This window comes from Natator depressus, chromosome 9 (genome assembly GCF_965152275.1).
Source record: "Natator depressus isolate rNatDep1 chromosome 9, rNatDep2.hap1, whole genome shotgun sequence".
In the NCBI taxonomy this organism is placed as follows: Eukaryota; Metazoa; Chordata; order Testudines; family Cheloniidae; genus Natator; species Natator depressus.
The window spans coordinates 97,064,485-97,136,573 of record NC_134242.1 but is presented as its reverse complement, the minus strand read 5'-3'; positions in this window follow the sequence as shown (position 1 = coordinate 97,136,573).

The window sequence follows — 72,089 nt, the reverse complement described above, 5'->3', positions numbered from 1 at the left end:
ATTTCCAGCCTGTCAAAACAAAAGTTAACAGAATCACAGGGTTTATCCCACAAAACATAATAGCTTTAAAATACTATAAAACTCAGTTTTAAGCACTTTAAAAGCTTTCACACGCAGAACGGTACAATTTAAATTAGATTTTAATCCTGAATCCAATCATTTAATTACAAAATACTTTGGTATTGTTGACAAGCCAATAAAAAAATTGCTGACGTTCCCCCTCAATAAAACAAGAAGCATATACTTGAAAAAATGGACCTGGGGGGAGGGAGGGGGGAACGGCATTAAAATGTATATGACCAGTAACATGTATACAAACACGTTACAGGTCTAGTCTCCTAAAACGTTTAGTTTAACAACGTTTCCGCATAAACTCGTTCCGAAAACAAAAGTCGAATTGAAACTGCCCTGGGTTGAACGTGTCCACACGCGGCCAATTTACACTCCCAATCTCTTTTGCAATTTTCCAACTGCTTGGATCGAATTAATTCATCCCGTTTTTTAACCCGTCCCCTCCCGGCGGCCTGCAACTTTGTAACGGTCTGTAACCTAGACCCTCCCCCACCCCTCGCTTGGGGGGAGGCCGCACGTGCCCCCCCGGGAAGGCAGGTTACAAAGTGTCTCCTGTCACTTCTCAACTGCGTCATTAGCTGATACAATAGCGAGGGCATCGATCGCAGGCCGAGAGTCAACAACTGGGGCCGGGGCGTTGGGCAAGCTGTGCTGGGTGTGAGCGGGCAGTGTGCAGGGGGGGAGCCCGGGGCTGGAGGCGCTGGGTGTGAGCGGGGCAGTGTGCAAGGGGGGGAGCCCGGGGCTGGAAGCGCTGGGTGTGAGCGGGGCACACTGTGCAAGGGGGGGGAGCCCGGGGCAGGAGGCGCTGGGTGTGAGCGGGGCACACTGTGCAAGGGGGGGGAGCCCGGGGCAGGAGGCGCTGGGTGTGAGCGGGGCACACTGTGCAAGGGGGGGGAGCCCGGGGCAGGAGGCGCTGGGTGTGAGCGGGGCGCAGTGTGCAAGGGGGGGAGCCCGGGGCTGGAAGCGCTGGGTGTGAGCGGGGCAGTGTGCAAGGGGGGGAGCCCGGGGCTGGGTGTGAGCGGGGCAGCGTGCAAGGGGGGGAGCCCGGGGCCGGAGGCGAGGGGAGTAGTGTGCAAGGGGGAGAGCCCGGGCCTGGAGGCGCTGGGTGTGAGCGGGGCAGTGTGCAAGGGGGGGAACCCGGGGCTGGGTGTGAGCGGGGTAGTGTGCAGGGGGGGAGCCCGGGGCTGGAGGCGAGGAGAGCAGTGTGCAAGGGGGAGCCCGGGGCTGGAGGCGCTGGGTGTGAGCAGGGCAGTGTGCAAGGGGGAGTTGCACTTTAACCCTTTGCTACCATTGGGGCTTTTGCACGACAGGCACCTAATTTTCGTTAAAAAGGATTTTTGCCCCCCCCCCCCCCCCCGCATCACCGGCTGCGAAGCTGCCCCCTCGAAGAACTTGTTTACTCCCCACGCCCGGTGAGCGCTCTCCTGCCCCCCCCACCTCCCGCGGCGCTGGCCCCTGCGACCCAAACGTGCCCCCCCGGCCCCGTTCCTCCGGCTGAGGAGGGGGGGCGCTGCATTTGGGGGCTTTTTGCAAATTGAAAGTTTTTTGGTTTCTTTCCTTCCCCTAGAAAGTTTTTAACCCGCTCGCCGCCGGCCTGCGGGGGGTCGCTGCCTGCCGCCCCCCCGCCCGCCCGCTCGCTCCCGGGGCTCCCTTCCCCGAAACCCCCTCTCCAGCCCGGCCGGGCCGGCGGCTCCCCGCACCCCCCCCCCCTCCTCACCTCCGAGTCCACTCGAAAATGGCGCCGAAACCGAAAAAACTTCGCAAATTTCATTGTAGGCGTTTGCAAGGGCTGCTGGGAGAGGGGCTGGGGGGGGGCAGGCGCCGCCCCCGCCTCGGCTCGGCCCGGCCCGGCACCGCCCGCGCAGTGCTCCGCTGCGCTGCGCCCGGGCCGGGGGATGCGCGCGGGACTGGACGGGCCGGGCAAGGGAGGAAGGGAAGGGGGATGTGGGCGCTGGGGGGAGGGAGCCAGGCTGGGGGCTGGCCTGGGGGGTGATGGTGCTGGGGGAAGCTGGGCTGGGCTGGGCACTGGGGGGGAGGGTGATGGTCTTGGGGTCAAGCGACACTGAGTATTAGGGGAGAAGAAGGCTGTCCAATTGGGGCAGGGGGCCTGGCCCTGGGGGAGCAGGCTGTGCCCTGGTGGGAGGGGAAAGGGTGGCCCTCCTGTGTCCTGGGTCTAAGGCTAGAAGGGCCCATTGTCTCTAGTCTGACCTGCTGCATGACACCAGTCATAGGACTTCCCTGTGTTAATTAATTCCTGCTTCCAGTCCAATAGCTGTGGCTGAACTAGAGCAGACCTTTTGGAAAACCGTCCAGTCTGGATTTAAAAATGTCCAGTGATGGAGAATTCACCACAGCCCTCGGTAAGTTGTTCCAGTGGTTAGGTACCCTCATTGTTAAAAGTTTGCACCTTATTTCCTGTCTGAATTTGGTTAACTTCAACTCCCCGCCATTGGAGGGTGTTAGAACTTTGCTAGTCTGGAGAGCCTTCTATCACCACATTTCTCTTCCTCACATAGGCACTTATAGACTGATCGTGTAGCCCCTTAACTTTCTCTTTGATAAAGTAAACAGGTCGAGCTCCTTGAATCTATCACAGAAAGGCCTGTTTTCCAATCCTTTAATCGTTTTAGTCTCTGAACGGACACCAATTTATCAACATCCTTTTTGAACTGTGATCAGCAGAGCTGGACATGGGATTCCAGTAGTGGTCACACCAGTGCCAAATACAGAGGTAATATAACCTTTCTACTCCTACTCAGTGTTCTCTGTTTGTGCATCCAAGGATCACGTCAGCCCTTTTGGTCACAGCGTTGCGCTGGAAGCACACGTTCAACTGATTATCCGTCATGATGACCCCTCAAGTCTTTTTCACAGTCACTGCTTCCCAGAGCCGGGTCCCCCATCCTGTAAGTATGGCCTGAATGCTTCGCACACCCTTACAGTTAGCTGTATTGAAACACATATTGTTTGCCTGCGCTCAGCTTGCCAAGCGATCCAGATCGCTCTGTATCTCTGCCCTTTGTGTCATCTGCAGACTTCATCTGTAATGATTTTGGTTTTTTCCGGGTCATTGATGAAGATGTTAAATAATGTAGGGCCAAGAACCGATCCCTGTGGGACCTATTAAAAACGCATCCACTCGATGATTACACATGTAAAATTACATTTTAAGATCTATCAGTTAGCCAGGTTATTCACATGTGATGTTAATTTTGTATTGTTCTAATTTATTAATCAAGGAGTTATGTGGTGCCTGACAGTAGTCTAAGTATATTACCTAAACTCTATTACCTTTATCAGTCTTGTAATCTCATCAGAAAATTATATCAAGTTAGTTTGATAGGACCTGTTTTCCATAAAACCATGTTGATTGGCATTATATTACCCTCTTTTAAGTCTCTGTTTTGCCTGGGATAGATCTCAGGCTGACAGGCCTATAATTACCCAGGTCATCCCATTTAAATATTGCTTTGATCCAGTCCTATGGAGCTCCTCAGTGTTCCAAAACTTTTTGGAAATCAAAATGTATGGGCCAGGGAGCTCCTTGGCCAGCTCCTTTAAATCTCTTGGATACAAGTTATTTGGACTTACTAATTTAAAAATGTTCAACTTTAGTAGCTGCTGTTAACATCATTCTGAGTTACTGTTGCAGTGGAAAGTATGCGGGTAGGGGAATGATGCCCCAGGGGAAGCAGGAATATGTGATGGGGGGAGGTAAGGCTGTGAATTGGGAGGGATGGAGCCCCGGGGAGGCAGGGCTGTGCGATGGGGGGCAATGACCTGGGGAGGAGGCGGGAGGGGTAATGTGGGGGGGGCGGGGCTGTGCGCTGGGCTGTGTGCTGGCATGGACAATGTGTGGTGGGGAGCGGAGCTGTGCCCTGGGTGGGGGGAGGGTTGCCCTAAAGTAGCTGCAGCCAGTATGAGCCAGGCCAAGCCTCCAGGTGGGCGGATCGGTTAGAGCCAGAGACTGCCAACCTGGCCCTGTGCCACTCAGTGCTGGGGCTGGGGTGCTGGGTGTGGGGCAGAGGTGTACTGGACACCCCGGAGAGCTGGCAGGAGATGTTGTTCAGTGCTTCCCCCCAGAGAGCTGGGGGAGCTTGCACTGGGGGGAGCTGGAGGAATTGTGGACTTGGGGCATGCTTTACCCTGGAAAGCTGGGGGTGTACAGTGGGGGGGGGGTCAGCTTGGGGGTTGTGTGTGGGGGGGAGCATCACACCCTCAGAGCTGGGGTGTGTGCATTGAGGGTATAGCTGGGGGGGGCTGTGCATTGGGGGGTGCTGCCTCCTGGAGAGTTTGGGGGATGCATTGGCAGGAGCTGTACCCTGAATGGAAGGAAAGGTGTTGTGCTGAGATGCACCTTGGCTTTCATCCCTACCGTGCCTGGCACAAGGCATTCTCACCAGGGAATGGTGCCTGGACTGGGCTGCTTCTCGAGCTGAATGCTTTATTCCTTTAATCTCCTTTGAAAAGCCAGCCATGGGTGTGCAAACCTTATTCCCAAGCTGGGACCCAGCAAGGACGGACTGGGCATTTAGTAACAGGGAAGCACTGGTGAGAAGTGCAAGCCTTGCGGACCATGCCTACAGGACAGGGCTAGAGCTCATGGGGCAGCAATGGCAGTGTCCCCCATGCCTTAGCCATGATAAGAGAGTACCTAGGCCCCTCAGTCAGCCAACAAGGGGGCGGAGGCCCAGTGAGGTTGGTAACATTTACCTTATCCAGTAGGAAACGAACTGACATCACGGGCTCATTTCACCTAATGTGCTGTCCAACAGCCACTGGACCGTCTTGAAGCCAGTGGGGGGGGGGGGGGAACTGGCTTCAAGACTGAGCTTGATAAGTTTTTGGAGGGGATGGTATGATGAGACTGTCTACAATGGCATGTAGCCGATGTGCGACTGCTTTCAGCAAATATCCCAATCGGTCGGTGATGGGAGGCTAGATAGGGTGGGCTCTGAGTTACTACAGAGAATTCTTTCCCAGGTGCCTGGCTGGTGGGTCTTGCCCACATGCTCAGGGTCTAATTGATGGCCATATTTGGGGTCAGGAAGGAATTTTGTCCCGGGTCAGATGGGCAAAGACCCTGGGGGTTTTTCACCTTCTTCTGCAGCATGGGGCACAGTTCGCTTGCAAGTTTAAACTAGAGTAAATGGTGAAATCTCTGTAACTTGAAGTCTTTAAATCATGGTTTGAAGACTTCAGTAACTCAGCCAGAGGTTAGGGGTCAGGAGTGGGTGTCTGAGGTTCTGTGGCCTGCAATGTGCAGGAGGTCAGACTAGATGATCATGCTGGTCCCTTCTGACCTTAAAGTCTATGAGCTTGTTACTGTGAACTTTGGCTATATTCACATCAGCTCCCTAGAGATGAAAACACCATATCCCACCATTATGAACCACCAGAGCTGTCCAGTTCCCCTGGTACATTTTAAAAGGATGGCACATCAAGCATTTTTGTTTCAGAACAACACCTTGGGTGGTGGTATTCTGAGTGGGTATGGGGATAGTACAAATAAATTTTCCGTGTATTCCATAAACAAAACCCAACCTTAATTCCTTTTACGTGTAGTCTCAGTGTGGCATATACCTACTGTAAACTTTGAAGAGCAAGAAAATGCCAAGTTATATGACACCTCTTAACCAGAGCTACAGGTGCACCGAACATGCTCTGCTGGCAGTACCAGGTTCCATAGCTTCACAAGGAATTCCCTTCCACCTCCAGCAGATGATCAAGCACTCTTCACACAACACACTGATCTCACTTGCATGATGGCAGAACCTTAATGACAACCTCAGCAACATTAGCAAATACTTAGCACTGACATATGTTCACCATAGGTTAAAGTTTGGGCTGTGCCATGTGATCCTGACGGGAGCAAGCGGTAGTAATTAAAGTTTTTATCTGATACTGTGAAGGAGGTAAATGTGTTTGGGTGTAGTGTTTCTCTGTTTCTTGGCGGCAAATGGAAGTTCTTTATAAAGAAGTGGAGTCTGTCACTGGAGTCCATGAAAACTGCTGTGTGGGAGTTGGGGTATCCCATAACTTGGCATTTCTTGAATTTTTTTCAGGGTTTGTGTTGTGGCAGAAGGATTTTATGCTTCATTCTAAATGACAATTTTATTTATGGGGTTTCCTGGGATTTTAGTATGGCAAGTGTACAAGGAGTTGTCGACTCTAAGACCAGAAGGAAACACTGTAATCATCTAGTCTGACCTCCTGTATAGCAGAGGCCAGAGAACTTCCTCAAAATAATTCCTAGAGCAGCTCTTTTAGAAAAAACATCCAATCTTGATTTAAAAATTGCCAGTGATGGAAAATCTACTACGACCCTTGGTAAATTGTTTCCCGTACTATTAAAGAATGTATGCCTTATTTCTAGTCGGAATTTGTCTAGCTTCAGGTCCCAGCAATTGGATTGTGTTGTACCTTTCTCTGCTAGATTGAAGAGGCCATTCTTAAATTTTTGTTCTCCATGTGAGTCCTCATAAATTGTAATTAAGTCACCCCTTAGCCTTCTCTTTTTCAAGCTCAATGGATTGATCTCCTTGAGTCGAGGATGTGGAGCTCCCCAAACTTCAAGGGATATGGTGAAAACCAGGATGTTTGAGGTGGCGGAGGAAACTGTGGTGGCTAATTGGGAAATGGAATTGGTGGGTCTGTCTCTGCTCTTTCTCCCTGCAATGGTGTCTACATTCCTAGTTTAAGGGGAAGAGGCTGTCAAGCACCATATCTGCTTCCCTGGGTCAGCCACAGCTTCTCACAGCCCAGAAACCTCAGTGAATAAACAAATAGCTGCACACCAAAAAATTACATGAAACTAATGTAAAGATTGCAGAGTGTTTGAAAATTCAGAAGTTATTATATTAAAATAAAGTTAAGGTTGGCTGTGTAGCCTTAACTCTGCCCACTTGTGTGTCTGCTTTACAGCACAGCCAGTTTTGATATGATCGTATGCTGTTTTCCCCCCACAGGACCTTTGCCTTACTAAGTGCACAGGGATGAATGGTGCTTAGTGAATGAGACAGCCATTCAATATTGATTTGTTTTATTCTTGTCATTCAGTGTGTGGTCCTGTGCTTCATTTACAGACCAAACCCTGCCCCGAATAAGGGTTTTTTTTTCATCAGCATTGTACCTGAGTGCCTCCTAGCCCTCCTTCCCCCTAACTGTGAGCTCAGGAAATATTATTGTCCCCACTTTGCAAATGGGCCGCAGAGGCACAGAGAGACTTTCCCGAGGTCATGTAGCAAGTCTGTGGCAGATCCAGGAATTGCAGCCAACTCCATACCCCGACACATGCACACTCCGGGCTGGGGGCCAGATCCAAAGCTGACTGAAGTCAAAGGGAGTCTTGAGAGTGGGAGTGAAAGAGTAACAATGAAGGCAGGGTATCAAGAACTGGGAGATAAGTACCATCTGGGAGGGACAGAATGTCAGTTTCTGGGAGACCTAGTGGGCAGAGGGAGATTGAAGGAGGCAGAGAGAAACCTGGAGACTTTGGAGGATCAAGTAAAAGGTGAGGTATTTGGGTGGGTGATTTTTGAGGAGGGATGACTGGGCTTTGGGGACTGAAGGAGGAGAGATCTAGGGGAGACTGTGGAATTTGAGGGGAAGGGAGCCTAATGAATAGAGAGGCTAGGAGGCAATTTATGTTTCTGGGAGCCTCATGGTAAAGAAGATGTCTCCAAATGGTTAATGTCTTTCAAAGAGGGTTGTTACATACAGACTGGGAAAGCCTGAAGGAGCTTCTAATCTAGTGGTTAGAGCAGTTCTCCTGGGTTCTCAAGCACTGGGCTTTGCCACTGGCTTCTCATGTGACCTTGGGCACATCACTTAATCTCTCTGAAGCCTTTTCACCATATGCCAAGGGAAGAATGTAGACAGGGCTGCTTTGAGGCATTTATTAATTATATGTACACAATACTTTTCACTTTTATAGTGCCTTTCATCTGAGGATCCCAAAGCACTTTACAGACATTGGGGCCTATTCTGTGAGGCCCCATTAAGTGGGAGGAAGAATGGGACTTGTAGTTAGAACAAAGGATGGGAAGTCAGAAATCCTGGATTCTACTTGCAACTCTGCCACAGACTTCCTCTGTGAGCTACTGAAGTCTTTCTGTTGACTTCAGTGAGACTTCACTGGATCCCCTAAGCTCTCTGCTGCAGTTTTTACTGATGTGAAATGGGAATTATACCAACCTGCCGCCCAACTGAGCGGTGAAACTAAACATATTACATTTTGCAAAGTCCTTTCAAATCCTCTGCTAGACAACATCATACAAGGGCAAAGCATTTTTTTTTTTTTTTTGCAACTACAAAAACTGATAACAGCAGTGAAAATGGAAAAAGTCTCCCTGCTAAAGGGTATTACAGTTCTGTGCTTTTTCTACTCAAGAGCTAGTAACAGGCGGACCTCTGCTGCTTTTTGTTTAGAAGTCTTTTTTTCCTCTTGAAAGAAATGCAGTCGCTACCAAGAATTCAGGTGGGACTATTTCTTTAAACCAATGTTTTTCTTATTAGGTGTGTACTATTATTTTCTTAATTATTTCTGGATTTCTGCCTGTTACACCCAGAATTTTCTGATACAAACTTTTTTGTTAAGTTAATAGCAAGAATTATCCCTTTAAAAAAGAGTCTATACATCCCATAAGCTAAAACATGATACATTTTGTCAACAATTACACCTCTTCATTGAGGCATCTTATACTCTTTTTTTGTTTTTAAATTACTATCGTTTACTACTACTTGTCTTCACTAACGAACAACCCTTTGGTGTCAGTGTAAAATAATTGGTGATTTTTAGCTTCAGAATCCCCGATCTCATCACTGGCATTTATTGGGGGAGAGGGTCTCAACAGAAATGTGCAGGGACTGAATGAGCAGGGAGATTAAACTACATTGGCAGGGAAGCTGTCCTGGAATTGTCTGTACTGTACCCATTCAGTGGAAGAATAGAGGATTTCAGTTTATAGGGTTGTCAATCCAGCACCCTTTGCAAGTACTAACATTTGTTAAAACACACACACAGACCCATTGGGACATCAAATATAAATGTCAGCATTTCATATCTAATGGTATCATGGGAGGCTCCTGCACATGTGGTCAGCTGGGTGCGCCATCTATATTGAGTGCTAAAAAGCAGCAGTGAGAGCCCTGAAAGGCACTGGTTTAACATCAGCAAAAGAGTTTGCCAAGCTTGAATCGTGTCACCGTGTTATGATTTTGCTTTGTAAAGGGAGAATACTCCTGGGGAGAAAGGACTCGGCACATGGTATTCACAGAGAGACTGCAGGATGAATACTGTTAGCAGAAGAAAGAGGGAAATGTCTGAAACGATATTTTTCAAGTGGATGCTCTATGAGTGTTGACCTAAAGCAAAGAGAATAGCTACAGATTGCTCAAGCTGAAAAACATCCAAAATACCAAGGAAAAATATTGACCTCTCCCCTGGCCCATCGCCCCAAGTACACCTGTTTGGGCTTTGATTTGTTGCTCTGGGATGGACTGGTTTGACTGTTCTATGGATGGTGAGAAAGCGGAATTGCTTTTCCTATCCTTGTGGGAAGACTGTTGGCACCTCGCAGTTTCTCATTCAGTTAAAGTTGAAAATGTAGCACAAGACTTGTTGGTTTTTCCTCCCTGGAGAATACAAATCGACCCAGGCTATTGCTTAGTTCCCCGCATTCAGCAACCCTCCCTTTACAAACACTGTCTGCAACTCAAACGACACTTCCATGAGTGACAGGGTTGTTCCAGTCTTTTGTCCTTCCTTTCAATGTAGCTTGCTCCATCTCTCTTAACAGCTGGCACCTGGAACATGCTGAAACCAGAGCCTTCTGCCAACTGGGCATTTAAAGAGGAAAAAATTCAGGCAATACATGACTGTATGGGAACCATTCTGGTGTCGGTTCCACAGGTGTAAAGAACCGTAGAGGTGCAGGTGGCGGCGATCTGGCCCATCAGGTGCTAAAGGAACAGGGTCTGTAAGCTCTTTAGTTCTTTTTGTTCTGTTTGTACAGCACCTAGTACAATGAGGTTGTGGTTCATGATTGTGGTCCTGGGCGTTCTATAATAAATGATAGGTCTAAAATATAGTTTCAAACACACTTTTTGCATGCCCACCAGGCATGGCAGTTTAACTGAAGCCTAGGTCTTGAATAAAATAATCTTTATTTATGTATAACATAATATTGTGATATCCATCTGCCATCTTTATAAATGTAACTGTGGTTATCCAATAAATGTCGTGGCATTAGTTTATAGTTTAGAAGTGACCAGCCTGTATGAAATTTTGTATGCCAGACTAATTTCTGAAGTAACGGTATAACTTTTCTTGTGTGTTTGTTAGGTGGCTACATTTGCAGCACTACCAATTTCTGGAACTCCTGATCTCAAGCAGCGCTAAGTTGAAGTGCTGCTGTCTCCTGGAAAAGTGTATGAAACTTTCCTTTTTTAAGGGATTATTTTATTTCGCCAGTGTGTCAATGTGTCAGCCCAGAGTGGGTGTATGTTTTCTATCAGCAGGTGGGAAAAGGACAATGCAAAACTCTTTGTGACTTTATTTCACCTGTGAAGGTTGCTGAGGATGAAACAGGTGATAATGGAGGGACCAGTGACCATGAAGACAAATATCACTTCTGCCGGGTAGGTGGGTGGATTTTTGAAATAGGCAGTCTGCTAGTACATCACAGCTATCCTGCCCTCTAATGACAATATCTCTCTGTGAGGAGGGGAATTCTTGTGTCCGCTCTCTGGCCTCTCAGTTCCTGACTTTTACCCAGGATGCTGTGACTAGTTCAGTCCCGTGGACGCTTTTATTCAGTTTTTGAGCTCTTAATTAAAAGGTGGGCCCAATGAACACATTCCCAAACTAGATCCCAGCATTGTGCATGAAAAACTGGATCTTTGCTTCTTGAGAGTTCATCCTTATTCCTGATCCTTATTCCTTGTCTGAAGTGATGACCCTTTGCTGGCTGTGACATCAGAATTGATGGCTGGAGAAATGATTGATTTCACAGGCTAAGGATTATGACCTGAAATGGTGGGAGAGGAAAAGTGGCTGAGCAGATGCCTGAAGGAGGCAGGGGGGGATGGATGGCTTTGCCAATAAAGGTAGAAGGAGCAAACTTGTGAATATATAGCTCTCTTTGCATAAGCAAAATTTCCAGTCTTCAACAGGAGCTTTGCCTGAGTAAGTGCAGAGAAGCTGAAAGTTTTGCAGCTGAAATGTTTTTCAGGTTTGCCATATCAATTGGTTGTTTGGTTTTGTTTGGGTTTTTTTTCAATGCAGCAATTCTTGGTTCCCAGGATGTAGAGGGGAGGTGGGTTGTTTTGTTTGCATTACCCCCACATAGACCAGTAAAATTGTGCCCATCCTGGACACCCAGCTTTTTGTCGCCTCTTATATGGTAGCTAGCTCTTGGCCTTGCATTTCAATTCCTTATAGCCTGATCCAAGTATTGTTTTCATGTTCCGTTTCTTTGCAGGCCTCCTTCAAAGTTATAGTCCTCTGACTGGTGACTTTTTGCACCTGACTCAACATTTTACAGTATTTCACTTTTGTACATTGTGTAGAGGTCTCAGCCTTTGGGTTTCATGCATTGTTATTACTTGTAAAGGTCTTGTTTGTTAATCTGAGTGCAGAAGCTGGGTGTGGTCGCAGTGCAGACCTTTTTTGGCCACATCCGCTTCCCTCTCAAGGCTCAATGAATTCTGGACAGGGATTTCATTACCCAGCTGCACAATCTGCCAACACAACCTTGTCATTGCAATTTGTCACACATATTTTATATGTGTTCTGTATTTCACTGAAGTCGCATTCCCCAGGCAATTCATATACAGGCTACTTGTTTGGTATGTAGATCAACTTCCAATGTGACCTTGACCAACACTGTGTTTTCACCTACAGTTGTGCCACATGTTGGTGGAGGTTGGCTGCCTGTCTTTACCCTAGAAGTGGTTGCATTTCAGTGTCCCTACCCTGAGATGTGCTTTGAGTTCTACTTGTAAAATAGAAACGGGCTTGAGCCAAGAATAGAGACCTAACTAGAGCTGGTCAGATTTTTTTCTGTAAAAGGTCTGTTTGTTTTAATGGAAGATAGCTATTTTACTGAAAAAAAATCCAGGTGAAATGTCCATTTTTTAATTAATCGGGGGTAAATAATTAATTTTTTTGGCCATACGCACAAAAAAACCATGGTCGATTTGGGGGGGGTGACCCACAAATTTGGTTTTACTGAAATTTTCTGCCTGACTGGCTGAAACTTGTGGTTGCGTAAAACTGAATTTTTGGAGGAGTTTTGATTTAAAAAAACACACACGAGTAATTCATAGAACTTGTTTTCATTTTCTTTAAACATTTTCAGAGGGTGGAGGGAAAGAGAGGGAAACCCCCATTTCCTAACTAGTGTTAGACCCAACCCCTTTAGAAGTTTGCATACAATCCTGGGCCTCTCTGGAGTCCCTGATCTGAACAACTTTTGAAATCTGTGTGAGTTTGGATCTGCCAGTGTACATGTTAACATCATGTTCATCCCATTAGTATCTGACTGCCTGGCTCCAGCTATCAAGTTTTCACTTTAGGTTCATCTCTCATATAATACTGACATAGGGAAACATTTAGTAAAATTGAGAGTTCACCATGAAAATTACCCTCGTTTAGTACCCAGAGGCTTAGTAAATTCCAGATCATCAACCAAGGCAGAGTCAGGGATCATGCTTTCACCTGCTGTGCTCAGTTCTAGTGTGGTGGGTACTTCCCCATGGAAGCCTCTCTTTGTATTGAGGACCAGTCTGAGAGAAGGAAACTATTGTACCATTCGTACGGACTGCATCACTGTCTCCTTTTACCCATCCGTGGAGTAAAAGGACCAAGTTTTCTAAGAGGTAACAGGAGTTAAGATTTAGTGAGCATTCAGGGGGCAGGCGTTGAATGTGATGGCACCTGGGCATGTCTCATTTGCTTCCCAGTGAGGCCAGATAAAAGGTGAGGAATCTGCCACTGGCTCATGCTCCCACTGAAACTGGTGGCAAAACATGCCCATTGGCTTTAAGGCCCAGTTCCCAACGTACTAGAGCATTCAATCGGCACAGAGGCAGTGACAGACCCTCTTTCGTGCGTGAAGGGGGGCAGAGCAGGGAAGTCAGCAAAGGAGTGGGACAGAAGAAGAGAGCAAAGCCAGGGAAGGAAGGGGGAAAGAACGTGCAGAGGAGGAAACGGGGAAAGGGAACTGGAACTGCGGAGGGAGTGGGGTTGGGGTTGGAAAAGAAAGGAAATGGGTGGGGAGATGAGGCAGATGAAGAACTGCAAAGAAGAGGGGGGAGCTGCAAGAAAGGGGAGAGCGGGAGAAGGCAGGGACCAAACTCAACACAAAGAACAAATGTAAGAATTTAATAGAGAACAAACCCTGCAAAAATGCAGAGCAGAGAGCAAGATGGCCATGGGCTAGGATGGCTATGGCAATGCTGACGGGGCCGGGGGCGGGGGGCACGGTTATGGACAGGTGGAGATCTGTCACAAGTGGACGGACTTTAACCTCCAAATAGCTGGGAATCACATCCTGTGAGCTTAAACTGAGTCTGGAGGAGAGTGTTGCAGCATCTAGTGGGAGGGAGGAGAAAGGAGGAAGTGCTACGGAGTGAGCTGAGATATGAAAGTACCTCTGAGGTTTAGAGCCAGTTTGAGACAGGGGACAGTGGCAGGATACAAAAAACAGAGCGGAGGGGGAGGGGAAGGAGGCTCACGCGTCAAGGTCACAGAGAAAAGGGCTAGAGCATTTTATACTTTGTTTTCTTTGCAGCACAAAGCAGAAGTCAGCCTGCAGTTCTCCTCAGGGTAAACAGCAGCACAATCTCACTGAGCATGGAAATCTGTTCTGGCTTTTGTCCTAATGAAAACAGTCCTCACCTAATACTTGAGCTCATTTGTTTTTGTCTCAGGTAAATACAGAATGTCCAGTTATTCAGTGCTTCCAAAGGAGAAGATAGTTCATGGAATAACAAGGCATAAGTCAATACTTTGGTGAGGTGAGCACAAGAGTGCAGTGTGGCTGGAGGTCAGTTTTACTTTGTTGGAATAAATCAGCTGCTGCTACTGAAAGCAAACAGGGAACTGATTAAGAGCCAAATTTTGCTGTTCTAATTTGGTCAATGCTCCCTCCCCCCCCCAGCCGATTGGTCGCGTAGTGGTACCCAACACTTTTGAGTTGGATTTCCCTTCCCGCTCTCCCAATTTCTGACAAATATACAGGATCCGGCCAAATTCCAGAAACTATTTTTAAAAATAATCTCTCTCAATAGATAGCATGTGATGTTGGGGGAGGGGGGGACACAATTCAAACTGAACAACTTTCACCGTTTTGCTGGATGTTTGTTCTTTCAACCGAACAAATCCACAACAAGCAAGTCAAACACTCCACTCTGTAAGGAGTCTGAGCATCAGGGAAACAGAATTACTCATGAATATGATTTTTGCCTAGCAATTAATGTGGAGGGGAACAAGCTGCATGTGTATGAACTGAAATGTTCTATTTCTGCGTGAACTGGATTCCTTTTACAAACCTAAACCCCCAAAGCTGACAACAAGCAAGGAAAATTACACTCAAGAGCACAGTGTGCACAGGAGGGAGCCAGAAATACGGTGGCCTCTAGGGGCCACTCTCCTGGATCAGGACCCCACTGCTCTAGATGTTGAACAGACACAGAACAGAAAGACAGTCCCTGCCCCAAAGAGTTTACAGTCAAAGTGGAAGATGAGAGACCACAAGTGAATACGACAAACAGGGGAGCACAAGGAAACAGACACTGCTGGTCAGCATGATAAGCAGCCATCCCAGCCCACCAGCTTCCTGAGCCCTGTAGGCATTGTGACAGCTGGAGTTAGGAGGAGGTCAGGGGACAGTTTGTGTTATGCTCTGTCTGAATTGACCAAGTAGTGCCCTAAACAATGGGCTCAATCTTACGCCATTGAGGCCACGGGGTGTCAGCGCTGGCAGCAGTGGGGGCAGGATGGGACTTCTCCTGAGCTTACTGGGTGGGACTGCAGTAGAGAGGAGAATGGCTGCATGTTTCAGTGTGAAGCTGCTCACTTCCTTAACAGTTAAAAGGAAAATTACTGCATGGGAAGAGTTCTTAGCACAGCAGTTTTGAGAACCAACCAGTTTCCTATTTGAGGCCAAACTGTAAGTCATACAGAGAAGGCATACACCTCCTGCGATAGTTACCAGTCCCTTCCTGTAGCCTCATCTTAGGTGAGATCACCCCTCTGCAGTGAGCCTCTTGTGCATGATGGGCCATATCCTCACCTGGTGTAAATTAGCGTGGCTCCACCTCTTCAGCAGAGCTATGTAGATTTGCAGCAGCCACACAAAGGAGCTGCAGTGTGCCAGTTCCGCAGAGTTGGGGGGTAGCAGCTGGCCTCTCTTCTTGCCAAATCATTCATAAAAGGCCCAGCAAGAATTCTGCAAGGGAGTTTTTTATCCTGGTACTATCCCTTTAAACAACACAGAAACATGGTTAAAACAACAGTAGAGAAGTGTAAAAAGAAATATACACAGAAACCTCACGTTCTCTCCCCTTGAGGCTCCAGCCCAGACAAATCTAATCACTTCAAAAACTCAAGCATATGTCTTTGGCAAAGCTGAAACAAGGACAGGCCAGCAGAATGACTGTGGATTAAACTCTAGAAACTGGAGGCCACTTTCAGCCTTACTTTTGAGAGACAGCTGGACAGAATGAAGAGATTCTCTAATACACTAGTCCTACTATTCTAATTGTGAAGCTGCTATGACTTATTGCACTCAAAATGTACATTATTTATGCAGTATGTGATAACTTGATCTACCCTTATAATTTTTGCAGTGTCAATTCAGTCTCGTATATTTCTCCAAAGCCTGTAGTTTTAAAACCTTTTTGTGTGTGTGTGTGTTTTGCTACCACAACTTACAAGTTGTAGTTAATATGGGAGCCTGTCAGAAATACAGTACGATGAGCATGTGTATTTAAATATTCTCTACTGGCAAAGCAAAATACCATTATAGTATGATGTTTAATAAGGTATTGTTGATAAGACAGAAATATCTGCAATACAAATCAACATGTATATTAGACCTTTGCAAACGTCCATATTATGCTGATGTAGGAAAATAGCTACATATTTTCACTTAATATTTCTTGTAGCACATTCCTGGCCCAGCCCAAAGGTTCTTACTATAGACCATGCAATATTAGACTATGTTATACAAGAGGGCACATGTTGTGCATTTCATGACAATTCCCCCATGGGAGGCTCTGAGGCAGCGTGGTGAGAGGCGCCTTAGATAGATAAACAATGGCTGAGTTTGCTGCACTCTTTGCAGGTAAGAAGTAGGCTCCAGGCCTTGTACCTGGAAGAGCCATTAGTTCACGTGGGATTCATAATGTGGTGGGGTGACTGAGCAGCAATGAAGCAGCAAGGATCAGCAGGAGCAAATCTCTATTAGCATAAATCAACATGAGTTGCCCTAACGAAAGGATTCCCAAACCGAGGTGGGCTCAGCCCCTGGCTGTGGGGCTCTGAGATGTTCTCTGTAGAGCATCTGCACAAGAGGAGGGCAAGGTGAAGCTGGAGTGCTGGAGACTAGGTCCTGTCCTTGCTCACTTTCACCCGGATGAGTTCAACTCAGTTTCTGCCAAAGATGCCCCTGGTTTTCTGGGTTTGCTGAGCTGCACCCCTTTGAGAAGGGCAGTATACTGTCTGCTCTCCTTCCAGCTGTGCTGCTTGGTTTGTGGAATGCCAGCCAGAGCAACGGCTGCCTCTTCCCACCCCTTTTGAGCCTGCCGTGTGGAGCAGGGAAGCTCCTTCAGGCACTGTTCACCTAAACGCCTAGGCACCCACAAAAGCTGAGCTTGGGACTAGCAAAAACAACTCGGAAATACAGCCATCCACTCTCCGTTAATTTCAGGTGGCAAAATCCTCTAGTCAGTTCAACCTCAGCCCTGCCCCCACAAGCTTGCAATTTGCCCCCGGGCACCATCTGTCCTCTGGGGAGTTCATCTTCACACCTCACATTAGCATGTGATTGGACCTTTGCAGTGGCAGCCTTTAAGGCCTGGAATTTTACTCCTCCCTGACATGGTTTCAGTCATTGGCTCAGTCATCCTAACCCTAAGCTACCACTTCTAATTGCTTGTTTGCTGTTCCTCGGTTAACGGTTGCATGTTTTTATTTTGATGGGATCTTTCATTGCACTCTGTAAGCTCTCACTATTGGATCCTGCTTCAAGCACCTTGTGGAGGAGCAGCGCTGTAGAAATAAAGGCTTTCAAAGCCACCCATCAGGGCAGGGAATCAGGTGCCCAAATCCAGTAGGGGGAACCTTTGTAAATCTCTGGCAAACTGTATTCCTATGACTTAATCCCTCCAAATCCATTTGTTTGTTCAGCCAGTTCAGGAAAACAGTGGCCCTAGTAGAAATACAACTGGTATAAAGGTGAGGTTTTCAAAGCAGCCTAAGGGAGGTAGGGGTAGACCTTTAAAAAGTGCCTAAGTGCCACTGGCTTTTGATGAGACTTAGCAGCCTAAGTCATTGCCACCTTTGAAAATTGTACTCCAAGTGCCCACTGATATTTTTTCAAATGGGATTTGGGTACTTAACTCCCTTATGTGCCTTTGAAAACCCTAAAGCATAATTTTTCATTTGCAACTTAAATTTTCCTGGAGAGAACCACTTTTATAACAAATCAGTTTGCTGAGCTGCCCTGATCAAGCAAGTCCATAATCTGGGAGGACTGGAGGCCAGAAGCCAATGGACTGTGTGGCGACTTTGGCTGGAATGAGTGGCAGATGTGTTCTATGTGCTGCCTTGTGAGTTCAGACTTTCTGACTGTACATCCATCACTTGTTTTTCTACCTCAGCTTTGTGACATACTCCCTCCCACCAGAGTCTCTTCAGTCAGGTGGCAGCTTGTCCTCGTCTGCTCTTCTGAGGATGAAAATGGTGACCGGTGCAGCTGTTAGGCTAAATGGCACCCACTTAGCCATTTTTGGTTCTTTGGTATTACACCATTGAGACCCCTTTACTGCAAGGAGTGGTACGGCATCGGTGCACGTGACCAACAGAGATTTAAATAAGCCTTGTAGCTAAGATGTTGTCGCTACTTTGTGCAAACACATCTGAGCCAAGTTGTTTTCTTCTTATGTTAAAATAACCCTAGGAAATCACAAACCTGAAAGAACAAGCCATCTCTGAGCCAGTCAACTCATTATCCTAATTTTAACAGGCAATCAAACATTGGTTTCAGGGATTAACGTTAATTGGGATGAAAGTTGCTATGCAAAATAACCTTAAATTGCCTCTGTAATAGACATATGCCTTTTTTCCAAAATGATTTAATGACGTGCCTATTCTACAACAATGCCTTTCCCACTGAAGTAGAGCAGCCCTGTTGTAGCAGGATTTCCACTAGAAAGCCTTTGTTGAGAGCGGGGAAGGGTTCTGACCGTCAAAAATAAATTGATGCAGGTGAAAGCTGTGGCATGTATGAGCTCAGGCCAAGCAAATTTATTTTGCAAAAATTCAAGTTACATGGAAGACCCTTTTTAAATGCTTGGCTAACTTAAAGAGGCTTTGAGAGGAAGGATGGGCCAGGGATTAGGGCACTAGTCTAGGAGTTGGGAGACCTGCTTTCAATTCTGTGCTCTGCCACAGCCTTGAATTTGTGACCCTGGGCAAGTCACTTAGCGGCTGTGCCACATTTCCCCATCTGCAACATGGGGCTAAGAGCACTGCAAAGTGCTCCGATATTATGGTGATGGGGGACATACAAGTACCTTAGATTTGACTTGGAACTAAAATTGAATTAGTCCTTGCTACCTTCCCCTTGTTCAGTCATTTCTGGAAGCCTGAAGACAGCAGAGAGGAAGAAGTATAGAAATGCTTCCCCTATTGTACGCAATCTATTTTCTGAAAACTCCATTGCAGTATCAATGGAGCCAGTAAGCACCATAATTTCCATGTATTTTTCACAGCTATTTTCTCCTCTTTTTGATGATTTATGTGCTGATGCGTCTACTGCGTGCAAGATGCTTTCCAAGCCCTTATGAAGGACAGGCCCTGCTCCAAGGCTGAAGACTTCTTTTTGAAGAAACTTGAGGGTCTGAGCCAGATTCTCCACTGTCTTATGGGTGCGTTGTGATGCACCACCCTTGTATTCTGCACCTAAAGCTACTGCTTAACCAGTGCTGGGAGGAGCTTCCCAGGGAAAGGAGGCTCTCCTAGTGGCATAGAGCCAGTTTAAGGACTTCTCCAGCTGCAGCTGGCATAGTAGGGGAAAGAGGTTGGGTTGCAATGCTCTTCTACGCTCCTCTGTGCGAGCCTCAGCTGAAGAGCAGCCACACAGGGACCCGTGGCAGTGGGAGCAGCCATACTCACAGCCAGGCAGCATTGCGGGGGGCAGGAAGATCAGCTTTCTGGTGACACACATCATAGAATAGAATATCAGGGATGGAAGGGACCTTAGGAGATCATTTAGTCCAACCCCCTCTGCTCAAAGCGGGGCCAATCCCCAATTTTTGACCCAGATCCCTAAATGGCCCCCTCAAGGATTGAACTTGGGGTTGAACTCACAACCCTGGGTTTAGCAGGCCAATGCTCAAACCACTGAGCTATCCCTCCCCCCTCAATTCCTCTTTGCACACAGATGCCCAAACCTGAGCTCTCTGGAGTTTAGCCACACCCCAGGAGCTGGTCATTGTGACGTCTATAGGAGTAAAGTGTTTTGTGGCAGAGTGGGCTCTCACGCTCAAGGGCAGCCCAGCCGCTCATAGGGGAGTGTATCACTTGTTCCATTCCTGTACTGAGATTTCAGTTAACATACAAAGGTTCATTCTGCTGATGCTGGCAGCCATCTCTCACTACTCTGTGTGCACCTGTGGTGTGAATTTAAGGCTGGGAGAGGGTGCACCCTATTAGGAAGGTCCTCCCCCCATATTTGCTCCTGCCATAATGCAACATACAAGCTTTAGAGGAAGAAGTGATACGTTCATCCCTACTCACATAGCATGATAACAATATAGTACTTAGATCTCGTATGTTTGGAGCGGTGTTGCAGCCAGGCTGGTCCCAGGATGAGAGAGACAAGGCGGGTGAGGTAATAACTTTTAATGGACCCATTTCTGGTAATGGAAGAGACAAGTTTTCAAGCTCCACAGAGATTTTCTTCAGGTTCCCCCCGCCTTGTAGGGATTTTCCATAGCAGTGTGTGTCAGCGGATCAGAGAGAACTTTAATAAGGAGAGCAGTATCATCATCATTTTACAGATGGGGAAACTGAGGCACAGAGGTGAAGTGACTTACCCAAGGTCACTCAACAGGCCAGTAGCAATTCCAGGAATAGAATCCTGGTCTCCTAAGTCCCAGTCCAGTGCTTATGTCTTCTTAGACACAGTGTCTACAGAAAAAGAAAAGGAGTACTTGTGGCACCTTAGAGACTAACCAATTTATTTGAGCATAAGCTTTCGTGAGCTACAGCTCACTTCATCGGATGCATACTGTGGAAAGACAGTATGCATCCGATGAACTGAGCTGTAGCTCACGAAAGCTTATGCTCAAATAAATTGGTTAGTCTCTAAGGTGCCACAAGTACTCCTTTTCTTTTTGCGAATACAGACTAACACGGCTGTTACTCTGAAAAGTGTCTACAGAGGTATTGACCCAGGGCATCCCCACCTGGACTACCCTTCCGCAGCAGGCTACAGCATAATGGCATGCCTGCCTCAGTTTCCCTCCTGCAGTCTCCCCAGAAATACCCCCAGAGGGGTTAATTTATTGCCAAAGTCCCATGTACGTGAGTTATTACAAAATAGCTTTACTTGGTCCTGCCACAGTTCAGGGGGCTGTATTTGATGACTTCTCCAGGGCCCTTCTAGCCCTACATGTCTATGGTTGAGCTCAAATGCCATAGTGCAAGAAGGCCCTGGCATAATCTAAACAGTACATGGAACATACAGACCCACACCATCCCTCCCCAGGCCCCTGCTCCCCTGCACACCCCTCTCCTGGTCTTGGACCACGACAGCCACCCCACCCCTTCCCACTAGGGTGCAACCCTGCTCCTCCCAGCAGGAACCCCAACATGCTAAGAACATCCAGGCCAGGGAAACACCTCTCCCTCCACCTGGCCCTTATGGTTCCTCTGGGTCCAGCTCTGGAAATGTCAGGTCTGGTAAGCTCCTCTGCTGGTTTTCTGCCTTCAGCCCTCGGCTCTGCAGTTTAGGGAGATCAGCCAGCAAGCCCCGCCCCAACTGCTCTCCTCCCTAGATCATCCCCTGGTCTTTGGCAGTTCCCAGCTGCCCCTCTTCTCTTTTCTCTCCTGGCTTTCTTCAGACACCTTCTCCCAGCCAGCTGTTCCCTGATCCTTTCTAGCCCCCCAGGGGCTGCCCCACCCTCTTCATTGGCCAAAGTGGGAGCAATTACTCTAGTATAAGAGCACTCGACCTACTCCATTTATCTGGGGCCAGCCATGGTATATATGGCTAACACTGGTAGTCCTGGGAAGCTAATGGTTGTGGGGGGAGGTGCTTTCATAGGTGCTGATTCCATGGGTGCTCTGGAGCTCAAGCACCTATGGAAAATAATAGGGGGTGCTCAGCACCCACCAGCCACGGTGGTTACGGCCCTGGGGCTGGCCACAGATCAGCTGTTCAGCAGCTCCCAGGGCTGGCCCTGGATCAGTGAGTGGGAGGCGCTTGGGGAGGAGGAGCTGGGGGCAGAGAGCAGGGAGCAGCGGGCTGGGGGGAGCCTCGGGGGAGTGGGTGGAATGGGGTGGGAAGAGGCAGAGCAAGGGTGGGATTTCGGGGGGAAGAGGCCGAGCGGGAGTGGGGCCTTAGGGAGGAGCAGGGATGGCACACCCACCAGGAAAAACAACAGTCAGTGCCTGTGGGTGCTTTTATCATCCTCCCTTTACATCTACCAAGAGCAGCTCCCTCCTGGCACACCACACTTGGGCAGCTACTAAACTGCCAGACACAGTATTGCCAACCCCAAGTGTTGAAAAATCTTCTGTCAGGTCCCCAAAATCATAAGAATGGCTTAAAAATAACTCTGTGTGTGTGTCATTTTATTTGCCTTCTTGTTTCTGAATCTCAGGGGTGTATGTGGCTCAGGTGTGTCTCCACGGAGCTTAGTTTTGTTTTTCTTTTAAAGAAAATAGAGGTTCTCCCATAATCCTGATTCCATCAGTTGGGACTTAATGAAAACACCAAACATTGGGAGATTCGTGGTAAAATCCCTTATTGGACTGATATGAATGTGGCCCATGTCTGGGGTGAGAACCTTGACTCTCCTCAGACAAAACTCCATCACTTTCTGGGGGTCGACTTAATTCTGATTCCCGGGAGGAGTGAATCCCAACTGCTAGCCGCTCCAGGATTGCAGGCCACAGCCCTCCTCCCTAGTAGGCCAAAATCTTACATACTTGCAAAATTCACCTACCATGTCAAGTTGCATTCACCATCTGGAGGCTGCTCGAACATGAGCCGGCTGGAAATGGTCCCCAAGGGACCATCTGCCAGTTGAGGCTAGCCAGAGCATAGTGCTGCTCCCGCCCTGTCCTGCATGTTCCCTGCACCTATGCTGCCTCTTCCAAACTAGGGGACTCTCCAGCTGCAGAGATAGTCAAATCTTCTAGTGGCATGAAGGGGCCTACCAGGTGAACAGAAAAGAAAAACCACATGGCAGCAGCCTCCACCAGGTCTCTCATTACCCACCCCAGCAGGAAAATCATCTTCCGGATGGAAAAGAAAATGCAATAGTTGTGAATACCCAAACGTCGATCCCCTAAGTATTGTTGGGGGGGCTGCTGTGACTTCAGTGAAGTTTTGCCTGACTAAGGACTGAGTGGGAAGAGCACCCAGCCTGAGTGTAGTGTATAGAAATTGGGTAGTATCCCTTTAAATTGTTATGAGCCTTCCAGTGGCGCTCACTGTGTTCAGGAAACCCGGCCAAAGCAGCAGTGTGTGTGGGGAGCTAGATCTTGTGCATCACCCATAGTTATTTGGGCCCCACTTTGTACGGTTACATTTGTTTGTGTAAAGAGCAAAAGACTCACCACTGAGAAAATGGGCTGTGTTCACATGCACCCACGCAGGGACTGAGGTACAGATTCCTCTGCCTTAACCAGCAGGCGACTGGCAGACCTTCTTCCTGACCACTGCTGCAGGTTAACCTGCTATATCCCCTCTAGGCATCTTTGTGGGCTAGTGGATCCCTGCATTCTACTCACCCGTCACCATAACCTTGGCTAGCTGCTCCATACCCTTTCCCTTCCATGCACCTGCAGAACTCACCTCTGGAGCATAACAGATGAGCCAGTGCTTCTGTGCACCCAGCTTGTGCATGCCCTCTCTATCCTGGCTCCTCTCCGAACAGCTGAATCAGGAGTTCCATTGTGCTGTGGGCCTGCTGTGGCCTCCAGGATTTCACCCTGAGTAAGGAATGAGCTGGAGTTTAACCCCCACCGGGCCAAATTCACTCCCCAATGTAAGTCTGCTGACTCACACCAGGAATGACTTTTGGCCTGTGCACAATAAAGAAATAAAGCAAGGCATAAATAAAAACATATTTTGCATATTGCCCAGATGCAGAGAAAAGCAGCAACATAAGGAACCCTGAAGAGGGGGAGGAGGAGACTCTATACCATATATCACACTGAGGTTTCTTTTTATCACGCTAAATACCATGTTCCAAATCAGTTTCAAATGGTAAGGTTGGAACAAGGGGCTAGACTCCCAGCTGGTGCAAACTGGCCTCATTCCAGTGAAATCTAATAAGCGGCTCAGACTTTTCCACTGCAAACGCAAACTAGAGCAATATTTATAGAGAAAGAACCAGCATAAGAAAGAAATATGGCACTGTAAAAGTCCTGTGCTTTTGCAGTAATCATTTGTTTTTAACTTAATTGTGGGACCTGATCGGTCTCTGGGGAGCTGCAGTCATTTCTTCCGTCTGTGATGCCTCTGTATTTCTGTGGACATGATCAAACGTGGCTCATGCATAGGATGTGACCCCACTGAAATCTATGTTTATTATGAATGCAGGCCTCTTGAGGCAGAGTAGAAGGTAGTACAGCCAAAAAACTCAGGGTTTGTTAAAGTGGTTAAACTCTTGACCTGCACCCAAGGGTGATGGCATAAGATGGGGCTGCCAGAACTTGTGACCCAGACAGAAGGTCCCACAGGTGTTCACACCCAAGTCCCCTGCAAAGAAAGCAATAGAGATACAGGCAAAATCAAGAAAGTTGGATGGGACAAGGGGGGAAAAAGAGAGAAACTGCTGAAAAGAGAAGTAGTGGGAGACAGAGGGAAAGATAGCAAATGGGATCTCCCACAATACTAATGCTAATTCATATTTAATTAATTAGTATTTATGTTACACTTTTATGATTCAAAGTGTCCTCCCAACATTAGCCCTCAATCAATATTTCTCTGCACCGACTCTAGTGTGATCTTAACCTGCACAAAGAGAGGATAAAGCTCTCACTCTGATGCGATAATGTTTTGTACTCACCTTACAGGGGTACAAATGACTTTGCAACATACAGGGCAGTACACAAGCAGGCCCACTAACTCTTCTCCAAAAAAAGAACAGGAGTACTTGTGGCATCTTAGAGACTAACAAATTTATTTGAGCATAAGCTTTCATGAGCTACAGCTTATGCTCAAATAAATTGGTTAGTCTCTAAGGTACCACAAGTCCTCCTGTTCTTTTTGTGTATACAGACTAACACAGCTGCTACTCAGTAACTCTTCTCTGTCACCTTTGTCAATAAAAAAAACCAGAAATCGGCCAAAATAACATAGGCACCTACTATTTCTCAGCCCGTTTGTGAATGGGCTAAAGAACAAAATGTGGGTATGGTTGGAGGAAAAATGTGCAAGAACAATTCCCCTTTCTGCTGCATGAAGCAGCCAGTGTTACAGTCACTCCCAGTCCTGCCCAACTTGTTAAAACACACATGAAAAAGGAACTACTAGGATGCTTATCTTATGGAAATCAGCAACCTCAGAGCCTTGTTTAGTGTAAACCCCCTTCCCGCCCTGCTGTCCGGTGTCATCTCACTCTCTGTCTCTCTCTCTGTCTAACCCACTCTGCAGGCGTCTTTAAAGAGAGACAGTGAGTAAATTGTTCACAACACCTACATGACTTTGATGCTTCACTCCCACTGATTTTCAATGCCTAAGTTCCTTCGACACTGTTGAAAATTTTACCCACTGTCTTCAGTCCCTCTGTAAATCATCATGCAGACCTAGGGTGCTATGTACAAATGTTAAATAATCTTAGAAATATAGGGAGCTATTCAATTTGGCTTTTATCTGCAGAAAGTCACAGTCCGAATTAAACCAGCTTTTGACACTGAAAATTAAAAATATATCTCTAGATCTCCTCCAGTGGCTTCCTTGGCCAGAGGTGTGATAGTCATTCACTGAACAGTCCAAAAAGAATGTGTGACACCCTTTTTGAAATAGAGAGAGGCTTTTAATTGGTATGGGGGGGGGGAATCTAGCAGTGGCTGTGCTCAGAGATAAAACAGGTGATTAACAAATGGCTATGGAATAGCATGAGATTACTAAACCATGCTAACTTCTAAAACGCTTAGAAATCCTTTAAAACAGGGGTGGGCAAACTTTTTGGCCTGAGGTCCACATCGGGGTGCAAAACTGTATGGAGGGCTGGGTAGGGAAGGCTGTGCCTCTCCAAACAGCCTGACCCTGGCCCCCTATCCTCCCCCTCCCACTTCCTGCCCCCTGACTGCCCCCCTCAGAACCCCTGACCCATCCAACCCCCGCCCCCCCGCTCCCTGTCTCCTGACTGCCCTGACCCCTATCCACACCCCCGCCCCCAGACAGCCTCCCCGGGACTCCCATGCCTATCCAACCCACCCTGTTCCCCATCCTGATTGCCCAGACCCCTATCCACACCCCTACCCCCTAACCACCCCCCAGGACACCAACCCCTACCCAACCCCCCTGCTCCCTGTCCCCTGACTGCCCCAGGACCCCCTGCCCCTTATCTAACCCCCCCGTTCCCCCCCCTTACCATGCCACTCAGAGCGGCAGGAGCTCGCAGCTGCGCCGCCAGTGCTGCCCGGTAGGAGCAGTGGGCCAGAGCGCTGGCGGCGTGGTGCGCTAAGGCTGCAGGGGAGGAGGGACAGGAGGGGAGGGGCCGGGGGCTAGCCTCTCCGGCCGGGAGCTCAGGGGGCAGGCAAGCCGGTCCCACGGGCCGGATGCAGGCCATAGTTTCCCACCTCTGCTTTAAAAACAAAGACTGTATTTCATCAATCTACAGATGGCTATTATCACGTACTACTGTACATGCTCTACAGATGAGTAAGGAATTATGTGCCTGAGGCAGTAACTAAGCAAAACAAGAGAAAGATACAGAATAGTAACAAAAAATCTACACCATGTCTTAGATTAAAACAACCAGCAAAAACGTTCAAACTCTATGGAGTGCCTGCCGGGAGGCTGCTGCTGGACTTGCGAGAAGAGAATTTACTCCAGTACAGGTGTTACAGATCACAGAAGAACGGGAAGACCTATTCCTGAAATCCTACTGTAGACAAAATTCCCATCACCTTCAATGGAGGATTGGTCCCAGACTTAATATGATTCTGGAGGGGTATATCTTTATCCCTGCCTGATAAACTGAATGGTCACTTAAAAGTAAATCAGACATAGAAGGAATTTAACAGATTCATAGAGTTTAAGGCCAGAAGGGACCATTCTGATCATCCTTTATAGACAGTTAGTAAAGGAATGATACTGGGGAAACTCAAATTTGCAAATGGTCCTCATTGGAAGAGAAAATGTCTGTAATTGCTTTCTCTATTGACACCAAAAATTATAGAGCCAGAGTCTTCTTACCTTCATGCCTCCAGCTTCCATCCAGGACACATCACACGATCCATTGTCTACAGCCAAGCCCTAAGATACAACCGAATTTGCTCCAATCCCTCAGACAGAGACAAACACCTACAAGATCTTTATCAAGCATTTTTAAAACTACAATACCCACCTGGGGAAGTGAGGAAACAGATTGACAGAGTGAGACAGGTACCCAGAAATCACCTACTACAGGACAGGCCCAACAAGAAAAATAACAGAACACCACTGGCCATCACGTATAGCTCCCAGCTAAAACCTCTCCAGCACATTATCAACAATCTACAACCTATCCTGGAAAACGATCCCTCAGTCTGACAGACCTTGGGAGGCAGGCCAGCCCTCACTTACAGACAGCCCCCGAGCCTGAAGCAAATACTCACCTGCAACTACACACCACACTACAGAAACACTAACCCAGGAACCAATCCCTGTAGCAAACCTCATTGCCTATCTGTCCCCATATCTACTCTAGCGACACCATCAGAGGACCCAACCACATCAGCCACACCATCAGGGGCTCCTTCACCTGCATGTCTACTAATGTGATATGTGCCAGCAATGTGCCAGCAATGCCCCTCTGCCATGTACGTTGGCCAAACCGGACAGTCCCTAGGTAAAAGAATAAATGGACACAAATCAGACATCAGGAATGGTAACATACAAAATCTAGTAGGAGAACACTTCAATCTTCCTGGACATTCTATAACAGATTTAAAAGTAGCTATACTTGAACAAAAAAACTTCAGAAACAGACTTCAAAGAAAAAAAGGAGTACTTGTGGCACCTTAGAGACTAACAAATTTATTTGAGCATAAGCTTTCGTGAGCTACAGCTCACTTCATTGGATGGTTCCACTGAATGCATCCGATGAAGTGAGCTGTAGCTCACGAAAGCTTATGCTCAAATAAATTGGTTAGTCTCTAAGGTGCCACAAGTACTCCTTTTCTTTTTACGAATACAGACTAACACGGCTGCTACTCTGAAAGACTTTGAAGAGAAACTGCAGAACTAAAATTCAGTTTCAAATTTAACACCATTAATTTAGGCTTGCATAGGGACTGGGAGTGGCTGGCTCATTACAAAAGCAGCTTTGCCTCTCCTGGAATTGACACCTCCTCATCAGTTATTGGGAGTGGACTATATCCACCCTGATCGAATTGGCTCTGTCAACACTGGTTCTCCACTTGTGAGGTAACTCCCTTCTCCTCATGTGTCAGTATATAATGCCTGCATCTGTAATTTTCACTCCCTGCATCTGAAGAAGTGTTTTTTTTTATGCACGAAAGCTTATGCCCAAATAAATCTGTTAGTCTTTAAGGTGCCACTGGATTCCTTAGAGTCGTCAATGACAACTCTCTGATTCTCTGCCTAGCTCCTCTGGCTGCCCTAAAATGTGCCAACTGGGCACAGCCTAGCTGCAAACAGCCAGAATACAGAGCTCTCTAGCCACCACTCCTAACCCTTCCCCCCCCACCCCCCGCCAGCATGTGCCCTACACCAGGGGCTGGGGGAAGATGGTGTAGGAACTGGCTATCCCACTTTCATGCCCCATGGGAAGACAGGACCCCTTCACATCACCAGTGAATCAGGCACAGAGCTGCTCAGAGCCCAATCCCGCAAACCCTTACTTGCATGAGTCGCTTTACTCGGATGAGTATCCCCAGCTTACTCACGCATGGATGTTTTTGCAGGTGCAGGCCCCAAGTTCTTGGATTAAAATAGCTTGACCATCCCCGGAGGAAATACGATTGCTATCTATAATCATGTAGTCAGAACAGTGTGTCTGCCATTGATACCCCCTTCCTCACTGCCTCTTGGAAAAATACAAGCATGTTTAAAAAAACAGAGACTCTACTGCACTCAGCTATATACGAAAAATAATGAAAAGAGTACCAGTAAGGAGGCTTACTCCTGACTTCTCTACATTGGTTTGTTAGTTTCTGCTTATGGTCCTAACTTGCTTCATTGTGGGGTATTGTGATAGCGATGGGGAGCATGTTGACTGGATTTCCTGTCATCCTGTAGTCTTCACCTAGTTAATTAAAAAAAGAGAGAAAAGAGCAGTGACAAGGGCAGCCCTGAACCAGGTCTCACGTGAAAGTCACTTTTGAGATTCAGCTTTGTTCTTACTATCTTTAGCCTGTGGTTAGCTGCTGGCTCTTCAGCCTGGGTAGGCAGAGAGTGAGAACAGCCATGGTGTTTGCCTCAGGGTTAAGTTCCCTTTGTTACATGGTGATGCAGCTCAAGAATGTGTCGCCCTAATAGGGTGACCAGACAGCAAATGTGAACAATCGGGACAGGAGGTGGGGGGTAATATAAGAAATATAAGCCTATATAAGAAAAAGATCCAAAAATCATGACTGTCCCTATAAAATGGGACATCTGGTCACCCTACGCCCTAAGTCACTGTGTGGAAAGACTAAAACACAGAAGAGAGCGGTGAATGAATCCAGGAACACATCTTGGATAATTTTGTAGAAGCTGTGATCAGCCATGGGCCTCAATCCTATTTTTGTCCATGCCCCCCAAAACAGCTGAAAAATCATCTCTCTATCTACCACAGTCCTGTGTGAGTGCAAAGGATTGTGGGATTTGGGTCCCCGAGTGATTTTTGTGGCCATTGTGTTGGCTGCAGCAGATCTGAAAAGATGTGAGGGGGTAGCGGTGTTACTTGAGTCAGGGAATCTGGGTTCAGAGTCACTTATTTTCTAGGCCTTGCTGCTACTACTTAAATTAATTCAAATCTGGCACATTCTAGGGTCACAGAAGTATGGCTGGGACCCAATAAGATGGCTAGACCCTGGAAGAAGGTCGTCAAAGGTTGGATGTCCTAGGAAGCTAGGAGAGGTCAGACCATGGAACCTACCAGAAGGGTGGAAGGAGGTACGGCTGGTTGGGAAGGGGCAGCTGCCATGTTGGGACTACCTACTAGTTTTAGATGCATGCCGTAGATCAAAACTCTGGTGTGCTCTCCCTCATCCCATTGCCTGGCTCTCCCAACAGTAGAGCAAAATATTGGGATCCACATCTAGTTCAAAGGGACAGAATTTTGCCTTTGGTCAGCAGCAGGAGCTTGTAAGAAAGGCTACTGGGGAGTGGGTGCTTATGTCACTATATTTTTTTCTTGTTCGCTTAACTTATCTCTTGAAGTCATTTCAGAGGCAGCGAGTGTAAGGAAGCAAACATCAGGCTCTGCGCTGCTGTGGTTTCACCAGCAGAATCACATATTGAAACAGCCCACTGGGTTTCTGCATTTCCTCTCCAGCAAAAATGACATTTCATCTTGTCTTCAGCAGTAGAACGAGCCATTCCTGCTGCACGAGCAGGGTCTGATACACAGAGTAGGAAGCTGCTATCATTTACCCGAGCCTGTGTACGTGAAATACTCACTTCAACATTACAATTTGCCGCTTTACAACAAAATGCAGGGAAGAAAGGAAATGTCACAGTGATTCAATAGATCAGACTAGTTTGAAAATAATATACCTGAAATATTGTTCTCTTGTTGGGGGAATCTGGATAGTAAAAATGCTAGTTTTGAAATGAACACCAGAAATTGATACTATATAGCTAATACATATATTAATCTCCTAGGGAAGAGAGTTGGTCTTATGGCTCCAGGATTAAACTGGCACTCAAGAAATATTAATTCAGTTCCTGGTTCTGATGCAAACTCCCGCTGTGACATTTAGCAAATAATTTAACCTTGCTGTGGTTCAGTTCCCTTTCTATAAACTGGGAATAATAATTCCTTTCTTTCACCCTTAGTTGATTTAGACTGTGAGCTCTTCTAGACAGGGACTGTCTCTTACTATATATATCTACAGCATCTGGCACAGCGGGGCCCTGATCTGGATGCTGTAATACCAATAAGAAATAATGCTGATAAATAGCACAAAAATGTAGCGAAATAACTGTAAATGCAGCTTTGTCTCTTAACAATGAGATCTTGCCCAGGTTTCCTGAACTGTTAACTACAAATGTCTGAATATGAGAGCTGAGTGAAATATTTAAAGCAAAGTTTCATTTTGTTTGGGGTTTTTTCCCCCCCTCATAAAAATTTCTCTCTTTTTCATTTTGCAAAACATACATGAAATCGGAGCAATGTAATGAACATTCTAAATTTTGTAATTAATCGCTCAGGAAGTTGTTTGCTTGTTTGTTTGTTAAAAAAATTATGCTCTGCCCCTGACCGCAAAAATGTTTGAATGGTTTATATGAAATTTAGTTTTAAATCTGGAGCAGTTTTACTTTTGGGGATTCCATGCTGGGTGGGGTGTTTGGTTGTGATTGGCTCCCTTCCGGGCTAAACTTCTTGTATGGGGTCAGCAGGGCAGGCAGAAGCCATTTTGGATTCCTCCTCAGAGGCAGCGGCCCCATTTTGTGTGATGTCTCTGTGGCCATCAGGAAAGCCCTCAGGGGCAGCAGGAGGGAATGGCTCTGTGCTGCCCCCTGTGGCACGGAGGGGAAGAGGGACTCGTTTCATGTCTACCTTCTCCTGAGGACAACGCGGTCTCTGCGGGGATCAGGGACCACCATGTCTGGTGGCACCTGAATGCCATGGACAAGGAAGAGCCCAGCTACCGAACATACCAGAGGCACCACCCCTTCGCTGTGAGTACCTGCTACCAGGTAGGGGGTGGTGGGGCAGGTTGAGGGGGTGGGGGTGGCATGTGGGGCCAATAGCTACGTGGCCCAGTGGTGTCCTGCGTAAGTTTGGAGCTGCAGCCATGCTGTGGTCCTTTGGGCCCTGCTGAGGCCAGTTTAACACAGTCACCCTGTGCAGGGCAGCCGGCTGCAACGATTTAACTCCCATCGCGGTGGGCGTGTCCACCAGGGTGTAGGGCTCAGTGACACATCAGGCAGGCAGTGGTTATCCACTGCCAGTCTTCAACAGCGGCCCCTCAGCTGCAGACCTTCTTCTGGGCTGCCCCCCACCCCACGGCTTAGAGAGGGGGGCCGTAAGGGGTTGCAGACCCAGCAAAAAGAAAAGAAAACTCGAGCCAGGTTGCTGAGGGCCACGCTTTATGTACTGTCTTACCAAAGCTGCTGTTATCAGATGATGGTAGTTTCCCTCCCCCCACTGAGTCCCCTCACACTTTTTTCTGGCCACTTTATGCACTGTCCAAATCCCAGTTTAAAGTCATGGGGGATTTCAAAGTGGCAGGGCTGAGGGGGAGCCAGCAACTGGCTGGGAAGCAGAGGCCTGCCATGGATTTTAGCGGCAGGGTTTCACCCTCTGTCTGCACAGCAGCAGGATGGGCCTGTCTCCCACTGAGCAACTGGAGCTCCCAGTCTTCCCTGGCCAGTTCACAATCCTCCAGCGTAGCAGCCCGGAAGTCACCGTGACCTCACTGAGGCCACTGCCTGCTCCTATTTGGGCTGTGTCTGCACTTGCAGCAGCATGTGGAGTACAGGCGCTACATGGGTAGCTACGCGCCGCAGGGGAAGGCAGGTACTGTTCACACTTGTCGCTGCGGCGTGTAGCTACGTGCTGCAGTAACAGGCTTCAGCAACACGGAGGCAGCAGGGAGCTGCAGGTGCTTTTCTTTCCCTGTTACAAGCGTCTTTCACTGTGTGGGGAAAGGCTCCAGCAGCAGGACTGTACACCGCTAAAAACAGCAGTGTAGACGTGGAAGGCACCGGTTGGCCATGTAGAGAGCCATGTAGGGTACACACGTTGGGCACTCTAGTCTACGTGTGTAAGCCATGGCTCACTATCTACACTGCTGTTTATACCCGTGCTAGCTGGGCATGCAGTGTCGGTACTCTACATGCTGCAGTAAGTGTAGACATACCCTTGCTGGAAAGATTTGCTAGCTGCTGCCCCTCCTTTCCTGCCTTTACAGCTGCAGATGCCTCAGGCTGGCACTCTGCCCTGGCCGGATCATGCTGTGAGGGATTTAAGGGCCTGTACAAATCCTTGCTACTTCTAGAGGTGGCACCTGAATGTATAAGCCCATGGCTGTTTCCCTCCCTGTGTCTATGTGTACGGCGCAGGTGGTGGTGTTATAATCGCTTGTGTATGTGGCTGACTGTGTGTTGCTCTATCGCTGCCTGTCTTCTCAACCCATACATTGTGGAAGATCATTTCCACAGCGTTCCTGTTGCGCATAAGATTTCCAGTGTCTGATGTTGCAGGGTGCTATAGAAGTGGATTTTGCGAGTTCCAAAAGATGTGTGAGCTCTTGAAATTTCACTGGGGGGAGGGATGGGGAGAGAGTGAAATTTGAAGGACTCAGAAATGTGCAAGAACCAGAATTCATGAAGAATGTTGTCAAAAACATCCAGTGGCTTCCCTCAGCCCTGCAGTGCTCAGTTGTAATAATTGAACTTCACTGCCACTGGTACAAATGACTCACACACACGGGTTGCTAGTTAAGTGAGCAATGATATTGGCCCAATCCTGCACCCAAGTGAGTGACAAAAGTTCCTCTGACTTCAGTGGAGCGGGATCTGGCCTTATAAAGTCAGCATGCCAAAACTCAAGTCAGTTTTTCATCCTTTAGTAGTTTTTCACCTTACAAAGGATAGTTTGTTCCAAGCAAGAGGAATAACGTAGAGGAGGAGGATAAATAACAGCAGCAAATTATGGCACCCCCTACAGTGGCTCAGCCGTACTGGCCAGTGTGGTGGAAGGGTGGAGCTAAGATTAAGACCACTTACCCCTCCTGCTTGGGGTGCGGGGCTTGGGAAGTATGTAGGTGCATAGCAAGGTCCAGGCAGCCCATGCAGAAGTGAAGGAGTAGGAGATGCACTATTCCCTCTTACTTCCCACGTGGGCACATAGTCCAAGTCACAAGCATTTAATGACCTATAACTTGCAACTCTGTACAAGAATGATCTGATTCTATTGCTATGAGACAGAACTGAAAGCATACATTTGTGCACACACTCGTGTTGTTTTGCTCTGTCACACACTCACACGCATGCGGAGCTGTTGAATCCCAAGCCTGGTTTTGGTTTGGCTACAGTAGGCTATTACAGGCATTCATAGCTTACAGGAAACTGAGTACTCCTTCTAGCAGAAGCCTTTATTTTCTATTCCAAAAGGTGCTTGGCTGTTTAAGAATATGCCGGCAAGGTGGAAGCACTCTGAAAGTTACAGACAAATAGCACTATGTATGTGCTAAGTGACAAAGATTATTACTGACAGAAAATAACCCCCTTTTATTTTGTATGGAATAACTTTGCCGTCTGATTATGCAATTTATGACATACAGTGCCTGCCAGCTAGCCTACCAAAGTGGCTGGCTTTTTTTGCAAGAGTGCTATGACCACTTCCTAATAAAAACATTTTAATAAAAAATAGTTTAATGAAACATTGATTCTGGGAACAGGATCTGCATTTCTTTACATCTTACAGGAAAGAAAGAGATTTTAGCTTCATGGGGGAAATACCTAACTCTAAAGAGACAAAAGGAAAAGCCCTAAGTAGTTTCATGATGTTAGTAAATGATACTATGAATTGAGAAATCCATCATGAGTTTCATTGAAACCAGACAGGGTTTCTACCTTTCCCTTTTCTCTGATCCACGAAGAGACACTTTGCACAGGACTGGGAGATAGGGATGGAGTGGGGGAGAGAAAGAAGCATTTCTACATCTGGTTTTGGCAAGTTTTGGAGAAAGAAAATCATTGCAGAATCCCCACCCCCACTCCAAAAGTTATTTGTTTCTTTCTCTCAACTCAATATACAGCAATATCGTCATAATATATAATATTTTTTCCCTGTGATCTTACCACAAAAAGCAGCAGGAAAATGTAGGTCCAAAGAACATAAAACAAAGGAAAGTATAGCTGTCTGACTGCTGATTTAGGGATAAGTACTTACTTACTTCTACATTGCTTCTTGGAGGAATGAAACTGAGGTGTACCTCCCTAAGAGATAATGGGGCTATTTTAAAGGATGTAAAAAGCGTATATTGTTTCAGTTTATAAGCCTTTAACTGGAAAACTTCTACCATCAGTGCCCTGTTTCTTTTACACTTTCAGTTATTTCAGCCATTGTGGTTTCTTGCACTATCTGAGGTCCTCATTTAAAAAAACGGAAAAGTGAAAGCGGTTCATTACTATTATGCTATTGATGATGCTGAAAGAAGATAATTTAGGAGAAAACTAAATTATTTTAAAAAAATATGTATTTACAGCTGCAAAATAATGGCAGAGAACCCAGGGGTCCAGCCCTGAAAAACAGGCTCTAAAAGTCTGTTATGGGAAGCAATCTTCTTAAGCAAATAACGTTTTTGTCCGGGTTTTATAAAACTAGTTTTATATTTCTAACCTGAAACTGAAATCTATTGAAACATCACTGTTGTTTTGGTTGCTGGCCTGGCTCTTGTAATTGGTAAAGACCCCCTTCAACATAGTTCAGATGTCACGTTTCATCTTCTAGACAAACAACAATTAGCCAAATACATGAGAGCTAGGATCCCTTTCAGGACAGATGCAACTCCAGTCTTGGTTGCTAAAAGAAATGTAGCCGCATGTGCCAATGAGCCACAAGAGCAGACATAATCAACCAAAAGTTGAGCCAAAATAAATACAGTTCATGAAGACTTAGAATGCAAATGGTATTATTTTAATGGCAATTGCATTATGGTGCAGAGAAACCAATCACAGTTTCAAAGGGAAGAACTTTGAACCTTCTAGTTTTAACAGAGAGGCTGGTTGACATGAACTAACCCCTGTACTGTTGCCCTGTACAGTACCATTTAGCTCACATGATACTGACCGACCAGCTGTCCAGTCATGGCAAAGGAACCTTTTCCTAATTTGCCTTTCTATGCCTCCCTGCTATAAATCAGTATAGTTTAAAAAGGGCCTGATTCTCCAAACTCTCTGCACGTGCAATCCTCATTGTTGACTTCACTGGGAGTCATTCTGTGCAGGGCATACTTGCATGATGTGAACCCCAAACCATCTGTAAAAATTCCATAGCATGAACTAAGATAGGAATCCATATGAATCAAAACCAGAGCAGTTTTGCATAAGCCTTGCTGAGTTTAGTCCAGCTCTAATTAAATAACAGCCCCCCTGGTGTGAACAACATGAACTGGCCCATTTTGCATGACTGTAAATGACAAGATGCTGGGCTGGGCAGGGCAGTGGTGTGGTGGGGGGCTGTATATCAGCAACTCCAACCAAAGGGAGTTACTCAGAAGCAGCCGCTGCCTAGTCAGTGCCAAGGTCTTTATTTTCAGTTGTTGTTGTTGCTTGTGTTACAATAGCATCTAGAAGCCCTGACTGAGTTTGGAGTCTCATTGTGCCAGGTGCTGTATAAACACAGAGAGAGACCGTCCCTGCCTCAAAAAGTGTGGGTGTTTTTTTTATGGCCTTAACCTGTATTCTTACATTTTAGTATTTTTTGATCTTTAAACAAAGGAAGCTTAAGGACCCACACTCAGAAGCAGTCGTTGATTTTCCCTTAGCTGCTAAATATCTTTTCTGTCTCACTGCATTTGAAGATCTATTGCTGAAATGTTAACACACCCTGAATTTCTACTGTGACAGCTCTGAGCTAATCTTTCATGGTAGTGGCAACAACTAGAGTGAGCTGCAGTTCTCTGGCAGATAACTGGGTAACAGAGTGACAGCCAGCCCTTATCTTGCCTCTTTACCACTATCATTGATTTCTCACTCTCGCTTGTCAGTCACAGATCCTGAAATACATTCTTCTAGTGGATATGCCTATTCCCCGGGAATGGGGCTGGAGAAGGGAACTTAACCTCAAAACTGTTTCTGGATCAGACCATTTAAAAACATTACCAACTTTAAATATCCAGTTTGGCAGATTTATTTCCATTAACCCCTCATGGGTTCCCTTCCTCCAGGCAATCCATCATCTCAGCCTGTCTTTCTGATTGAATGTCCAGGCATCATCTCAAATTCAACATGGCCAAAACTGCACTTTGGAGCTTTTCCCCCCAACGGCCTGCCCTCTGCCCCATTTCTCTGTCACTGTCGTCAACACAACCATCCTCCCAGTCACTCGGCCTAGAACCGAAGTGACATCTCTAGGTCCAGACACACAGGCAGTGTTTTTTTTTTCTAGTGCGACATCTCTGAGGCCTGGCCTTTCCTCTCTGGCCACATAGCTAAAACTCTCCTCCAGGCCCTCACTGTTTTACATCTTGACTACTGCCATCTCCTCCTTTCTGGCATTGACTATTGCAGCCTGGTCCCCTCACGTCTTTTCCAAATGTTGCTGCAAAGCTCATATTCCTGGCTCACAGTTCCGACCATACCAGCCCCCTCTCCGAGTCCCTGCAACGGCTCCCCTTTTACCTCTGCATCACACACAAGCTTCTTGGCTGTACCTTTAAGGCCCTTCACGCAAGTTAGCCCTGCCCTACCTATGTGTTCCAGGAACCCAGCACAACATCAACCCCAACTTTGCTCCAGCAGCCTCTACCCCCTCCCCTGTCAGCTTCACCCATGAACACCTCCATGCTGTGTCCTTTGCCTTCCCTTGTGCATGGGAAAAATTCCCTGGTAAAACTAGAAAAACAGTGTTGCCAGTTCTTTCGCTTTTATCACAGGCCTGCCGATATTTGGCTATTTTATTTTTTTAAAATAAAGCCCCTGAATAGATGAGAATCTCAGCTTTCCTTTTAAGAAAGGGTTCTGGCTTTCATGGTTGAGGAGAAAAGCTTGAACACATCACCCACGTGTACCCTAAAGGAGGTAAATCAAATGAGCCAAACATTTATTATTTTTAAAACTGAGTTTGGGGGTCCTGGCTCCATTCTGAAGCACTTGGGCTAGGCAGCACTGAGCTTCCAGATCCCTCCTTAAGGCCCACCTTTGTCATGACACCTACAAAACGCTGCCTGCTGCCCAGAGCTAGGCAGGTGGTGAGCTGTGGCTACTCCCTTCCCTTCCTCGTTTCTAACTCCCCTATGCCTGCCTTCCATCGCTTTACCCCTAACCCCCATTAAAAACCCAAACACCAGTAACACACTACGTAATTCTCCAAGCTGTGCCAGTTCTGCCTCCCTCTGCGTTTGCTTGTGTGTTCTATCCCCGTCCCCCACCTGGGCTCTGTTTTGAGTTATTTAGACTGTAAGACCTTGGGGACAGGGACTGTCTTTTATCTGGGTTTGTGCAGCACCCAGAGGTCTTGCTTGGGGCCTTTGAATGCTACCATGAAATGAATGAAAAAACAATGAGGAGTTTTTGTGGCGCCTTAGAGACTAACAAATTTATTTGGGCATAAGCTTTCGTGGGCTAAAACCCACTTCATCAGATGCAAGTGGGTTGTAGCCCACGAAAGCTTATGCCCAAATCAATTTGTTAGTCTCTAAGGTGCCACAAGGACTCCTTGTTGTTTTTGCTGATACAGACTAACACGGCTGCCCTTCTGAAACATGAAATGAATGTTACTAATAATGAAAATCAGGCCGTATAGATCACTTTCTGTCTCTGTTTTGGTAGGGAGGGTAGGGAGGAGTTAGAAGTCAGTGTTTTACATGCCTTCATTCTAATGGGGCTTGTCTTGGGAAATGTAATAAAAAGCCCACGTCTGCAGAGACGTCAGCTGAGTTTGTAACTTCTCAAAAGCCTTCTATTTTTCTTGTTCCAGCACTTGCAGTTGACAAACTGGAGTTACTCACCTCCTTTTTGGCAGTCTCTGCCTCTCCACCCCTGGGAGTGCAGTGGGCAGGTAGCCATGAGTGCACAGGAAGAGCAGGCTTTGTTGTGCAGTTGAACCATTGAATTTAGTTATTTTCGGAGCACGCCACACTTGTTTGAAAGATAAACCGTATGCTCTGAAAAGCAGCTTGAAAATGGAATGCATGTGGGTAGAATGATGAATCCTTAAGCACAAGCATGTGCAGCCACCATTAATAGCAACTGCTCAGGCCAGTGCTGCTACTCAGAAACGTTGCAAATTGGAAATCTCTGTCTTGCCATCGTAGGGCCAGACCCTACACCCAGCGGTCAGTGTCAGGACTCCTGTTCATTTCAATGGGCATGTGATTAGGCTAACAGTGAAAAGCAGTAATCTTGTTGGGCCCAGTGCTGCAAACCCACATAGTCCTTACTCCCTAGAGGCTTGGTCCGAAGCCAATGGGAGTTTTTACACAGACTCTAGGGGCCTTAGCTCAGGCCCTTGAGTAGCCTATTGATGGTGTACATTGGTTTCTCTGGAACTCCTCACCGGAGTAAGGGTTGCTTATTTGCGGGGGAGTTTGTGGGATCAGGTCCTTTCTTGGCTTTTTTTTTTTTTTTTTTTTTTTTAAGAAAATCTGAAACCATTTCTGTTGTGGTTCTCATTGCACATTTGAGAGGTTGTGATGGGGGCTTTATTTTCTTGGTGCAGGAGAATGTAAACCCTTTTCTCGACAAGTGGGAATACTGTCAGAATGAGGGGAAATGTGTATTTACAGCTACTCATGGTGACTTGGGACCCCTGGGGCCAGCTGGCATAAATTGACCTAGGTCCGCTGGCTTCCACAGCCCCACGCTGTAGGGTGACCAGATGTCCCGATTTTATAGGGACAGTCCTGATTTTTGGGTCTTTTTCTTGTATAAGCTCCTATTACCCCTCATCCCCTGTTCCGATTTTTTACACTTGCTGTCTGGTCACCCTACCACGCTGACATATCCCAGCTGGGGGGGCCCTGCTCCAGTGCCTTACGGAAGTAAATATTTCTGTCTCTTGAGTGGCTGGATTGTGCCCTGCCCTTCTGCAGCGGCACAGGAGGGTGCAGACTGCCCTCCATTTCATGTAGCCCGCATAAGTAGCAGCCATACTTACAGTCACTGGTGTTTAGGGGAGTGCTGGATCTGGGCCCACGATGCTCCATGCGTCTGGGCAGGGAGGGGAGGGAGGAAGCAGTCGTGCCTGGCCATGCCGGATGGGGAGCACACTGCAAAATGGGTCTAATAAATTATTTCCCCCACCACCACCTGCCTCCTGGTCCCTCTGCACCTCGTCATTACTTTAGGGCTGGGCTCAGAGCACAAGCTAGCAGCAGATGAGTTTAGAACAACAGCATTTTGTGTCAGCCAGACCCCTAGTTAGGGCTTGCTGCCAGTTTGGGGGAAGAATGAGTGTGTGTGTGGAGGAAACACACAGGTATTATTTTTACCGCCTTGCTAACGGTGGGTGTGTTGTCAGCCAATCAGTCCTGTCAAACAGTCTTCATATGTCTGCTCTGGGACCGCTTAGACATCTGAATGGCAGCACCCAGAGGAGCTGGAGAGTCAGACCCTGACAGCACAATGGAAAATGAACAGAAGCATTTTTCAACAGCACGTTAGCCTGGGAGAATTAGCCGTGAGATCAATCTCCATTTCCAACTCACCCCTCCCCGAATGCTCGGCTGAGGCAAGGGAACTCCGGCAATAAAAGCGCTTTACCTTGGTCATTCGAGGAGGCATCTTGGCAGCTGTCCGTTGCTGAACGGAGAATGGAACTCCCCAGAGGTCAGTCACTAGTTAACAGCGAAGTAGCTCTTTTTTTTTAGACTCACAGCTAAAACTGGTCAATATTTAATTCAAAACAAAAAGCAGCAGGACTTTATCAGCAAGTGACTTCATCAGCACGGACAAAATGAGAAGCTGCAGAATAGGGAGCACAGTCTGTGCTCCTTCAAATTAGATCTTGTATTCAAATTCTTGGGCCCAAATGCTGTTAGCTCCTATTGACTTCACTGCGGGGTTGGACAAAATTTGGGCCTTTGTTACTTTTACATACAAAGGGCCTGATTCTCCACTCGAGTGCCTTTATAGCGTCCCTTATACCTGTGCAAAGCACTTCCATGCTAACACAGCAGCATATTACCTCCCTTTGCATATGTATGGGTGACAACACAAGGTGTGAGGCGGTGCACATTTGGTCTTGAAATGTTACTAGTCAATAAGTAACCAGTGTCCTGTTTGTGTCCCTAGGCTATTTAATTTTATGCAAATATTCTCCAGCCAATATTTTGAGGTTTGTTTAATTTTCATACTTACACTTCTTCCTGGGACGTGGCCAGTTTTAATTTTTTTAGCTCACTTTTTAGCCCTTCAAGATGGTTGGAAATAGAAACCGTTCCCTGTTGATTTAGGGCCTAATCCTGCAGTTGTTAGGTGAAACACCCACTGAAGCCAGGATATGCCCCTCTGTCTTTTTCCTGTTTCTCAGATATTAATATTTTCTTCTGCATTCTCTAATAGCTCTGAAATTAACTTCTTGTTTTTTGACTACGCTATTTGTGAATGCAATTGCATCACAGATGAGTTCAGCAGAAATATGTAGCCTTCTGAGATCCATGATGGCTGGCTGCAGTGTGGTAATAAACCATGAGAGCACAAGAGGGAGCACGAGAGCACAAAACATCCAACAGAAGTAGCTACTTATAAATATGGGACCCAATCCTACAGTCCATATGCTGGCTAATGCCCCATTTACTTCAAAGGGACTTTTGCCTGCATAAGACCTGCAGTTCAGACCCACAGTGAGTCAGCTGTTTTTTGTGATTTGTTAATGTCTGAGTGAGGCAGGTGTGTATGTCTGTGTGTGTAAAATGGAATATAAGATGATGTAGTATATAACTCCAGGTTTCAGAGTAGCAGCCGTGTTAATCTGTATTCGCAAAAAGAAAAGGAGTACTTGTGGCACCTTAGAGACTAACAAATTTATTTGAGCATAAGCTTTCGTGAGCTACAGCTCACTTCATCGGATGCTGTAGCTCACGAAAGCTTATGCTCAAATAAATTTGTTAGTCTCTAAGGTGCCACAAGTACTCCTTTTCTTTTTAGTATATAACTGTTTTGCTGGCACACATTTATCATGGCTACTTATTCACAAGCCACGAGAAAGTGATGCAGGTCATCCAAAATGAGTGCAAATAAAGCCTTTTCTACCCTACTCCTCCTACATTATATACACTAATAATAATAAAAGGAGGACTTGTGGCACCTTAGAGACTAACCAATTTATTTGAGCATGAGCTTTCGTGAGCTACAGCTCAAGCTCAAATAAATTGGTTAGTCTCTAAGGTGCCACAAGTACTCCTTTTCTTTTTGCGAATACAGACTAACACGGCTGTTACTCTGAAACTAATAATAATGAAAGCTTTTATATAGCGCTTTTCATCCACGGATCTCAAAGTGCTTTGCAAAGGAGTCGGTAACATTTTCTGTACCGTGTGTGTGTGTTAGGAAAATGATCTGTATGTTTTAGTGAATTTGTTGTATTTCTCTGACTGTAAAGCATTTCAGGGGAGTTACATCAGCGTCAAACTGGAGTGATGTTGGCTGGCTCTTTGGATTGGTTGTCATCTTCTTGAGAACAGGGCCTGTCTCTCCTCGTTCTGTGCAGCGCTAAAGGCCCTGTTGGGCTGAACAAATAATCCCCTCCTAACACAATTCCAGTCTATGCCTTTGAACTTGAAGTGAAAGAGGTAACAAGTCAGGCTTATTGCGCTGCTGGTCAGAAGTGATGTGCTTACAGTGTAGCCCACCTACACCATGCAGAGAAGGCTTCAGTATCCACTCATGGGAAAACAGCTTTCATTGGCGGCTCAGTCTGCAGATGTGTCATAATGAAGTGTTAATATATAATGCTATGTTTGAATGGAAGCAGACAAGCCATCAAATTGTATGAAAAGAGTGTAGCCGTTTTCTGTGCTGTGTCATAGACAAGAGAAATCAGCAGCTTCCTTCTCTGATGCGGTGCTTGTTCTCCCATAACCAAAGATTCCATACGTTGTGGTTTCCACTGGGTTATTCACACTGAGGAAATCTTGTTCTTGCATGTAGACTGCAGTGGTGCTGTGTTTCTATTAACTAAGGTATGTAGTACTCCTTTTGTAATATGATTCCTGTGTAGGGCCTGATCTTGCAGTCGTTACTCACTTGAGGCTACCTGCATGAGTAAGGCTATTTGGGTCCCTAGTTTGTACAGATCTTAAACCGACTGAGCAATTAAAACCGACTTTCGTAAATGTTGAACAAATAAAATATGCAAATAGTCCCAACTAATGATTTGCAGAATTGTCTAAAAAAAAAAAAAAAAAAAAGTACTCTGAGAGCGGTTTAGCTACTCCCTTGCTCAAGCTGAGTAGTGCTTACAAAAGCAGACCTGCACACAGTGAGCTTGTCCTTCAACTTCTGGGGAGGAGTTTAAAATCCTCGTGCAAGTCAAAAGTAAAACGTGCTTGATGGCTTCCTCCTAGTCCCAGTTATCTTTCTTTCAGAAGCGCCGCACAGTTTGACTCTCATTTCCATGGAAAGATATCTAGAGTCTATTGCGGTGAAACTGGTGTTCATCCCAGAACAGGTGTTCATCCCAGAACAGGAATTAAATTGTATCGAAAAGTTAGCATGACTCCTTCTAGCACTGTCATACTGATGATTAATTAGTCAACTGAGATTGCTATTCTAGGCACATAGGAAGGGAGACTCCCTGGCCTGAACAAAATACGAACTCAACAAAGACAGCCATAGTTAGGAAATATTGTCCCCATTTTACAGACGAGAAATTGAAGTGCAGAGAGATTAAGTGGCTTGCTCACAGTAACATCGTCATTGAAACCAGATCTCTTGAGTCCTGTGCCTGAACTACAAGACCAGCTCTTCATATTCTCATGTGACTCAGATGCAGTTTAGAGTTATGGAGACTTCGTCTCAGCTACTAGTGTACCAGCAGGCCTTTCTAGCTTCCCTAATCAATGCGTTCTATGCAGTGTGCTCATCAGACCCTTTCCTCATATTTCCTATATGATGATTTCACCCCAAAACATTCTGTATTTACAGAGTTTAGATAAAATTATGGATGAGTCTAAGTCACAAAGTTTGGATCCAGTCCAAACGTCCCTAAAGTTCAGGGGTGTTCAGAACTGGAATTAGGGACAGGGAATGCAATCAAGATCTAAGCTTCCCCAAAGTGTGAGGGTATGCAGATCTAGGGCACTGGTTTGGGCCCTCCTCTAGATAATACACACTGCAAATACTTACTAGTTTCTCCAGTGCAGATTGAAGACTAGTTCATCCTTCTTAGGACACTGACAGGTTGAAGACTAGTTCATCCTTCTTAGGACACTGAGATTGGTATGCTAGTGTTTCAGTGCTGGTACACACTGACACTTGCCCTCTTTGCACTTCATGAAAAAAGAAGACAAAGTGTAACTGATTGTAAGCAAAAACTAAACAACGTGTGTGACTCCAGTCTTACCAGTACACACATGGTAATCTTAAATTTCTCATGAAGGAAAAGGACTGAACTAACAGAGCAGTTTGGAGAGAATGGCATGTGAGGAATATGCATGAGTCATGCTTGGATTTGACAGTAAAGATAAAATTGCTGACACATGCAAACTGTGTTCTTATTTCCTGTGAACCTCCTTATTTAAAGAAAGGTCTGCTCTGGGTGCACTAGAGCAGTGACTGTCTCCAAAGACATTGGGGAATCCATACAGCAAAGAAGTCTTGGCTCACTTAATGTGCAATGAACAGAGATGGAATATTGTGTGAATTTCAATAGAAAAACCTCTAGAATCCAACCTTGATTGGAGCTGGTTGTATAATTTGTTGTGATTAATGCTCTTTGCACATTTTGGCATTTTTTTCATTGCACAATAATTCATTATTAAATTTTTCCACTATTTGTCCAACTGTGATCTTTACGTGAGCATGAAATGCCAGTAATATTACGACACAAGCCAGCACTCAAGAAAGCTAAGGCATTACTCACTTTCCCTAGGCCAGGAGCAGCATACAGCTAACAACTGTTTCTCTCTCTCTCAGTCCCATGAACATCAATGACATGGGTTTGCGTAAGGTTTGGCATGGGGCTGTGCAGGTTCAGGGTTGGGGAGATGCCATTGCTAGAGCTGAGCAGAACCCGAACAAAAATGTTCTGAAAATACATGTTCCAATTTTTAAACAGGCAGTCTTTAACAATGTTCTGTACACATCCTTACTGTGTTCACTTAAGATGAAATTCACCCCTTCAAAAGGCCAACTAAGTTCCACCCAAAATAGAGTGTAACTAGTGCATAGAACCTGTGCTAATCCTCTGCAGAGAGAGAATTTCACTTTTTCCACAAATATTCTAGCATATGACTTTGCAGGACCATTTGTCAAAAACATGGAATTTTAAGTGAATATTGGAGACTACTCATGGAAGTGAATTTTAGATTCTTAAATGTAAGTATTTGCACCAGACACCTGAGCCTAAGGAGGTGTCTATATGCAGAGTTGCACTGATTCAATTAAAGATGTGATTTTTTTTTTTAATCTGGTGCAAAAGCCTGTATGGATGCTCTTGTTATGGTTTAAACCAAGCTTCCTCTAGTTGGTTTAAGTAGGTTAGGAACTGGTTTAAGCTAAAACTAAATAAGTCTCTTTAAACTGAAATGGGCGTGCCCATACAGGGTTGCACCAGTTTAAAACAGTGAAAATTTGTGCATAAACATTCCCGAGGTATCCTTGGCAGGAAAGAAAATGTGTGACTTATGTGTCCAGTTGAAACAGCTTGAATTTTAAATTTTCAGCCCTAATACTCTCAAAACACTCCTTACAAATGAACTGGAGGTCAAGAAATATGGGCAGAAACTTAATTTCCAATAACAAATTTGAGAATATAGGGATCTGCTTATGGCAATTGACAAACAGGAAAAAATAGTGAAATTAGTCTAATAATCATTTGTTCTTAATTATTCAGCTAGCACTCATGTTAGTTTTTCTGGATTCCCTACTGTCTTTTATTATCTGACCTAATAGAATGTTCTTTATGTTGCTCTTTTTAGGTGAAGACACTAATGAATTTCTTTCATTAATAATTGTTAGTTAATGTTCCATATTGAGGTAGCTTGTCCTGACGGATTCGAGTCCTTATTACTGAATGTAACTCTGACTATTCTGCTAACAGCATCACCACCTTGTTTGTTTCAATAAATAGTCATGCCATTGCAATGCACCAATCATGAGGTTGAAAATTGTTGCCGTTCTGAAATGGATAGCACTAAGAATCTAATAAAGGAAAAGGAGGACTTGTGTCACCTTAGAGACTAACAAATTTCTTTGAGCATAAGCTTTCGTGAGCTACAGCTCACTTCATCGGATGCATCTTTTTGCGAATACAGACTAACACAGCTGCTACTCTGAAACCTATAAGAATCTGATGTAACTGTAGATACAAGTATGGTAGGAAAGATGTATTGCTTGGGTATCCTTTGTGCAATACCGAGAGAGGCAAGATCACTATGATCTTCATGCAGTTTTACTGAGTACCAGAGCATTCTGATATGTATAATCCTAAATAAGTAGCTGAAGTGGCATATTGAACTCTTGCGAGAGGGACATGTCCTAGCAGAATGGGGAGAGGCAAATCTTGAATTCTCATCCACCTTCTGCATTGATTATCTCAGGGAGCTTGATTTAAATGTTATTACTGTATATTCATAGTTATGGAAAGAATGGATCGATGATCTGACCCTCTTGTATTTCCCAATGCCATGTAAAAGCAAATTCCCTCAAGTTGTTGTTTATTATTACCTTGTCTCTCCTGCTTTGGTTACATGCCTGCATAGATGAATAGAAACATTTCTAATGTACTCCCCTGACTAGTCTGGTTTTGTTTCTCTAGCTCCAGAAGGCCTGATTTAATAGTCCACCTTGAACTCTAAGAAGGCTATATTTTGCTTGCAGATCAAAACAGTGTGGGCTGCCTTACATCTGCAAAGTAAAGCCAAATTATAGTTTACAATTTAGATAAAAATCCAGCTTCAGAAAACAAACAAGCAGCGAAACTTCATGTGTTTTAGGATAGTCCCATGAAAACAGAGACTTTACTGTGAGCTTGGTAGCAAGCCAATTTGACGCATTAATCTAAAGAAATAAATCATATGAATACAGATAAGCACGTTTCCCCCAAGCAAATAGAGGCTGTGAAAGGGTATGTCCTTCTCAAACAGTGAGTGGGAGACTCTGGTTTCATGTTTGCAACTGGTGCTTCTTTAGGGGCTTGCAAACTGCAAGTAGAGGAGTAGCTGAGCTTTATCAACCATCTATTGAAAGGCTGTATGCTTTGCACAGTTCACATAGCCAGAATAAAAGTCAGAGTAGACTGTTTTCCCACCCACTCACTTTCACAAGGAGTGAACGGCGCCACTACTGAACAGGTCTTGAGTAGGGTCAAGGATTTATTTTTCTTGAGTGAATAACAAACTGTTTTTCCACCAGCAATAATACTTTGTGACAGTACAACACAGTTCTTCTGAAACAGTGAAACCCTAACCCTAAGGCTTGAATACAAGGGGTCTTAGAATTACAAATATATAGCGAGAGAGAATAAAAAAAATCTGCATTTAAGAACGTTAAGGTTGCAACGTCAAGCACTCAGAAAGGTAGAAAACACCTGACTTAAGGTTTCTTGTGAAACCTGTATTCTGTTTCCTTGTGCATATGCATGATGATACCGTCTTTAATTACACGACCACAAAGTGCTAGGCCAGGGGTGGCCAACCTGTGGCTCCAGAGCCACATGTGGCTCTTCAGAAGTTAATATGCGGCTCCTTGTCTAGGCACCGACTCCGGGGGTAGAGCTACAGGCGCCAACTTTCCAATGTGCCGGGGGGTGCTCACTGCTCAATCCCTGGCTCTGACACAGACCCTGCCCCTACGCCACCCCTTCCCGCCCCCTCCCCAGAGCCTGCAATGTCCTCGCTCCTTGCCCCCCACCCCCCCCAGAGCCTCCTGTATGCCAGGAAACAGCTGATGGGGAGGGACTGATTGGCAGGGCTGCTGGTGAGTGGGAGGCGCTGGGAGCTGTGGGGGAGCTGATGTGGGGGCTGCTGACATATTACTGTAGCTCTTTGGCAATGTACGTTGGTAAATTCTGGCTCCTTCGCAGGTTCAGGTTGGCCACCCCTGTGTTAGGCAATCTTAACTATAGGCACTGCTACCTGAAGCACATATTGTGTACACATACACACATAGATATACATACCCATTTAACATATATTGGTAGACTATATAACATTGGTATATTGACATTAGCTATTTAAAAGGGATACTGCCAGGTTAGAAGTAATATACTTGTCCTTTACCCATGTTGCTAAGTAATAGATTATTACAGTGGTAAACTTAACCAACCTCACTTTTTATCCATCTGTGCTGTTTGTCTCTTTTTTCCATTTCAGTCCATTTGGACAATTAAAACAACCCAGGGTTTGTCTATATGGGAAAATTGTACTGGTAATGGTTAGGTGTGAATTTACACTGGTATAACCCCCCCATGTGGACAATCTTATTTCAGTATAAGTGTTGCTTTTTTTCAGCTTAGTTTATGTGACTCAGGAAGGGGTTTCAGATAAACTAAAAAAAGCAATGTTTCTACCAGAATAAGAGTACCCATATGGGGGTTATACTGATGTAACTGGTAACAGTTTCCTGTGTGGAGAACCCCCAGTCAGTGTCTGTTTCTTGTTCTCATGCCCTAGAACAGTGGTGAGCGTGATCATTGCTAGTACTCTAGGCTGGGCAATGTTTTAATACAAACAAAAAACTGCTTTCACTGACTTTTAAAAAAAAAAAAAAAAAAGCTCACATAAATATTTCCATCCATATAAGGTTTTGGTATTTAAACATATATATGACAAATGTGGTCCTAAACTCCTTGACTCCTGATAATAAATACACTAGGGTGAAATTCTATCCCCGTTCAAGTCAGTATTAAAACTCCAATTCACTTCAGTGGGGATAGGATCTCACCCTGGATACGTATCCTGGCATTTTTTCCTGGCTGTACAGTTTTCATCTAATAGAAGCATAATACGCTTGCTTATGTTATAATAGCATGGGTCAGGGCGAGCACATTCAGCAGGATGGAACCCCTAGTTAGGAAAATTTGTGTGCAACAACTCTCCTTGCTAGCCACTGCTCTGAAGACCTTTTCACATTTCATCTAGGAGAATTGCTATGTGAAGTAACAGCATTGTTGTCTATTTGCATGGATTTTATTGCTAGTCTCATGATAGTTGATGTTTTCTTAAAGCCCCAGCTCCTGGTGTCATGTGCGTTATGAGAATCTCAGATCTCTCTCTTTTTTTTTTTTTTTTTTAAGAAAAGGTAAGTTTCCAGCCCTCAAGTCAAGAAAAAAAGTTTGAAAATGTGAACTCTAAAGGTGCAAAACCCATCTACTGTACCTGTTGCTATACTAGTGGAGCTGTAAGTTAAAATGAGTGTGCACCTCTTTAATTTTGGCCATTAGAATTGCAACATGGTGTTGGGCTGTGTAAAGACCTGCCTACACAAAGAGCCCTGGGCAGTCTGCCAGTAATAAGACACTTATTTTCAACTGCAAAAGTTTCAGTTGCTTTGCTTAATAGCTTTCCTGGCCTTCTGTCACTCATCCATTCCCAAAGGCCTTCCCAAGGGTCTAGTGCACTTCAGTGCCTTGCAAAAGCAAACACCTTGGCGCCTGTGCACGTTTCAGAAAAGTATCGGTGTAAATGATCCCAGAGGATGGATTTCCAATTCACCAAAACACTGGATTTTATTTTCCAAATAATAAAACTCCCTTTAATGGGAAAGGTGACTGTATTTTTAAAAGAAAAAAACAGGATTGTTTTGAGGCAACCTTTTTTTTAAAAAAAGTCTCAGAATAATTGTGCAAGAAACAAATGGACACTTTTTAAAATGTGATCTGGGGTCACTACTGTCAACTTCTGAGTCAACAGCCACATGTGCAGATTTCTCAGGAGGCAGGAGAGGAAGGCTGACCTTGTGGTTAGCCTACTAGCCTGGGATTCAGGCAATCTCAGTTCAGTTCTCATCCCTGTCATTGTTTTGGGTAAGACATTTAGGCCAAGAATTTCAAAGCGACTTGTGATTTTGGATGCTCAGCTTGTAATACCTTGAAGAGGCCTGATTTGCAAAAGGTGCTGAGTGCCCATTCTCACCAAAGTGGGCCATCACAATTAAGGCAGACAAAATCACCAGTCACTCTTGAAAATCTTAGCCACCTCTATGTGCCTCAGTTCCCTATCTGTAAAATGGAGATAATAATACTTCATTTCTCCTCCTATTTGGATTGTAAATTCTTCAGGGTAGAGACTGTCTCTTACTGTGTTTATACAATGCCTAGAACAGTAGGGCTCCATTACTTCTAGGCACTGCTGCAAAATAAATAAATATTTTTTACAGTATACAATGTGTCTGTCTGAATTTATCATGGAACACCGAACAAGTGTGATTAATTTACTGCACAAAAGAACAGCTCTGATGGTGCCTGCGCTCATTAGACTTCTCTCTTCACTCCAGCCACAGTTCATTGCATTGAACACTCATCCCGCTGTACTGTTTGCTTGTTAATAAGCACCGAGCAAATGTCACCCACAATCACAGTAGGGTCTGGACAGATATTTTGTTCATATATTTTTAAAAAAAGTTTTGATTGATTAAATGAAAAAACAGGACATTTCAAATAGGAGAGCCTGTGAAAAATCAGGATTGTCCTGTAAGGTCACTTTCTCCTTGTCTATATGTAAATGTGGCACTAGTTGAACTACAGATTTTTCTGTAAATCGGTTTAGTTAAACTGGTACAAACCTGTGTGTGGACACTATTAAATCGATTTAAACCTGGCTGCTACAGACTTAGCTTAATTTGGTTACTATTACAAACTATTTTATTACTTCCATTCTCTCTCACATACACACCCTTTTAAATAATCCTGGAAATGATTCAGTCACATTACAAGCATTTTTGAGCTATAAAAACCATTTCTTTATTGGTATAACGGAATGTAGTCTCTTAGGAAAAATACGAATGTAGTCAGTACAGCCTTGCACTGTTTGCAGAGATTGCCAGTAATGGCACCCAGTCTGCTACAATTTTACTTGCCAGAGCTGACAAGCCTTTCATTTGCATCAATGCAAATATTCATGTAAGCATCTCCGTAAAACAGACCTAATTTGGGGAAAACTCTGCCAAACTGCATTCAGGTCTCGGAGCTTCAGCTGTGGCATTCAGCAGAAGGAATCACTCTGATTTCTCTTTTGGCCGAGCCTTCTTATCAGACATTCAGTCTATGGACAGCTGCCAGCCTTTGCCTGGAACTGGTAAGATACAGTAGCTCAGCTACACAGATTTGGCAATCTAGGTAGTCCGACAAAGCAACATTTTTTTTTCCAGTCTCTTTCTAAATTTACCTGTCCCTTTAGAGTTTGAACTCTCTCCCATACATTTGTGTTCATTCATGGTTCGCGGCAAAAAATCCAAACCTTCTCCCCAAAATTCATCAGGTTATTACACACACACACACACACACACCCATGGCTGTCTGTAAATCTGCCACTTTAGCCCTTGGAGAAAGTACATTCCTTTCCAAATGCTTACACCACTAGCTTCAGTCTGCTTAAATTAAAGCACTGTAGAAATGAGCACCACTTACCCAACACATGAATACTATTCCCTAGTGTGTCATAACAACCTTTATTTTTGTTTGTTGGCACAATTCACTCCCCAGCGCTAAGGCTACACCAAACAATTTCACCGAAGGTGATGGAAGTGCACTGTAAATCAGCATAGAATAGAATGTAGCCGTTAATATCTTGTAAGTAGCATTTAGTTAATTCTCTGACTACTCCTGCATTTCCATTCCGGCAATTATCAATACTACATTTTCATTTAAATGTTTTTTTGCCATGATCTTCCATCTATCTCCATTGCTAGGTTTTGTGCATTCTATGATATGTTATTCCAGCAGCTAAAGAGTTAATTATCAGCTTCTATTGCACGTTGTTTTATTGGAGCACCAGGTGCCTGCTTTGTTTTTAATTGGCTAGAAAGGCTGGGGCATGGAGAAGTGGACAAAAGGACATGGCGTTGCACCTGGTGTTCTAGTCTGCAGCTGTGTTTGGTGAACCTGGACTTGACTGCACAGAAGAGTGGCTAAGAGCTGATAGTAGAGGTGGTCCGCCTTGTGTGTGGATTGGACTGCTGTTTTGCAAACTTTGATTTGATTTAATAAAATTTAGGCAATTTGTTAAGGAAATTCACGCTGGTGTTGTGTGGTTCCTCAGTGCACTATCCCCAGCAGTACTGTGGAAGATTAAAATAGATTCTGCTTCTTCAAGAACAATGGATTATGCCTACCTTCATTCTAAGGATAACTGGGGTGAAATCCTAGCCCCAAGGAAATCAATGGGAGTTTTTCAATTGCCTTCAGCAAGGCCAGGATTTCACCGTTGGTGTGTTTATGCAGAAAACTGAGTTATACCAAGGTGTCTGGTATTTCCCTTGAAAATATGGTTAGGAGAGTCCTTTGTAAAGAGAGATCATCTCAGAGCTTCCCATGAAAAAGATTGTGTACCTGCACCCTCTGGAGAGCACCCTCCATTTTGTGAGGAGAGGAATGTTTGGAGTAGAGAGGCAGTGAGTTTCCGCCTGTCTGTATCAGCTAGAGCATAAATGCAGAGATTGAGCTCTTGGTCATTAGCAGAGATAGGCAAAGCTCAGATCTAGAGCTCCCCAAAAACAAAAAGGTCCCATTTTAGGCTCCTCTGTAGGTATGGGCGTAGTTACCTGTTCCAGGAGTTTAGGGCAGCATGGCCAGGTTTTTGTGCTCTTACCTAATGAAGTGGAGGCCCTGTGATCCTCTCCTGTGCAACTGGCTTTGCCATTTGTTTAATGGCACTTTTTCAAATTCCATTTCAGTAACTCATCTTGCTGCTGGAAGGAGGGAGAATGATCCATTATCATAGGAGCTTGAAGACCATATGAACTGGTGAAAGTTTAGCAGTTTAAGGGCAGAGAAAAACAGGTTTTCTGCTACCTACCCACCTACCCAGAGAACTGGCCCACAAGCAAGAGAACTTGTCTCCTACTTCCACCAATAACTTCTTCCAAGAGCATATTACTTACTACCCGTTCTTGCTGGCTTGGGGGATGTGTGGTGGCCTCTATAGAGTCCCGATATTAACAATCTTCATCATCATCATGATTTGCACAAGGGAGAACCATTTTGTCTATGGTCCGGACTGAGACCTCTTGTTGAGAGTGTATTGCTTAACTTGTGATTATAGATAAGCATAACCCGGGGAGACGTATTGTTTGCCCTTGTCGGTTGCTAACAGCAGAGCATTTGAGGAAGTGCTGTCAAACCAGCAACGGTGCTGTGTGTGTGGCCACGGGCATGGTATTTGAAAAACAAAGCTCACACAAAACAGTCAATAATTTATGTGGAGCACCTGCTATCAGATGACTTGCATGGTAATTTTAATCATCCATATTGCTGGTTATGAAACACTGCTGTGACAATGTGTGATCTTGCTCACTGTCGGAAAGACCAAAACCCATCCTACAGGTGTGGGGTTACTCTAGGTCATTATTGGCTTCCACAGAAAGCAGGAAACTGCTCACACCCTTTAACAATTGAGATCAGGGTTGCACTTCTTGCTCGTTTACAGTAAGGCTTAGCAAAAAGAAAAGGAGTACTTGTGGCACCTTAGAGACTAACCAATTTATTTGAGCATAAGCTTTCGTGAGCTACAGCTCACTTCATCGGATGCATCCGATGAAGTGAGCTGTAGCTCACGAAAGCTTATGCTCAAATAAATTGGTTAGTCTCTAAGGTGCCACAAGTACTCCTTTTCTTTTTGCGAATACAGACTAACATGGCTGTTACTCTGAAACCAGTAAGGCTTAGGTTGACTCTCTTTCCTGGTGTGGTTTTAAGGATCTGTTTCCCCTTTTGAAATGTATCAAGTAGGTTTGAAGATAATAAACATCACAAGGGTGAGTCAATAATCCCTGGTGCAGGGCCTAGTTGTTAAGCGATTGAAACAGAGGTCACTTAATAGACATGCAAAGCAACTCTGCCCTGCAGTGGGTGAGGTGTAGCTGGTTGTTAGGGTCTTCTTGAAGCCTATGTTATCTTGCGTAGATGCTGCCAACCACAGCTGCAGAGCATCTTCATATAGAAAATAATTAAAATGTGCTGGAAACAATGATCTCACTAATATAAAGTATTTTGTCTTGAAATTCCACATCAGCAGGGCCTCAAATGTTGCTTGTTGGTATTTTTGTATGGTAAAGACCGTTTGGTATGTTCACTGGGATTCCAAGGTTTAGAAAAGTAATTTCCGCTAGTCTTAGGGTGTTTAGTGAGGGATGCTGCTGTCACCTCTTCCTGCACAACGGCAGCCCAGGATTCACAAATCATCATAAAAGCATTTATTTAGGACTTTCCCTATTCAAAGAGCTGCACAAACGGGACTATGCAGGCCTAGCACATGTGATCATGTCTCCCTCTAATGGCAGATCCCAGCAGCTATTCATGGGGAAAGCTGTTCACTGTTAGCTCAAGTGTGATTTTTGCTGTGGAAGGTCTGGAGTTCGATTCCTATCAGTGATCATGGGGTTTGTGTGATTGCAGTGAGAGTTTGTTACAAGTACATACCTGAAAGTACCAGCTTTGGTTGGTTTGCTTTCAGCTACTCTGTGTGAATCTACACACAGTGTTCTACTTATGCACGATGTAAACTTGACTCACTGTTTCTATAAAGGTAACCCTTAGGATGAATTACTGCTCCCACTGATTGTAGCCTAAATGTGTTCACGGAATTGATCTCTGCGCATTTTATAGCAATCAGAACTGGTATGAGAAAGCAGGGTGTTAGTTTATTCAAATAAACTCTGAACAATCCATACAGATGACAGCAATTAGGTAAACGACAGAGACAGGTGGAAAATCCATATATATCATCTTAAAGGATCCTTCAGAACACCCTTACTTGGGTTTTATTTGATAACACATGAAGCAATTATTATAACTCAGAACACACTAACATCTGTTTTCCTTGTTTATCTCAGTTCACACGCCAACGCACTAGTCGTCCTATAGAAAACTCTTGAGTTATAGTTCTGTTGTGCTTTACTGGAACATCCTGTGTTTATGAATTTTTCAAACACCTTTTCCAGGGGACTCTAAAGTGGTAGCCTAAGTCACATTTTTTATTTTTACTGAAGTGTTGACAGCAGCTACTGATTCCGTGTCAAGCTTTCTAATGCTGCACATATAAATGTGATGTTAGGTTCTCCACCAAATTTAGCTAGGCAGCCTGACTCTGATGGTGCCTGGCATGGTTACAAGGCTAGCTTCCCCCGTTGCCTTTCTGGTTTCCACGTGCACCTCCTCAGAAAAGGGCCTATCTTGTGGTGAACTCTTACAATTCTTCCACTTAGGGAAGTGACCCCAGTGTCTGGTCTATGTACCAACCACATACCACCCTGCAAATCCAAATGGGTTTCAGGCACCTGTGTCTCCTCCTTGTGGGAGCCTGTGACCAGTGATATAGTGACCAATGACCTTTTTTAAACTAAGTGTTTCATTTAGCAGTTGGAACAAACCATTAAATGAAAAGGGGGTTTTGAACAACAAATATGTACACTCATATGTAGTCTAGTGGTGGAGGTGCAGAGCATCACTATTTGTTGGGAGTGTCCTTCCAGGAAGGACTCAAACCATTTTAGTGCATTACCCTAGATATCGTCCACCTCTTTCAGGTGAGACAGAATCTCATAGTCAGTATTGTTGTCTGCAGCAGAAAGGTCCAGGAGGATGAGAATGGATGTCTGCCCTCTATCAGAAGATCATCCATCAGTGCCACTTAAGCAGTTTCGGCTCTCTGTGCTAGCCTGAATCTAGACTGCATTAGCTCTAGAATGTAAGCTTCAGTTAGGTGACCTTGTAGTTGGCCTTTCAATAGCTTCCCTATGAGCTTGGTCAGGATTGGAAGGTTTGACATGGGGCTGGGACAGAAGTATCCAGGGGCCTTCTTAAGAGTTACTTGGACTATTGCATGTTTGAAGCAGGAAGGGAAAATTCCTCCTCTGAATGAGGCATTGGCTATTTCGGTCAGGAGTGGCACCAGTTGTTCACAACTCTTCAAAAGTCAGGAAGTGCATAGACTGGATTCACAAGTCTGGGGTTGAGACTCTTTTAGAGTTTCTAGAACTTCTTGATGAGTGACTGTTCTGAGCTCTGAGAATGCAGGTGGGCTGTGGGTTGGTCGATTCAGGTGGAGCGGATCCAGGCTGTTGGAGAGAGCTTCTCAGACGTATGTGATCTTTTCAGTGCAGTCAGATGCTAGTTCTTTGCAGTGCTAGATGCTCAGCTCTGATGCAGTCTGTAGGCATTCAGGATTGCTGAAGTGGTTTGCCCCCTGGATAGCTCCTTGGGGCAGGATTTGGCAGCCTAGTGGAGGCTGATAGGAAGGTTCTCTTGGCCCATAGTACAGCCTCAGCATCCACTTTGAGGAATTCATTATGCGTCATCCTGTCTGAATCAGCCTTTGTTTTCTGCCATCAGTGTTCAGGTTTCCACCCCTCTCTTTTCATCTGGTTCAGTGTGTCAGAAAGTCAAGGAGACCTGTGTGGGCGATGGGGAGGCAGGGGCTGTTTTGGGGGGGCAGCGTGTTAATGGTTGAGGTTAGTGTCAAAAGGTAAATGATTCACCAGGGCCTGGACTCCTTGTTCTGTAGGCAGGGTGCTTTTGTCCTTTGAATTTGTTGGAGTCTGAGTCATCATGATTGAATCAAGATCAATGGTCTGTCTTTTTGCTTGGGCAATAGAAAGTCTCTGACCATTTCCCTAATGAGATGATGGTCTGTCCAAGAGAGTGACTGTGTTGTGATGTCCTCTACCTTAACATCTAGGCCGAAGATCAGGTCTAGGGTGTGCCCAGCTGTGTGGATTGGACCAGAGATGACCTGAGAAAATCCTAGGGAGGCAAGTGAGGAGATGAGTTTTGGAGCTTTTGTGTCTATTGCCTTGTTGGTATACATGTTGAATTCTCTGTGGTGGTCTGTAAATGAATCAAATCTATTCGCTTTGGCTCTGGTTTCTACTGTCAGATGAATGAATTCAAATGAAGTGGTCTGACCTGAGGCACCTCTCTTCCTTTTGATATTTGCAGGAAAGATGAATGCAGTGACGCCTGCCTTCTTGTCCCATCTAGAACTACAGAACTAACTTACATTCTCCCAACAAGTTTAGAGTCTCCTGCATGGCTCTGTCTGGCTCTGTCTGCCTTATTCAACCTGACTTCAGGGCTCCACTGTGGCTAGAGCCAAAAACTACTTGCTTTGGTATTGTCTCTTAACAAGCCTTAGGTGTAAATTGTAAGGGGACTATTAGAAAGGATTTCCTCCTGCTTTCCCTGGGTGAGGTATCCACTCCTTTATACGGTACAGAAAACGCCATGGCCCATAGCAGGCCAAGATACAGTCACAACAGTTATTAAAGGGCATCCCCATATTTGTCTTGGGGGGAAAAAAGGTTGTGGCCTGATTTACTTTGGTTGAAATTCACCCCTGTGTAAAGGGTTAGCATGAGGCCAATTGAACATTTATGTGGTACATTGAGTTTGTGCTGGCCCTCTGCACAGGGAGGAATTTTACCTTTTGGGCTAATAGTGCAGTCCATGGACAGCAATGGGAGTTTTAGAAACAATGAGGTCTTCCAGGATTGGGTACATATTTATTTAAATATATACCCATCTTTTCATGTACTATGTATATATATATACCTACTACTGTATTTTCCACTCCATGCATCCGGTGAAGTGGGTTCTAGCCCACAAAAGCTTATGTCCAAATAAATTTGTTAGTCTCTAGGGTGCCACAAGGACTCCTCTTTGTTTTTGCTGATACAGACTAACCTGGCTACCACTCTGAAACATATTTATTTAACGAAGCATTTTGTGGACTTTGTTCCTTTTGTAATGGTTTATAAGTTGCCAGATGCTGGTGTTACAGATATGGTTGTAAGTTCTGTTTGTCCAGATGCATGGGGGTGGATTCTTGAGAAAATGTTTATTTTGTCCGGTGAGAGGCAGTTCTTTTCAGAAGGTCAGCATATCACCTCTTGAAGCTTGTTCTGCCATAGTCTGTCTGTCTCTTGATTGAATCACTTTTTAAATATAGCTCCTGCTGTATGAAATGTTTTATTTTGAAGTAGCAACATCATGGTTTATACCAGTTTTGTGGCAGTACTATATGCTGAGCAGTGAAAATGGACATACATATGGTATGACAATATGTAGGCTAAACTAAGTGCATTAAGTATGTAGCTTGATCCTCTGCTTTAACTGTCCTTGTTTTTCTGAGTTTGTGTAACTAACTTAAGGTTATTAAAATTCATGTCTGCTCTTGAATCAGAGAGCCCTTTGAGAAACAGGGCAGGTGAGTGTCAGTACAAACACAGCAAATACCCTCAGATGTATCTTGATCAATCCTGTTGAGCATTGGTTCTCTAGATCTCACTCTAACAGTGTTAGCCTGTGTGCAGTAGTGCAAGAATAGAAGGTGTGGAAAGGTGCCAGTTAGCAAGAAAGATGATGCCATCACTCAGCAGGGATGGTGGTTTCAGACTCGAAGCCAACTATGCTCAATTAGGTCATTCACCACTAACCAACTCTAGTATTTTACTCAAGTGCAAACTGCAAAAAGGTAACTATTCTGCAGGAGAAGGTGAGTAAGTTGTAACCCCAATACCCTTATTAACCATATAACCTAACACATCGGACCTCAGGACCCAGGAATGTTGCGAGTGCAGTGTAATCCACCTTGGGAATTATCTTTATAACAGGCTGTACCACTTGAGATCTGTTACCCAATAAAAGTCTGCACTAATATCAGATAGACAGAGCAGTCTTCAATCTCTGTATTTACTTGGGATAATTCATTAGCTAACACTTTTCATCTGAGACAGTTACATGCTTTTTATGCCCCCTGGAATGGACTCCGACAATGCTGCTGGCAGGTATGTGTATTTACCTTACCAAGCCTGAGGCAGTATAATGAAGTTATACTTAGGGTGCATTCTTATTTAATCTTTAGAAAATGGTATATAAAAAGTTTAACAGCTTTCACTGTTTATCTGCAATGAAGGCAAGAGAGAGTAGTTGGTTACATCTTTCTTACATTTGTTCCCCTCAAAGTGAGCTGCTCATACTGTGTAACACCCATTGGTGGTAAGAAAGTACATTTCCACTATAGGCTCAATACAGTAAAAATGAATGTCTGCCACTGTTCTTTTTCCATCAGCTTGTGCCAGTTCAGCAAGACAAAGTCATTCAGACCCCCCTGTTCATGGATTTTCAACGTGTGGAGGGGCTGGAATCCAATAGTGGTCACTTCCATGCAGCAGAGAGGGGTAGGGCTCCATTTCCTTTTAATTATTACAATGAGGGTGGTGATGTGGGCAGTAGAAGCAGAATCTCCTGTTCGAATTCATTTTAAAAATAATGGGCAAAAATCGTCCCTGCTGAGATCTGTTGAGCGTGGTGCCTGAGGTGAATTTGCCTCAGTATGTGCTTAATTTGTTTTGTTTTAGCGGCGTATACATTTAGATGGGCACCCAGCAAAAAGAAACTGAACAAAATGCACAGGTCCCTAGATCAGGGTGACCAGATATCCCATTTTGCCGAGAACAGATCTTCAAAGGCTAATTCTGGCTAGCTGGCAGAGCTGTATGTTGTAAATACTTGTCATGAACGTAGCCCCTGTTCTGGGTAGTGGGTTGTTTGTGAGCGGAGCCTGATTTGCTCCAAACATCTTCATTATATGTCCGTAGTCACCTAATATTTCAGACAGAACATTTTCAGATTGTGGGTTTTCTCCAACTTTGCTTTGACGATTTTTTTTTTTGGGTGTGTGTGTGTGTTGTCTGGGCTTTGAAGTCACATGATATTGTTTCTGCTCCCTGATCGGATGGCTGAAACATTTTAAACAAGAGAATAACAAATAACATGCTCCAGTGTGAATTTTTGGAGGAATAATGATTGGTGTTGAAATATATGAGACTTGCGGGATTCCTAAATATTTGCACCAGTACCTAATAGTTTGTCCATATAATCACAAATAATGAATAACATGACTACATAGACCTCAGGAAACTGAACTTGGAGGTCCGATTCTGTGCTCTGCCCCTTTGTACCACTGAGCAGTAGGCTATGGAATAGGCTAAGGGAATAGATAGAAGACATACCACTTGAGACATTTAAATCTAGACAGGATTGCAAGCTTTCCAAGGTAGTTGTGGCCGATATTGCAACCCCATGCAGTATCTTTGAGGACCATTGTATTAAACTTATGAGTGGTTTATGTATGACTGTGTTCTACTCTATGGAGGGAGGGCTACCACAGCTCCTCCAGGAACTAAAAACAGTGGGCGATGATTAAGGCGAGTTGTGAAGATTATAAACAATTCCAAGGAGGTGCCACCTCCTCGGGTGGTTTGCATGTACTGGTTCAAACTGGGTTTTCCAGAGACCAAGAGATGAAGAAAGAACTTGGGATATAGAAAGGCTGAGTTGAAACAGACACAGGGTCTTCTTTTTGATTCAGCACACAGACAGGACCTATGGTCCCAAGGGGACCCTACCCCTTGCTGAAAGGACATTAGCCTACCAGACTCCACAGGTGGAAGATGATCGGTTTCTGGTGGAGGTAGTAGGTGTGTAGGAATTTTTATTGTTTTTTTATGTTTTCTCTGTGATGCTTTTATCCTCAGAATAAATGTTCCCTGCTAAGAAAGAGCTGTATGGTAATTTGTTACTGCTGGCACATGCTGGGCATTGTTCTCTGAGAGAAATCACAGCCCATGCGCTGGCCATTACACAGACTGGCTTGCTGGGGATATCACAGTGTGTGGCAGGGGGCTGTGCAACCTTAAAATCCCCAGTCAAGAGAGAGAGGGATGCAGGTCTTCACTCAAGGGAGGTGACAGCTGGAGTACTGAGACATTAAGTAGGTTCCGTCAAGGGACCATGTAGGGGAAATACAAGTGCAGTTACCCTGAAACTGTGACAGCAGAGACATATATTTACTAACCATTTGTACAGCCCCTAGCACAATGGAAGCCTGACCCGGTTGGCTTCTAGGCACTTCTGCATTATAATTGTTAAAGCAAATAACAATAAACAGGACAAAGGACAAGAAAAATGTTCATTAGGGAAAAATCCTACATTGGCAGGGTATAGCTTCGAAACTATAGGGTGGAGTTCTGGACCCACTGAAGTCAGTAGGGGCTTTGCCATTGACTTCACAGGGGCCAAGATTTCACTCTGATAAGTCATTTCCCTTTCTAACTTCGGTGCTTCACATCTTCAGGGCCTATTTGACTGGTTTCTTTGTAGTGTCAGATATTTATTATCCAGTCACTGAGGACTCCTGTTCACCGATTCTTTAACAGGTCACCTGAGAGACTGTCATTATGGTCCTGCATGTTCCTACCGCTCCAATTTTGAAATGCTGGGGCTTCAGATAAAATGAGATCCAGATCCAAACCGCCCCGGTTTCATTTCAGTGTTGCAAAACCACCCTGCTTTGCCCATTTCCAAATGACATGTACAGTACTTGGGCAAAACTTTTTTCCAGTGAGAAATAATACACTTGGAAGCCCTCAGCAATATCAAGCCAGCTCGTGCTGCCTTCAACAAACTTAGGAAAAGAGCCTGCAGCCAACATAGTATCAAACTGCCAACGCAGACCAGAGAAGTGGGTTAGCAAAACAAAGACAGATGGCAGTGGTTTCACTCTAGCACTTTTTTTTATTGCAATGCAGCCATTACAAGCTTCTCTACTGCACTTACTCTAACTAGAGCTGTCCCAGCTTCCTTTCACCTTCATCTCATACTCAGTGCCACCTAGTGACCTAACTAGGAATCACAGCCTATTTATCAAGCCTAGACTATAGATCAGGGGTTCTCAAACTGGGGGTTGGGACCCCTCAGGGGATCATGAGGTTATTTCATGGGGGGTCGCGAACTGTCAGCCTCCACCCCAAGCCCCGCTTTGCCTCCAGCATTTATAATGGTGTTTTATATATATTTAAAAGTGTTTTTAATTTATAAGGGGGGGTCTCACTCAGAGGCTTGCAAAGTGAAAGGGGTCACCAGTATAAAAGTTTGAGAACTACTGTTATAGATGCATGAATCTTGTTTTCTGTACAGCGCTGAGCATATAGCTGGTGCAGGGCCATGGAAGAATGAGGCCAGGTTTTTGGAACTGGTGTCCGTTAGGTGGAGTGGAGGGACAGTCTCATGCTAGGAGCATGTTACACGGAGTGTTTTGTCAAAAGGGAAAGTGTAAATGGGAGGGACTGGCCCAGACTGGCAGCCTGGGGGCAACAGTTCGCTGTAAGTCTTGCCTGGCAAACCAGCAGCCATGCTCTAGAGAGTGGAAGGGGCCAGGAAATTTGATATGGGAAGAGGAAGCTAGTAAGGGTGGGGGAGACAACTGGGCCCTTCACCACCCTGGGGACTCTACCCCATTATTGGGTGACCGAGGGGGAAGTAGAGAAGGCCGATCTGAAGGGAGTTCAGGGCAAAGGCAGGCTGGGAAGAACTCTGTGCAGAGACGAGCACCCAGCCTGTTGAGAGCTGCAAAGAACTGCCAGAGAAAGCCATTTGCAGGAAACAACTTGTATCGGGCCAACAGAGCCCAGGAAATGTGACATGTATCCTTGAGCCCCTGCTGGTCCTCTCTCGGTTGACTGTTTACCTACATACAGACATAGCTCACGCTCGTAACAGGGGCATTATGGAGGCTGTGTGAGGAGTTACTTTGGGTATGGCCATGGTGGAGTTGGAAGGCATCATTTCCGGATGTACCTAGGCTCTCGAACAAGATCGTACATGGGATGGCCAACCCCCACCCCCCAAATCCTGCTGCTTGCGCTTCCATGACTACACTTGTACTATTAGCACTCTACTTCGATCGGAATTAGAGTGGGGAGGTCCGCCTGAGCCGGAAATTACAGACCTGCCTTGGGACAATGATTTAGTGCTAAATTTTACAGTACTAGACCTCTCAACACCCCCCCTCACACCTGCCCCCCCCTCGCCCATGCCCCCCCTCACAAAGTCCTAGATTTCAGGTACCAGGGTGATGCCCAGAACTGCCCTGGCAACATGACACCTCTGCCTGGGACCCTTTCAACCTTAGCAGACTGTTCAGCTTCCTGGTTGAGTATTTCTGGGCCTAGCTGTTCCCCCTCCCTTCCCGTTGGAGTGAAATGCTGATTCCCAACTAATAACCTTAGATAATAGATTTGTCCATTATTGATTATTACTATCAAACAATCAATATAGCTAAATGGTTTCACACTGCTGCCTCTCCTCATACTATCTGGGCACCTGCCACATGAAATCAATAGCAACAGCCAAGTGCCAGGTGGACTTCATGGAGTCTCCAGCACTTCTCCCTCTTGCGGAGAGGTTTTTTTCCCTTTTTTGTAGGTGTGTCTTTAGGGAGAGAAGAGAATGTCAGTGTTGTGAGTGTCATTGGGGTAGAAAGGCCTTTTCAAAGAGGAAGTTTTTGCAGTGTTTCCTAGATAGTCTCTGGGTTGGCCTGATCTCCTCTGGAAGATTGTTCTATTGCCAGATCCCCTGGACAGGGCATGTTTTGTCCCCTGCACTCACAGGCTTTGTCTAGGCTGGGGCTTTGTGATCTGGGGTATCCCAGAGGAGCGCAGCTATCACAGGTTCATAAATCAAAATTCAGTCTATGGTGTGGCTGGGGCTTGATCTATTAATTGCTTTGAATGTTAGGACCAAGTACTAGGAGCTGACGGGGAGCCAGCAGAGGGACTTGAGCGCAGGCCTGGTGGGCTCACGGCAGACAGAGCCATGGAGAAGGGAGCAGCTGCAGTCCGTACCACCTGGATCCTGTGCATTGTCATCACATAGCTTCCAGTACCATGAGCTGCAGTGATCCAGCCTGCAGGGGACACACGCATGTCCCTGTGGCCAGCTTCTCACACTGGAGGAAGGGGTGACGTTTTCTAGCAAGCTGGAGGTGAAAGACCTTGGTCTTGTCTGAGCCCAACTTAAGACAGCAGCTCTTCATCCAAGAGCTAATTTCAAATCAAAAGCATTAGTGTGTGTGAGAGAATCTGTAAGAATGCAGGGGGCCGGGGTTCTTTGTGTGTGTGTGGGAAATATATCCCTGATTTGTGCCTTGTTTCACTTGGCAATGTAAATGGCTGCTGTGGACTTGATTTACACCTATTGCATCTCTTTATTGGGTGGCTAACTTTCCCTTTCTCACTTTCATGGCTGAGAAATGCTTTTGATCCAATGTCATTTCTTGAATATGTTGCACAGAAATGGTTGTTGCCAATTTAAAAAGTGCAGTTTGCACCAAGTGGGCTGCTTTCTATTATGACTCAAAGCTTTCAGTCCCAGGACAGGCAGAAGTGCTGCGGTGTAGAAATAAGTCGTTCTGGGGAAGGAGCAAGGGGAGGGGTGTCAGTTTCATTTCAAGCTACAGAAATGGGTGGGTGGTGGGGCTTTCCCGCACACCATACCCCAAGTCTTTCTTGAGCGAAACACTTTTGTTTTTATGCTGTTTTAAATCTGAGCCTAAACCGTTTTCATTAATTAATTTGTAACTGCCCTGAGATCCTCGCTCTATCAAGACGGGCTGGTGCTTTGAACAAAAAGCAGAAAAGGGCAACAATCAGTTTATAGCATTTTGTTACTCTCTTGCATGGTATTTTTTTTGGTAAATGTCTGGAACTCTTTGGATACTGCAGGTGTAGGACACACACACACACAAACACACACACACACAGAGTGGAGTTACACTAATAGTGAATTACACCTCTCCACCCCCCTCCTTCAAATATTCTTTTGGGGCCTGCTAACCCTTCGACTTCAGTGTGGCTACTCATGTGAGTAAATAAGACAGGATTTGGCCTAATGACAGAAGTGGATATTTTCTGCAACTTGCACAAAGCTCCTTTTGTAGCTGGTCTGACTCTTGCGAAGGTTCTGTGAGCCTTTACACTGTGAAACTACTTTTTTAAGGGTTTATAACGTATCTATTTAACATGTGCTCAGATAAAATATTTCAGGTCAGAAATTAATTGCATGTTTTTAAATAGTTTCAGTATTTAAAATATTGACATTGTTTGTTTAAACACACTGGACTTTTTAATAGATTTCCTCTCTTAATCGACCTGAAGTTAAGCAGCTGGCATTTGGCATAAACTGCAGCTGACACAGCAGAGAGAGAGAGAGAGAGAGAGTCTAACTAACAGCAGAGGGGGAGTGTGCGAGCAGGCGTCCTTTCTTTCCTACTTTTGTCTAGAACATGGTTTGCCTAGCACTGTTCCTAGAAAAACCTCCATTCACTTTAGTTCCTGGGTACCTACAAATCCCTTCTGCTCTCAAGGTGGGCATAGTCATAAAGAAGTGTTACTCAAAGTGCTCGTTACCAAGTTCTAGCTATCAAACTAAAACATAATTACTTTTTTATATTATCTGACAAAGAAAATATTGTTTTTATATGGGACTCGGTAATAGCCGGTTTCATGTTTTTCTTGCTGGTTTCTGAGTTAGCATTTTGAGCTAAGCTGGTATTGCTCTGTGTGACTTCAGTTTGTCTAGCAAACATTTTCTTCAAACATCAGCTGTGCTAAATTTGTAACGAGCAATTCTCATGCTGTCCAGATGCCACTGCTGCTAAAAATAGTCTAGTCTAGTCATTTCCCCAGCTTCTAGCCTTTTATCAGTAATACTTTTAATAGTCTTTGTGGCGTTTGAGAGAAAGGAACCATTTTATTCATGGCAGACCAGTAATTACTTGGAACAAGATGCTTTTCTGATTCCTTAAGAAACCCCTCTAAATTCCTATTCATGTCTCTAATTGAAAAGACATAAGAGTGGGAGTTTCAAAAGATAACCAAATCCAGCTGACACTTCACTCCCTTTGCACTACAGGGCTTCATCCATGGTGTAATCTGAGTCACAAAACACAGTACATCGCCCTGCTAGAGGTTTGAAATTTGTTTAGTAGAAAGAGACTACTTCAGAACCTGTGTAAGGTGAGATAGCACAGAGCCTTGGACAAGTAAAGCCTGTGGTTAATTATTTTAAAGTGACAACCCGTGCTGCAGTGTAATGATGCAGATGAATATCATTGAACCCCCCCCAATCTTGCAAACGCTCGTGTGTATGCTGAACCTCATACACCTAAGTAGTCCTTGTGGGTCATTGCCCTGTAGCCCCAAATCTGTGGGCTAAGTGTGGCGAAAGTTGCTTCTCAGCATGTGTACAAGTATTGGAATCTACACTCAGCACCTTCCCACACACACACGTGAAGGGTTTGTCTATACACACAGTTGTGCCAGTTTGAAGTAAAGGGTGATTTTTAAACCAATACAGTTCCCTCTTGTTTTGGTTTAAAGCAGGCGTATTTCAGTTTAGCTGCAGTTAGTCTAGAGCAGGTTTGGCTGAACCAGTTTGAATTTGTATGCACACAAGCTCTAGCTCAGCCTCACAGCAGGAAAGAAATATCTCCATGTTCCAGACAGAGAATTGGAATAGCGACTAGTCCAAGATCCCAGGGTGAATTATTAGCAGAGCCAGGGTTAGAAGAACCCAGGTGTTCCTGCAGCCCAGGCCTGGGCTCACACTGACACACTGTTCCTGTCCCTCACTTGCTATTACCTGGTCATGCAGGACTTAGCCCTCAGTGGGTCTGCTCCTGAAGCCAATGGGAGTTTTGACATTGACTCTCATGGGTGTGGATTGGGCTCAACCATCAATGATTGGTTTTGCGTTGGGAAAACCCCTTTACTTTATAGCTGAGGTCAGTCTCACTAAATAAAGACCCAGTTCTTGTAGTCTGTATATGACTATAGCTGAAGACATACATGAGAAGTGAATTTCCATGAATGAATATGGGGTGTTTTCTCTGTTCCCAGTTTCCCTCCCCATTATCTTTTAAAAGTCAAGGGCTCTTGGTCTGGGGTGATCTGGTATATGGCAATAGATGGGGTGAGAGGTACAGTGGCTGCAGGAGACAGACTCAGAAGTAAACCATATGGGAAAATGTTTTTCCCTTGATGGGGGAGACCTGCTCCCTCGCTTCCCATTGATAAAGAGCCATGAGGAATACGGGTGCTCTTACGCATGTTTAAAACAAACATTGTCCCAGCAGACAGGACAGACTCCATCTCTCAGTAAAAGTGACCGTTACTTACTACAGTGGCTTCTCCTCTGCAAACGATAATGTCACCTCTGTCCAATACATGCTTCAAGGGCAGGATTTTCCAAAGCACTTGGCAGCGGCCTGCCTCTCTTCCTGTTGAAGTCAACAGGAGTTTTACTGAGTTTGGCCAAGGCTTGAGCACTTTTGAAAATCCCACTCATAACAGTTGCTCTGGGATTGATCCCACTCCCTTTTCAGTCAAGTGGCTTCAGTGGGAGCTGGAATGAGGCCATGAGCTCTGGCACTTTGCATTGGTCCAATGCAAGGTAAACACAGGGAAATACGGAACAACCAAAGCTTTCTTTGTATGTATTGGCTCCCAGTCACTGCAGAATGGCCTTTAAAGAGCTCTGTGTAGATAGGAAGACCACAGGGTACGAACTAGGCCCTGGGAGATCGAGGGTCTATTCCCAGCTCTGCTACCGACCTGTTAGATAAGACCTTAGGCAAATCATTTCTCTGCTCTGTGGTTCAGTTTTCTCATCTGTCAGATGAGGATAATTGTCCCTTCTAATGACAGGTTTCAGAGTAGCAGCCGTGTTAGTCTGTATTCGCAAAAAGAACAGGAGGACTTGTGGCACCTTAGAGACGAACCAATTTATTTGAGCAGAAGCTTTCGTGAGCTACACTGAACGCATCCGATGAAGTGAGCTGTAGCTCACGAAAGCTTATGCTCAAATAAATTGGTTCGTCTCTAAGGTGCCACAAGTCCTCCTGTTCTTTTTGTCCCTTTTAAAAATGCTTTGAGAGCTACAGCGTGAAGTTGCTCCATGATGACTGAGCTGCTATTATTATAGGCACCAGAGACAGCGTCATTATGTGCCTTTTTTTTGTTCTCTAATATTGTCATGCAAGATGTAGTCAATTTCTTAAATGTTTCTGCAAACATATACGTTTTTAATCAATAATAATGTTGCTTAAATATTTGGGGAAGTGTCTGAGCTTTGTAGCTTTTCCTGTGTTTACTGTTTTCTTAATCTTCCTCTTTTAACATGTTTTTCCTGCTTTGTCATCTGACCTTTTTGGTACCATTTACTGTCGCATTAAATAAACAGCCGTAACCATGTAAGTACTTACATGTAAAAACATATTTGCTTCATGTGTAACTGAATGAGAAACATAGTCAGAGAGGATTTAAGGTGATTACAGCTCATGTGTGCTAAATTTATTTAGGGGCTGCAGGGGCACAGGAATAAATGGAACTTGGTCTTCCCCCCCCTTCTGAGTGTCTGTATTGTACCATAGATGAGGGGTCAGAAGGGTCCTGCCCTCCCATGTAACACGCCTCAGTAGGCCAGGTGCATTCTGTAGAGAGGTGGGTTGCCTTCTTCTGGCATAGTCTTAACAGCTGAGTCACGGACCCAGGCTTGATGGATTATTGGTACATTCCGGTACGGCATATCCTGTGTTTCAGTAACTAGGCACAAGAAGTCCCAGAACTGATATTATATAGATGTCATGTAACTATTTGCCACAGGACCATCTACAGAAGAACTTACTGCAATAATGACAGAAGTGATAGAAGGCTGACCTGGCTGGACCCATAGAGTTTGATTTAGATATGGAACATGTTTTCATAATATTACAATAGGGAGTTCTGGTTTTGGTACAATGCATTGTTACATACGCCAAGATATGCTGACATTTTTGACCTATGGAACTGCAGAGTTTTGTTGTTCTCCCAACAGTATATTGTGACCTGTGACCTACACATGGTGTGGTTTGGTGGTGTTCCTCTACTACTTCTGTAACAGACAGCACTCCACCTACAAAAAATTACTCTGGGATAGTGAAGAAATTTGCTGCAAAAGGAATCTGGATTTGATCTGGGAGTTTGCAAGTAACAGGTGTCTCAAGAAGGCAGGTGTGGGGAAAAGATCAGGAACTCTGTAGGGGAGGAAGGGAGTGGGAGGTCACAGAATCATAGAACCATAGGGTGAGAAGGGACTGCCAGGGTCATCTGGTCTAACCCTCTGCCAAGATGCAGGATTTGTTGTATCTAAACCGTCCAAGACAGATGGCTGTCCAGTCTCCTTTTGAAAACCTACAGTGAAGGCGCTTCCCTGGCCTAGGGAAAGGATCGTTACTGCACTGGACTTAAGATATCACTAAAGAAAGATCAGTATTGTTTTTCCTAGCTACCCAATGGAAGAGACTCTGGGGTGTCTCAGATCCCAGGCACAGTGCAGAGCTGATAGCAGAGCAGGAGGGACTGTTTCCAGCTCTACTGCTGCATCTCACTACCCAACAGTTTACGATAGTGTCACTTCAGTGTTTGGAACCTGGGGAGGTGGGGGCAGGGCTGCCTAGTACCCCTTTGCTGTTTGGAGCTGCGGATGTTCCTGCTTCTAATGTACTTAAAAAACATTTTGTTATTACCTTTTGAGTTTTTCGCTAGCTGCTGTTCACACTCCTTTTTGGCTTTTCTTATTACATTTTTACATTTAATTTGGCAGTGTTTATGTTCCTTTCTATTTACCTCACTAGGATTTGACTTCCACTTTTTAAAAGATGCCTTTTTATCTCTCACTGCTTCTTTTACATGGTTATTAAGCCACGGTGGCTCTTCTTTAGTTCTTTTATTGTGTTTTTTAATTTGGGGTATACATTTAAGTTGAGCCTCTATTATGGTGTTTTTGAAAAGTGTCCATGCAGCTTGCAGGGATTTTACTCTAGTCACTGTACCTTTTAATTTCTGTTTAACTAACCTCCTCATTTTTGCATAGTTCCCCTTTCTGAAATTAAATGCCACAGTGTTGGGCTGTTGAGGTGTTCTTCCCACCACAGGAATGTTAAATGTTATTATATTATGGTCACTATTTCCAAGTGGCCCTGTTACAGTTACCTCTTGGACCAGATCCTGCGCTCCACTCAGGACTAGGTCAAGAGTTGCCTCTCCCCTTGTGGGTTCCTGTACCAGCTGCTCCAAGAAGCAGTCATTTAAAGTATCGAGAAATTTTGTCTCTGCATTTTGTCCTAAGGTGACATGTACCCAGTCAATTTGGGGATAATTGAAATCCCCCACTATTATTGAGCTTTTTTATTTTGATAGCCTCTCTAATCTCCCTTAGCATTTCGTTGTCACTATCAGTATCACTGGTCAGGTGGTTGATAATAGATCCCTACTGTTATATTCTTATTAGAGCATGAAATTACTATCCATAGAAATTCTATGGAACATGTGGATTCATTTAAGATTTTTATTTCATTTGATTCTACATTTTCTTTCACATATGGTGCCCTTCCCTCCCACCCCCTGGCACGACCTGTTCTGTCCTTCCGATATATTTTGTACCCCGGAATGATTGTTTCCCATTGATTGTCCTCACTCCACCAGGTTTCTGTGATGCCTATTATATCAATATCCTCCTTTAACACGAGGCACTCTAGTTCACCCATCTTATTATTTAGACTTACAGCATGTGTATACAAGCACTTTAAAAACTTGTCACTGTTTATTTGTCTGCCCTTTTCTGATGTGTCAGATTCTTTATGTGAATGTTTCTTGTCTGATCTGGCCCATACTTTGTCCTCTTTCATCCCCTCCTCCTGACTAAAACCTAGAGAATCTCTATCAATAGACTCTCCTCTAAGAGAAGTCTCCGTCCGATCCACGTGCGCCTCTGCAGCAATCGGCTTTCCCCCCGCCCCCCATCTCTTAGTTTAAAAACTGCTCTGCAACCTTTTTAATGTGAAGTGCCTGGATCCACTCTGGTTTAGGTGGAGCCCATCCTTCCTGTATAGGCTCCCCCATCCCAAAAGTTTCCCAGTTCCTAATAAATCTAAATCCCTCCTCTCTACACCATCATCTCATCCACACATTGAGACTCTGAAGCTCTGCCTGCCCACCTGGCCCTGCGCCTGGAACTGGAAGCATTTCTGAGAATGTCACCATAGAGGTCCTGGATTTCAGTTTCTTTCCTAGCAGCCTAAATTTGTTCCTCCAGGACATCTCTCCTCCCCTTCCCTACGTCATTGGTACCTACGGCTCCTCCCCCCAGCACTACACATAAGTCTATCTAAATGCCTCGAGAGATCCGCAACCTTCGCACTGGGCAGGCAAGTCACCATATGGTTCTCCCGGTCATCACAAACCCAGCTATCTATGTTTCTAATGATCGAATCTCCCATTACTAACACCTGCCTTTTCCTAATGACTGGAGTTCTCTCCCCTAGAGAGGTAACATCAGTGCGAGAGGATACCCCGACATCATCTGGAAGGAGGGTCCCAACTATGGGAAGGTTTCTCTCTGTTCCCGTTGACTGCTCTCCTTCTCTGGGCCTTTCATCCTCCTTAACAGTGCAGGGGCTGTCTGACCGGAGGTGGGACAAATCTACAGTGTCCCGGAAAGCCTCATCAACATACCTCTCTGCCTCCCTTAGCTCCTCCAGTTCTGCCACCCTGGCCTCCAAAGCCCGTACACGGTCTCTGAGGGCCAGGAGCTCCTTGCACTGAATGCACACATATGCCACCCGCCCACAGGGCACATAATCATACATGCTACACTGAGTGCAATAAACAAGATAGCCCCCATTCTGCTGCTGGGCTTCTGTCTGCATTTTCTCCTACGGTTACCTAGGTTAATGATAGGGTTTTTGATTAAATCAAGAAGTTTTGATAATAGTTTAGTGCAAAGGTTTTAAAGAATGGCAAGTGTACCTTTTCGCCTTCCCACTCCCCATTTATAAAGCAGTGAGCAAGCAACCAGGGAGCTTTGCGAACAGGGGCCACTAACAGGGCGTTTCGAGAGGGAGTTCTCCAGATGAAGGAGGAGCAAATACGGGACTCTTGGGGTAAGTGACTGTCTGTAGTGTGTGTGTGTGTTTGGGGGTTATGTGCTGTGTGCTGAGCTTGTGTTTGTCTGTCTGTTTGTTTGTTTGAAGGACCATGTATTGTGGCTGGCAGTTGGAAGCTGTGAGCTTCTAAACAAGGTTTGAAATCTAGAAGCCTCTGTTCCTTGGCTGAGCCTTAGGCAGGGGGCGGGGCTATAAAGGAGGCCAGGGCGTTATAAACCAGTGAGCAAGTGACTGGGGAACTTTGCGACCAGGGGCCGCTAACAGGGAGTTTCAACAGGTGAAGAGAGAGACAGAGGGA